Below are 72089 nucleotides of genomic sequence, written 5' to 3' on the forward strand. Positions count from 1 at the left end.
ACTCACTTTTAAAAAAAATGCAGATTCTGAGTAAGTATGTGGAGGCTCTGCGTTTCTTTCTTTTTCTTTAAATTTTTTTATTGTTACGTTAATCACCATACATTACATGATTAGTTTTTGATGTAGTGTTCCATGATTCATTGTTTGTGTATAACACCCAGTGCTCCACGCAGAACATGCTCTCTTTAATACCCATCACCAGGCAAACCCATCCCCCCACCCCCCCTCCCCTCTAGAACCCTCAGTTTGTTTTTCAGAGTCCATCGTCTCTCATGGTTCGTCTCCCCCTCCGATTTCCCCCCCTTCATTCTTCCCCTCTTGCTGTCTTCTTTTTTTTTCTCTTAACATATATTGCATTATTTGTTTCAGAAGTACAGATCTGTGATTCAACAGTCTTGCACAATTCACAGCACTCACCATAGCACATACCCTCCCCAATGTCCATCACCCAGCCACCCCATCCCTCCCACCCCCCACCACTCCAGCAACACTCAGTTTGTTTCCTGAGATTAAGAATTCCTCATATCAGTGAGGTCATATGATACATGTCTTTCTCTGATTGACTTATTTCACTCAGCATAACACCCTCCAGTTCCATCCACATCATTGCAAATGGCAAGATCTCATTCCTTTTGATGGCTGCATAATAGTCCATTGTATATAAATACCACATCTTCTTTATCCATTCATCTGTCGATGGACATCTTGGCTCTTTCCACAGTTTGGCTATTGTGGACGTTGCTGCTATAAACATCGGGGTGCACGTACCCATTTCGATCCCTACCTTTGTATCTTTGGGGTAAATACCCAGTAGTGCAATTGCTGGATCGTATGGTAGCTCTATTTTCAACTTTTTGAGGACCCTCCATACTGTTTTCCAGAGTGGTTGCACCAGCTTGCATTCCCACCAACAGTGTAGGAGGGTTCCCCTTTCTCCGCATCCCCACCAACATCTGTCATCTCCTGACTTGTTCATTTTAGCCATTCTGACTGGTGTGAGGTGGTATCCCATTGAGGTTTTGATTTGGATTTCCCTGCTGCCGAGTGATGTTGAGGGGCTCTGCGTTTCTAATAAGCCCCTGAGTGTTGTCGATGCTGCAGGTCCACAGGCCATGAGGGGAGTTATCTGGTGCTGCCCTAGATCACCTACCAGGACGAGACTCCACACGTGACACAAACACTTGCTGTCTGATGCCTGGGGCAATCTGGAGGGCAGATTGCCACCTTCAGCCCCAGACACCCACAGCACTGATATGGTGATCCTTGGTGGGGCTTCTTCCCTCCTACATACAGGGGTCAGAGAGACAGACCCCCTAAGCCAACTGTTAGCAGCAGAAACAAAATGCAAATTACACCATCAGATCCCATGCCTCACCCTCCAACTCTGCACCTTGACTCGTCCTTTCCCTTCCCCCAGTGTGGCATATAGTGCTCGGACCCATTGAAACACGCACACACACACAGGCAAACACATGCATGCACACTTGCTACATTCGCTGCATGCTACTCCAGCCTTGCTCTTGGCCTTCAGTCAACTCACCAATCACCCACTTAGGCTCCTGCTCCTCTCCTGCTTGTTCTAAGGCCCCATGGCCCCCCTGTGCCAATCAGGGCCCTTGGATAATTCCAGGTATGGGCTCACAGGGCAGCAGCAAGCATGACCATGACAAGGGAAGGGCCACAGCTAGCCTGTAAGGTGCCTTTGTGCAAATTAAGAAAAGTTGCCCCTGGAGGCATAAGTGTTCCCTATTAGGGCAGGTGGCATTCAGGCTCCTGTGCCCCCACCATTTGGCCAGGCACCTGCACTGGGGAATGAGGGATAACAGAGTCTCCTGGTCTTGAGCAGCTTCCTCAGTCCCTCCTTCCATGACCCTGTCCTTGCAAGGTTCCAGTCAGACCCCCCAAAATGCCGTCTTCAGAAAGAAAAGGTAAGGTTTTGAGGAAGAGATTAATCAAGCTTAAAATCCTAAAGCTCCAGACAGTCAAGGTTGCAAAACTAAGAAGGAAAAAATTAAACTTTGGGCTAGAAGCATATTCATCAGCACCAGAAAAAGAATTGCTTCTTCCAAGCCTCAATCAGCAAAGAACACAGAGCAAAAAAGAGAGCCCACAATGGCAGTGAGCACTGCATAAATCCCCAGATAGGAGCTGGCCATTTGGAAGGGTAAGAATCATTTATGGCCAAAGAATGAGAAAAACTCTTCCACTTTGGGAAATCAGCTTCTCCCTGGAACATCCTGCTGATGGGAACTCAGGGCAGCTAGGTTCCCAGAACAGACACACCTACAGCTTTCTCCTTCTGGTTGGCAGCTCAGAGGACTCTCCTCCATTCGTGTCTCCCCTGGGCCAAAGTCCTGTTGGCCCATTTCCTTTGGCAGCCCCAGAACCACACTTCGTGGTTACTGAGAGGACCAGGGTGGCACTGTATTGAAAGAAGGGTGTAGACACTCAAGTCTCTTGTGCAGAAGAATGCATCGTTCCCAAGATTCTGTCATGGAGAGTATATTCGTCAGGGTAAGGCAGGTGATGCTGCATAACAAATAATTTCAAAGTCTCAGTGACATAAAACAACCAATGTTTGTTCTCTTTCTTGCTATGTGTCCAGCATGAGTCAGTTGGGGGATTTGCTCCGTGTCCTACTCATTCTGGGATCCAGGATCCTGGGGCAGCCAGCATCTCAAACGTCACTAGTCACTGTGGTTGGGAAAAAGAAGCAGACAGCACAGGCACTGGCTTTTGGAACTTCTTTCACTCACACTTCACTGGCCAGAAAGAGACACAGACAAACTTCCCTCCAAATGGGAGGGGAAAGGCAGGCTTAGAAGGCTCCCAGAGGAGAGAGCCTGTACGTTGTGAACCACCCTGATGATTACCCCAGGGAGGGGAAAATAAGAGGGGTGCCTATGTGGCTGAGTCAGTTAAGCATCTGCCTTCGGCTCAGGTCATGATCCCAGGGTCCTGGGATCGAGCACCCCCATCAGGCTCCCTGCTCAGTGGGGAGTCTGCTTCTCCCGCTCCCTTTGCCCCTCCCCCTCTCTCTGCCCCTCCCCCTGCTCATTCTCTCTCTCTCTCAAATAAATAAATAAAATCTTAAAAAAAAAAAGAAGGGTGGGGAAGGAGAGAGGGAAGGGAAACAGAGAGGAGAGGAGGGGAATGTCCAGTTGTCCAGGCTAAGATGTCCTCCCATGAAAACTCCTGGATAATTGAGAACATGCTTGGCTACTTTGATTTTGAGGGAAATCTGAACATTTTTACCTTTGTTCTGGCTCTGTTGGAAGGTGCTGGCCCAGGGTCCCCAAGAAGGCTCCACTACCTCTCCCTCTAGAGGAGGTGGATCGGCCACCACAGGCTGCCACCCAGATCATTCTGTCTGATTCACCTTGCCTGTCTCCTCCCTCACTCCCCATAGGCCACTTTAGCCCACTGAATGTCTTTCTGGGAAATCTCATTCTGCGCCCTGGCAGCATGCTCAATTCCTCCTGTCACATCCTGGTGGCAGCCCTATAAATAAGGCCCGAATTCTTTATTGTTGGCGTCAGCAGAAGCCTGGCACACAGGATATCCTCATTCACACTGTAGGTATATTTTCATAAAACCTGTGCATAGAGCTTCCTATGCAGAGGGACATGACAGGGAGGTCTCTCTTTGCAGCCAGGGCCCTCTCCCTTTCGGAAGTTCTCAGGCTGGCACAGAAGTCTGGAAATAGAAAAAAGTGTCAGTAACCTTGTCCACTTTTAGACAGAAGGTATGTCGGCTGATGATTCATGGGGACTTCTCCAACAGGGCTTGCCTTGTCTCCTGGTAAACCAAGCAGCAGTGCCCTTGTATAAGCCAGGCAACCAAGGTCTAGACCCAGACAAATTCATGCTTAACTCCCCACTTTCTCTGGCCCGAGACCATCTTCTCACCTACTTCCAAAAAGGCAAGCAAAGTGCCAGTGAATTCTTCATATATTCAAAGTCAAGGCCTCAGGAAATCTAGAGCCCAGTCCCCCCAGACTCTACCAATGGAAGTGGGCTTCACAGACCAAGCAGAGCACAGAGCAGGAAGAGGAACATGTGTGTGCAAGTGGCAGCAGGTGGCAAGGGTGGGAGGGAGGTCTGTGAGCTGGAGGCAAGGTATCCTGAAGATCAGAAGTCTATTGGGACATTGCTGGCATTCATCAGTTCACCAGTGTTCCTCCCCCTCCAGATAGATAGATCACTGGACTTTTCCATCCCTAAAAAAGAGCAAGGGCCATGTTCTAGAGACTGGTAAGAGCCAGTGAGTTGGGGAAGAAGTGATAGCTGCTGCTTTCAAGCCAAAACTTAGAAAAGGCAGCACAGTTACTGTGACCCCTACATGTATCTCCCCTCTCCCCTCCCATTGTTGGATCATAAAAGAGGGCTCCTGTTGAGATGGAGTCAGCGGATCAAAGGAGTCTGGATCACTGAATCACTGCATGGAGGAGAATTGACTTGAAGAGTCACAAAACCCTCAGTGAACGTGGCATGAGCAAGAAATAAGTCTTTGAGGGTTAAGCCACTGAAATGGTGGGGTTGTTTGTTACCGTGGTGGAATGTAACCTGGTCTAACCTTGCCTGATACTGTCTTTCCATGACTGACCAAGCCTCTTCCATGAGTCAAGCCACCCATCCTCCAACAGAGAAGTAGACTCAGCTCTGGATCTCATCTTCAGAATCAGAGACCAAGGCTGAACATGAAGAAAATCTTGGCCAAAGAGACTTCACTGTGTTTTCTTGTGAATCAGAGTGTGCATCTTAACTGACACTCCTTCTGGAAACAGAGAGGAGAGGAGGCGAATGTCATTGGATGAATCTACTGTGGTATCTGAGATTAGATATGGCTGTTCAGCATATACACAACAAAATAGGGACAAACCAAAATTATGGAATCTTGTCATCTTTCCTGATCTCTTCCTGCTGAGAGCCACCTCTCCACCAGTCCCACCAGAGAAAAGTTTTAAACTTCAGGTCGTGATCCACTTGTGGGTCAAAATATCAACTTAGTGGTCACATCCAGCATTTTATGGAATGGAGTGGAGTAGAGCAGAGCAGAGTGGAGTGGAGTGGAGTGGAATGGAGTGGAGTGGAATGGGCCAAGATAAGTATTCATGAAATTTGTTTCTGTTTCATGTGTACTTACATGTACATGTGAGCATGTAGATATAAATGCAAAATCTATTTCTTACGCTTTGGATCATGATCAAGATGAGTCCAGGAAACAACCCACATGTCCACTGACAGGTGAGTAGACAAACAAAATGTGGTATAGTCATTCAGTGGAATTCTGTTCTGCAATAAAGAAGGAATAACCCACTGATATGCTTAATAACATGAATTATTCTCAAAAACAGCACATCAAGCAAAAGAACCCCAAAAAGCATACACTGTATGATCCCATTTATATGAAGCTGTAGAGCAGGAAAATTAACTTATGGTGACAAAAAAGCCAATTAGTGTTTACATGGGGTGGAGGTGAGGTGTCAGTTGTAGCAGGAGTTGAGCTGTGCTTCCCCAAAACTGGGTGACATCCTAACTCCCAGTACCTCAGAAGGTTAGCTTATTTGGAGATAATCTTCACAGAGGTAATCAAGTTCAAATGAGATCATCAGGTCACTAATCCAATATGAATGATACCTTTATAAAAAGGGGAAATTTGGACAGAGAGACACGCATAGCAGGAAGACAATGTGAGGAGACCATTTACAAGCCAAGGAGAGGGGCCTGGAACAGACCCTTCCCTCAGGAAGGAACCAACCTTGGGGAACCTTGATCTTGACTTCCAGCCTCCAGGGCCATCAGACAATACCCGTCTGCTGTTTAAGCCACTCAGTTTGTGGTACTTGTTACAGCAGCTCTAGCAGACTAATACAGACTATAAAGAGGCATGAGGGAACTTTAGAGGTGGTAGAAATGTTCTATACCTGGGTTAGTGTAGTAGTTCCATGAGCGTACATATTTATCAAATCTCACCAAACTGAATCCTTAAAGTAGGTGCATTTTATTGTAATATCCATTATATCTAAATAAAGCTGATTTTGGGGGTGCCTGGGTGGCTCAGTCAGTTGGGCGTCCAATTCTTGGTTTCGGTTCAGATCACGATCTCAGGGTCCTGAGATTGAGCCCTGCATCAGGCTCTGTGCTCAACGGGAAGTCTGCTTGTCCCTCTCCCTCTGCTCTTCCCCCACCCCCATCTCTCTCTTGCTCTCTGGAATAAATAAATGAATAATCTTTTAAAAATAAATAAATAAAGCTGATTTTTAAAGTGTTTTAATAAAAGACTCAGGGACCCTGAATCAGGTCACATGGAGAAGCAGGGAGACCCCTCCCCCCAAAGCACTAGGCGTGTGCCTCAAATACACCATCTCCTGTAACCTTCACAGTGGGACTTCGACCAGGGTGGTGTCCTTCTCCTTCAGAGAGGCTCAGAAGGGTCGCTTGCCCCAGATCACACAGGCTGAGAGTGGGAGAGCCGCCCCTTGCACCCAGCCTGTCTGACTTTCGGCCGCCCTCGGGCCAACCTGAGGTTCAGGTGTTAGCGGGTCCATTGCAATTTTATTTCTTCCCCAATATCCTGGACACTCTCAGGCTCCTGTAAATACAGATAGCTCCTAGGCTTTCAGCTCTGCAGAGAAGCAGACTTTTGACAGCCTTGCCCCCCCACCCCATGTTATAAAGGACTTTATGAGGCCAGGAATAAAAATGCCTGGAAGCAAGCCACCACCTGCATCTGAGATGCAGTCATATGTAATTCAGAGGAAGATGCCTCCGTCCTCTCTTGAACTCCCTGTGTACGAGAAGAGGAGGTGGCCCCGAACGACAATAAGCCCGAGAGACTACACTGGGAAGCAGCGAGAAATAATGAAGAGAAGACGAAGGAAAGACAAGATGTGGCGGGGCGCCTGGGTGTCTCAGTCGTTAAGCATCTGCCTTCGACTCAGGTCATGATCCCAGGGTCCTGGGATCGAGCCCCACATCGGGCTCCCTGCTCCGCGGGAAGCCTGCTTCTCCCTCCCACTCCCCCTGCTTGTATTCCTTCTCTACCTTTATCTCTCTCTGTCAAATAAGTAAATAAAATCTTTAAAAAAAAAAAAAAAGACAAGATGTGGCAAGAAGCGGCCCACAGGAAGTCGGTCAGCATGTTAGGTAAGGACTACCATGCGGTGTTTGGTCTAGTTCAGGGATTTTCCGAAAGGACATGTTTCCCTGAGCAGGCTGGCAGCCTCCCTCAGTTCTGGACTCTACTGTCTAATGAGTTTCAGCCCTGTCCGTCTTGTACGAGAAGCTGTCTGCTCGCTCAGGGAGGGTTTGGGTACCAGCCTCTTGGGTGGGGTCCAGAATGTCTGGACAGAGTCCATAGCACTGGCTGCAAAAAGCTGGCAGGAGTACTGGATCGAGGGGTCATACAGAGAGAGGGAGGGGACCCCAGAGCCTGAGCCCAGCTCCCAAGGGTATTGATCTGGGGAGCTTGGAATCAGAAGGAAACTCTGAACTGCAGTTCTCTTCGTTCGGGCCCCCAGAGGCAGAGCCTGAGACAAGGATTGAGACCGCAAGTCGCTTCTAGGGGAAGTGATCCTAGAAAACTCTGATAGGTTACAGGGAAAGCAACTGAGCCCCATCCTGTAGGGACCTCTGAAACACCATGTAGAACACACATCTAAAACACATTGGAGTTTTCCCACCTGCGGGGTGAGGAAGCTGGGGCAGTTTTCCCTCCGACTTCCACCACCATTGGTGAGGACTGCTGGGGTCATTCTCCAGTGCTTAGGGCCCATGGGGTCCAGCCTAGAAAAGGAACGATGCTGGCTGTCACAGGTCTGGTGGGTACAAGGTAAGGTAAGTGCCCAGGAGATACCGGTGGGGTACTGTATCAGTCAGCTAGGGCTGCCATGACAAAGTACCGATTTCCTCACAGTTCTGGGGGCTGAAGTCTGAGATCACGGTGTTGGCCGGGTGGGAACCTTCTGAGACCTCTGGCCTTGGCTTGTGAACATCCCCCTTCTCCCTGAATCCTCCCATGGCGGTCCCTCTGCGCTTGGCTGTGTCCCAATCTCCCGTCCTTATAAGGACACCAGTCACATTAGATTAGGGCCGAAGCTAAGGATCTCGTTTTAACTGAATTACCTCTTTAAAGACCCTATCTCCAAATACAGTCACATTCTGAGATTCTGAGGGTTAAAGCTTCAACATACGAATTTTAAGGGGACACAATTCAGCCCATAACAGGTACCACCAACTTCTGCTACAATACTCAGCAAGAGGTGCTAATAGAGGTCATAATTTAGAAAGTCGGGGTCAATCTATATATCAAATCATTATGTGGTGCACCCAAAATTAATACAATGGCATATGTTAATTATAATCTCAGGGTTTTTTTTTAACTTTCATAAAGAATAATAAAGTCAAGGTGAGCATCCGGTTTGAAAACGAGCAGCCATAGCAGAGAACATGCCACAAATCATAATCCCAGGGGCAGTTTGGGGCTCATGTCAGTTAGGAACGAGAGCTGCGAAGGATGCCATAGAACCAGGAGCATTGTTTTGTGAGGTGTTAGCCATGCGCCGTTGAGGTGATCAGTGTCTATCAGCTCCTTGGGCTTCCAACACTACAAGCGATGGGTCCCAGGCCCCATCGCTCGCCTACATAGCTAACTATCGGATAGGTCACTTGTGCTAATGAGCCTGTGGCATAGGAGAGTCCACAGGGGACCTGCCCTAGAGTTATGACAGTCTTGGTTCAGATCTCCTCTCTGCCATCTGCTTGCTGGGGGACAGCAGGCATTTCCCTTCACCAGCTCAGCCTCTGTCCCCTGCTACATAAAACGAGAGGAACAAAATCTGCAGTGATCACAGCCCAGTGTCTGGCACACACTCGGCATCAATGTATTCCATCTCACACACTGCCAATGGGAGTTAAAAATGGTTTGACGGCTTTTCAAACCTGCTGGATGGTGCCTGCTACAGCTGAAAACACTCCTACCCTATGACACCGCACCTCCACTCCTAGGTTTGAACCCGTCAGAAATGACCGCATGTGTCCACAAAAAAGTTATATACCAACTGTATTCACCACAACCGGAAATGGGAAACACCCAACGTCCATCCACTGGAGAACAGGTGCCTAAAGCAAGGCATATTCATACACCAGAATATGACCACCCACAGCAACATGGCTCATTGCACCAATGTTGACATCCATCGAGAGAATGAAATTTTCAAGTCAAGGATCCGGGCATTATTCATCCCTAGAGCCCCGCACCCTGTGCAGAACAGGTGCCTGGTATATGGCTTTTTGAATCAACAAATGCCTTCGCGTGTGTGTGCCTACATCTACAGCCTTCTGATAATCAAGCAAGACGAGTGCCAGCCTCCACCATGGCCCAGGTCCTGGAAAAGGACCACAAGCTGGCTCTGCAGCTGGTGAGCCAACATGAGGAGTTTTTAATAAGCTCACCCCATGCAGCCAGCCCGCGGCACCTGGCAAACCCCCATCAACCCCGCACACCACAGCAACTGAGGGGCCCCAGAGGTGTGCTTCTCCAGGGTGGGGGCGAGAAGGCTCCATGCCCCTCTGCTTCTGCATTAGGTTCATGGCTCTCCAGGCTCTAATTCACCCAACAATTGCGGGAGGTTGAACTGGCTTGTAACAGATTTGTTCATGGATCAGAGTCATCCGACTGAGCATCTGGAGGCTGACCCCGAGTGCGGTGTGTGCTGCTCTAAGTTTGCACTCAGCCTGTGTTGGGGCAGATGGATTAGCAGGGGGAGCGTGCTTGAGAAAGCCCGGTGACCCCACTTGCCCCCACACCACCGGAGCTTGCAGTGGGACCTCTCCTAACGCCCTTTTCCCACCTGGCCCCAGATTGCAATGTGACAGGAGCAGGACTTATTAAGAGGTGGGATTGCCTCTCCCTCATCCTGCTAAAAAAAAATCTTTGTCAGCTGGCTCTGGGATATTTGTGATGCCAAGCAAAAAGAAGCTAAATTGATCTACATAATGGAAAGCTGTGAGGACAGGGGGTGGGCTGGGAACACAAACACCAGCCCTGAGGAAGGGAGAGCCGGGATCTGGTGGGTGATGGTTCTAGAACTACCATTGGAAAATGGCAATGGGAGCAGGAAAGTGTGGCTAAGGATTATAAATTGGGACCTCGCTGGTGTTCTTCATGACACCTAAGCTGGACTTTCTTTTCATTACCCCCGAAAGGACCAGATTCTGCATAAAGCCCTAGTGATGTGAACCCCTGCTTCTAGATGGTTAGCGGTGACATGGACTGCTTGTCACACTAGGTCCCATCCAACTGTGAACCAAGTCCCACCCGCTAGGTCCTTGAGGTGGGCCAAGTCAGGATGCTGTGTGCCAACAACTGGGTCCAGGGGCAGCACTCAAATCCTCTCTGACAACTGGTACGTGTCAACATGCCACACGGGAATCAGCAGAAGGACAAAGAAGCCCACCCTGCTCCATCCCCCTCATAAGAGCCTACGGTCCCCTTAAGATTGTCAAATAAAAACAAACTTGGTCTCAGTAAGGAAAACATTTATGCAAAAGGATGATTCCGGGGAGTGGGGACAGCCTATTGCAGAAGGAAGAACATTCTGACCACCAGGTCAGACAGCTTCTCAAGAGTTGAGCAAAGAGAGTTTTCCTTTCATAAGAAGGTTAGAGAGAAGGTTCAAAGGAACGCTGTGTGGGGAAGGGGTGAGGTGGTTGGATGGGAGCCCAAGAGGATGTTTGACCCCAAAGCCAGCCCCAACAGACAGGAGGGGCTGTCTGTTGCCAAAGTTCAGGAGCCTGGGACGAGAGAGGTCAAACAAAGTGTGGTCAACAAGCATTTTGTTCCGATCAGTTAGTGGGGACAGCATTTCAGTTCATCATTTCTGAGGGAAAAAAATGGGAATTTGGAGGGTGTGGGTCTGGCTTTGTCATGGGTAAACAACGGGGGCATCTGTGTCTTCTCCAAGGCATATGGAGAAGGGGGGTTTTTTGTGGGAAGCTATTTTCCAGGACACGAGAGGATGAGGGGACTTTTTAACCTGCAGGTAGAATTCAACATTGTCAGAATGTCCTTGAGGTTTTGAGCCCATGTTCTTTTCCTACAGGAGGCCGTGTTGTGGAACCACCTAGGCCATGCCAGTGGAGGGGACCCCAAGGAGGTTCTCGGCCAGCCAGCATCCAGACAGCACACTCTACAGCAGAGCCTGCTCACCTGGCAGGAACAACTGCACTCAGGACACACGTCCAGTCCAGCAAGGGATGTCCCATGTGTGCTGAAGAAGGCAAATGGGCCCAGGTAGGAGGAAGGAGCTCTCTACCCAGCCTCCGGCTTCCCAACGCCCATCTCAGGCCACTCTCCAACACTCCACCATGCTAGCGGGGTGACTTGCTCTCTCAGCTTCACTTCCCACCTCCTGGATGTCTTTCTCCCTTTTATGGCTCCTTGCAGAACCCTTAACAGCTCCCTCCATCTCACAGATGAGCCACATGGGGAAAGACCTATTCTTGCTGTCAAAGCTTCACCAAAGCACAAGGTGGTGGATTCTGGTAGTTGCATAGAGCCAATGCAGACTGTTCTTCAGTGGTCTTTCTGCATAAATAAATAGTCGAGGGACGCCTGGGTGGCTCAGTTGGTTAAGCATCTGCCTTAGGCTCAGGTCATGATCTCGGGACCCTGGGATCGACCCCCGCATCAGGCTCCTTGCTCAGCGGAGACCCTGCTTCTCCCTCTGCCTGCTGTTCCCCCGGCTGTTTTGTTCTCTCTCTCTCTCTGCCAAATAAATAAACTCTTTAAACAAATAAAATAAAATAAAATAAAATAAAATTAGTCTGGTATGAAAGTCTGCAGCCTTAGAACAAAAGGGAAGCCATCTCTATGCCCCCGTGCCCCTGTCTCTGCTCTCAGAGGAAGGGGATCAATGTCACTACCGAGGCTGGCGTGTCCCCGGCCCTGGCAGGTACCACCGTGGGCTCGGCAGAGAGGCAGCTGACCCACTGAGAGCATCAGCTGTCATGTCGCTCTTCCCAGTCGGGAAGTCACAGAGAACAGAAGGAGATGGCAGGGGAGAGCCCCAACAAGGGAGGGGTGTCGCATGGAGAATGATCTGAGCCCATCCCTCTGCCTGTCCCCTCCTATTTACAAAGAGACACCCACAGGACCCCTACACTTACTCCCTCCAGCACACAAAAACGAATATCTAAATCAGCCTCTGATACACTTCATTCGTTCACTTATTCACTATGCATGAAACCCCACTGTTACGGGCTGAACTGTGTCCCACCCTCCAATTCACAGATTGAAGCCCTAACACCCAGGACCTCAGAGTGTGACTGTATTTGGGGGTGGGGGATCTTCACAGAGGGGATTAAGTTAAAATGAGGCCCTTAGGGTGGGCCCTAATTCAGTCTGATGGTGTCTTCATAAGAAGAGGAAATCTGGCACACAAAAGGACGCCAGGGAGGCACGCACACAGGAGAAAGACCTCGCAGGGACACAGGAAGGAGGTGGGGTCATCTGAGAGCCAAGGAAGACTCCTCAAGAGAAGTCAACCCTGCAGACACATTGATGTCAGACTCCAACCTCTAGGACTGTGAGAAAATAGATTTCTGTTGCTTAAGCCGCCCAGTCTGGGGTCCTGCTGGCGTCACAAGCACCACAGAACTCTCTCTGACCAGATCAGAGAGAGTTTATCCTTACTGTGGGAAAATCCACTTCTCCATCCAGCCAACGCTGGCCAAGCCATGGCCTTGGAAGTCCGCCAACGTGCCGTGCCTGTGACACAGGGCAAGGACCGGGGAGACGACACTTTCCCTCAAGGTCCCCCGCCCTCGCCGCTGCCTCGGGCCACCCGGGACCTCTCACAGGAACCGACAAGCTGGTGTGCAGGGGACGGTGATGTTGAGCTAGCATCTTCCCTATCCATATCCAATGAGACCGCCCTGGGCACGCTCCCACCCAGTAACACGACATCCTCTGAGGACACGGTCACCGTAAGGTGCTTTGTCAGCGCTCTGCCGGAAACAGAGTGGAGACTCCCAACCTTTTATTATTTGGAAGAGGAAAAAAAAATAAAAAAGATGTGTAATTGGCAAGTGACACTATTTCGTACAAAATAGTGCAGAGTTCAGCCCTCAAGGAGCTGGTAAGCATAAGGCTTTCCCCAATGACCCAGAACGTCAGGCCGATGTGTGCTCAAGGGACACCTGTCCTTAGGACAGGAGGGGGGCTGCAGGGTCTGAGAGACAGGAAACCTGGGTCCCTGATTTTCTGTGGGTCTCTGAGCTGCCCCCTTCTCCCTGGCCTGGCCTTATTTCCCCATCCATCAGGCGCTAAAGGTGCCACGAATCAGTGAGCCAGGAGTCTCCTGCCAATGACTTTCTGAGTCCTGGCCTCCTGGGAAGTGTTGTAGACCTGATCCTTGACCCCACTGAAGAGGCAAGACAGGATTCCCCCTCTCCTGTGGCCTGAGTGGGTGAGGGGGATGGAAAGGCACCAGCGTCAGAGAACCGACTGGCTTCAGATCCTGGTCTCACTGGGAAAGGGAACTTGGGAAAGCGTGTGGGGGCTCAGCTCCTGTGTCAGGTCCGCACACCCTTGGCCCTCCTAAGCCCCCCCGCCCCCAGGGTGAGCACTGAGCTTGGGCAGGAGTGGGTCAAGACAGCGACACAGGCAGGAAAGCCAAGGCTGCCGGGCACATCGTGGGTGCTCAGGATAGCCTGGCTGTCCCTTGGGATGTCTGTTATTCTACAGTGAGCAGAAGCCATGAATTTGTGATTTATAATAAGAAATCTTTGTGTATTTGGTCTTCGTCCCCATTTCTGGCGGCTAAAACCCTTAGAATATTCTGTGATGAGAGTAATAAAGGTGTCTCTTGTTATGTTAATTAGGTGACTTTGGGACCACACCTAAGGGTGGGGGCTGGGGGTCAGGGGAGCCAACCGTATGACTAGAAGTTTAGAGCTTTCAGTACCACCCCACCCCGACCCCTGGAGAGGGGAGAGGGAACGGAAGTTGAATCAATCCCCAATGGCCAATGATTTCAAAAAATCAATCATGCCTATGCAATGAAGCCTCCAGAATCACCCAAAAGGACAACGTTCAGAGCTTCAAGGTTGGTGAGCAAGTGCAGATTTAGGGAGCGAGGTGTGCCCAGAGAGCTCTTTCCCCAAACCCTGCTCTCTGCTTCTCTTCCATCTGGCTGTTCCTGAGTTACATCCTTTTCTGATAAACTGGCAATCTACAAGTAAAATGCTTCTCTGAGTCCTGTGAGCTGCTGTCATTAATGGAACCCAAGAAGGGGCTCTTTAGAATCTCCAACATACAGTCACAGCTCAGAAGCCCAGGTGATGGTCTAGAACTTGGCAACTGGTGTCTCTGAGGGGAGAATCTGGCAGTCTTAAAGGACCGAGCCCTTAACCTGTGGGATCTGATGCTATCGCAGGTACTGTTGGAATTACAGCGTCAGAATTGAGCTAAATTGTAAGACACCCAACTAGTCTCCAAGAATTGCTTGGTGTAGGGGAAAAACCACTTGTTGGAATCGGGTACAGAATCTTAAAATGCCCTTTCACTCCCCTGCTGTTTACAAGATAATTCTCATGTGACCTCAGATGCCATCCTCTTGTAGAAGACTGTTGGCTTTGAGTTGGTTATGTCAGAAGTCAAGGAGGGCTCCTGCCTGCAGGAAGGGCCGCCGCAACCATGACCTTGTGGGGTTCACTTAAGGAGAATCACTCGCTCAACATCTCAGGGAGATGGTCCAGGAGAAGAACATTCCCTCCACCCCTCACCTCCCAAGACCAACCTCAGCTAGAGGCAACATGTTCCAAGTCAGAGAAAGACTTCAGGCTTCAAGTGCTGGGCACACGGCAGGGTGGGGTCATGGACCAAGACTTACAATTCCAGTAGCAGCTGTCTTCTCCCATCAGAAAGTTCTGTTTTGGGGAATCTGGTTAATCCTTAAAGTCGTGGTTTAGTTGACACTCTACGGACATGACAAGATTAACCAGAAATTTCCATGGGCTGCTCCACAAAATCCCACATCTCTGTAGTTGACAAACGAAGGCAAAAATAAAAATTAAGAAAAAAAAATCAGGTTGGCTTTTCTAGAGGATGACTTCCCTCTACTCCTCCTGGTCCGATATGCCCCACCTTAAGAACCCTCTATTCCCCTTCCTCCAAGAAGTCTGCCCGGGCCATCCATTCACAGTGACCCCTCCCTCCCTGACATGTTCATGTCTGTCCCCCGCTATGAGACTTTACCTGTTTGGGGCTGAATTGTGTCCTGCACCTCCCAAAATTCGTATGTTGAAGTCCTAACCCCCAGAACCTCAGAAAGTGACTATATTTGGAGACAGGGTCTTAAAAGAAATAATTAAGTTAAAATGAGGTCATTAGAGTTGACCCTAATCGAGTATGACTGGTGCCCTTATAAGAAGAGGAGATTAGACACAGACAGAGGGAAGACCCTTCGAGGACCCAGGAGAAGAAGTCCATCTATATAAGCCAAGGAGAGGCCTTAGGAGAAACCAGCCCTGCTGACACCTTGATCTGGGAATCTCAGCCTCCAGAACAGTCAGAAAATAAGCGTCTGTTATTTAAGCCCGTGGAGCGGTGTCATGGCTGCCCAAGCCCACTAAGACACCACCCCCACATCTTACGGCCGATTTTAGCTACATTAGTTACTTGACTTCTGCTGGGCTTGTGCATCGTGGTGTGATGGAAAGAGTGTGGATACTTTGAAGGTCTAAGCTCGGCTGGTGCCAACTCCTGTGTCCAAGTTACTGACCCTCAAGTGCCTCGGTTTACTCCTCTGTGAAATAGAAACAGCAGCTTCCACTTTGCAGAATGATTGTGATGACCACGCAGGAGCGGCTCAGCAAATCTGTGTTCAGTGGGTGGATCTCAGCACGTAAATCCTCCACCAACCAAAACTCACCCCCACCCCCACCCTGGCTTGTTGGAGGTCCCCATGGCCTCTGGGCTGCCCCACATATGAACACTGAAGAGAACAGGTTGGACAAGGAGCCAGGACCCCTAGAGCCTGTGGCTTCCCTTCTCCGACCTTGTGCTGAAAGCTCTTCCACAGCTTCACAGAAAAGAGCTGGGCTCCCCAGGTCCACAAGATGGACCACGCATCTCCATTCCAGATGTCACTCAAGGCTGGCCATGGGGCAAGCTAAGAATTGGATTTCCACTCCCTGTGAGCTCCCAGTAGAAGCCAGCTGGGGCCCTCGTGTCATAGTCAGGGTTCTTCAGAGAAGCAGAAGCAACAAGATCTATACAGATACAAAGAAAGGGGTTCATGATGAGGGATTGGTTCATGCAGTTATGGAGGCTGAGAGATCCCATGATCTGCCATCTGCAGTCTGGAGGCCCAGGAGAGTCGGTGATGTGGCTGCATTCTAGACCCCTAGGCCTGGAGAGCCCATGTCCGAGGGCAGAAAGACATGGATGTTCCAGCTCAAGCCAAGAGCAAAGTCACCCTTCTGCCTCTTCTTTGTTCTATGTGGGCCCTCAAGGGAGTGGAAATGTCCACCTGCATTGGGGACCACACTTCTTCACTCAGTCTACTGAGTCAAATGCTAATCTCTTCCTGAAACATCTTCACAGACGAGGCCAGAAATAAGGTGTTACCAGCCTTTACATGCCTTGGCCCAGCCAAGTTCACACATAAATTAACTGTCACCCCTGGACAACCCCTCACCAGCAGGTACCACCCACTTTCCAGCCCCCTTTTCCAAACATCCCCTGACCCTCCTACCTGCCGTTCCAATCCCAGGTCTTGTCTCTGCCTCCTGCCATCTCTGTCTCTCTCTCAATCTGTGTGTGTGTGTCCTACCACTCTATTCCTGTCTTTCCTCTTATGCCACCCCTAAAGCATCACCCCTCCTTTTACTCTTCGGAATTGGATCCGGTTCTGGTGCTTCCTGTGGGCCTGTGATTTCATCCCTCATCTATGAGAACAAGTGCCAACTCCAGACACCGTGACTTACTCCAGCACTGCTCCTCAAGTAGATCAAGCATGTCCCCACCCCAGGAACTTTGCACCTGCTCCTCCCTGTTCATGGCTGGGAACACCTTGTCTAAAGTAGCACCTCAACCATCCTCAACCACTCTCCCCCCACCTCTGTTTCCTTTCTCTTGAGAGTACTAATCCCCTGCCTGACAGGACAGTATACAATTCCTGTTCATCCTTCTGTTGTCTGTCACCCATCGAGAAGATGAACTTCTTACAGTGATAACTTTGACTGACTTGTCCACTGCTGTATCACTACCACTTCCAATAATGCCAGGTGCATAGTCGGCACCCAACAAATATCTATAGGATGGTTGGATCATGTCTACAAACTGCCCATCCTTAGGTGCTCAGTGAGATTAGATGTAGTGGTGACAGTCATGGTGATCAAAATTCAGTGAGAGCTCAAGGGCCTGGCAGGGAGAGGTGTCCCCAGAGGATGGCACCTTCCCTGCAGGTGGGTAAGGAAGAAATCTTCAAATCCCTCCCTAAGGCTAGCACAACTGAGGCCTCAAAGGAATCATTCCAAAGGTGTCCATGCTCAAGACGGAAGAGTGACATTCGGGAACAAACTGAATCCTGAGAAGTGGAACCAGTAGAGAACACGCAATGGGTTTGCCCAAATCTCAGGGCGACCAATCACCAGGCTGGAACCATTTGTCCCCTGGGGCTGGGCCTCCACTGGCCACCACTTCTGGACCAATAGCTCACCCTATGAAGGCCCCAGCTTGGCCTCTGCAGCTGACCCGCTGGGAAGTCACAGAGACTAGTGGAAAGGTCTCGAAACGGAGAGTCCAGGGGCCAGACTCTCACCCTATCTCTGCCAAGTGTCCTGACACGAGCTCTGAAGTCCTGCCAATCACCAGCCACACACACCTGGGGATGTTTCTTTCTTGCTTTGGCCTCTGTGACATTCAGATCCCATGTGCAGCCCTGTCCCCCATCCTTCCCCACAGTAAAATTATGGGACTTCATAGCTTGGGTCCCTGCATGTTATAATTTCATTCTGCCCTCCTCTTTTTTTGTATTCTCATTTTCCTTTTATCCTGATCCATTCTTCTCTTTATTCTTTATTTTAATGGGTGGTTTTCATTTTTTAAAAGATTTATTTATTTATTTGAGAGAGAGAGCACAAACAAGGGGTGGGGCAGAGGCAGAGGGAGAAGCAGACTCCCCACTGAGCAGGGAGCCTGATGCAGGACTTGATCCCAGGACCCTGAGATCATGACCTGAGCTGAAGGCAGAGGCTTTACCAACGGAGCCACCCAGGCGCCCCTGGTTTTTGTTTTGGAACCTGCCTCAGATAATTCAGGAATGAGATGGGTCATGAGGAAACCAATCAATAAATAAGAGCTAATAGGAAGAGCCAGCGTTCACTGGCCATTCACTTAGAAATGACACTAAATTAAGCCCTTTCTCCTGCGGTCACTTAACCTTCTCAAAGTCCGGTTACAACTAACGTAATGGAAGATCTACAATTAAATCCTTTCTTTGTAGATCAGAAACTACAGAATAGCAGGACTATAGAATTTAACCACGATCGGCCAGCACATGGCACCCCAAGTGAGATTATTAGCATTTATTATCACGAGCATTTTGCAGATCAGGTTGCAGGAAACTAATTTAGCTGTGGCTTGTTTTCCACACCATCATCCAATGTGAAGCCCACTGAAGTGCCATAGCCTGAGCATTTATGGCCTCTTGGCTTCCATACACCATGCCCACCAGGGCCTCGAAGCCAACAGAATAGGTGCTGGACGGGGATGGGGGCTACTGAGGAAGACCGGGGCCTAGGCCTTCTATACTTCCTACTGGAAGCAAGGTGATCCCATTCTACTCGTCTCAGACACACAAAAGCTCCTAAGCCCTTAAGAAAATGTCAAGTGCCTTCCACATGTCTGGGTTCAAGGGCCAACCTCCATTTTTCCCACAAAGCCAGCCTCCCTTCCATCCAAACTGAAGCTCCATCCTTATTGCAAGTAATTGAATCTGCCTGGAGTTGGTCCAAGGGGGCAGAGACTGAGTAGTGGGTACCCTGGGCTCCCCACGCCCTCCCAAGAGGCCCACCCCTTCTATCTCACATGTACCTATGCCCATGCCTGTGCACACACAGATAGCATACATGAATGCAAACGCCACACACATACATGCACACACCCCACTCACATACATGTGCGTGCACAGACATAGCATACATGATTGCAAATGCCACACACATACATGCAAACACACCACGCACATACACGTGTGTGCACAGTTAACATACATGAACACATGTCACAAACATACACGTGCACACATATAGATAGCATACATGAATGCAAACGCCACACATACATGCACACACCATGCACATACATGTGTGTGCACAGAGATAGCATACATGAACGCATATCACACACATACACACTCACACACAGAGATAGCATACGTGAATACACACACCACACACATACATGTGCACACACACCATCCATGTACACTTTCTCCTTTGACTCCTTCCCTGGAGCCGAACCATCGGTCCCTAAAGACTCTGGAGGGCACAAGATACTAGGTGGTCCGCCAAAATCCACATGGCGAGCTCAAGCCTTATGGAAATCAGATTGAGTCCTAGAAGACACGTGGGGAGAAAATACACACAGGTCATGTCTACACGGTACCAGAAACCACTCTCATTGGTACATGGAATCCTCAGCTGGAAATAGATCAGAAAATAAAAATGCAGGGCAGAAGAGCGTTCCAGATACGCTCCAATCCCTTCTGGCTGGTGCGCAGATGTGAGTCGCAGACCAGCCAACAGGGAAGTGGGGCTCCAGTCCTCAGGTGTGGACTGTGGGGCTGGATCGGAGCTAGGGGGGCCTCTGCCGTCCACAGGACAGCTGGCTCCTGTTACAGATGAGGACACTGAGTCTTAGAGGCCCACCGTCCACTGTCTGCCAGCTTGATGCTGCCAGCCCTATCTGGAGCCTCCCCAAACCCAGGATCCCCATACCTCTGAGGACTTCTGGAAGCTTCCTTCAGGCTGAGGGTCCCTAGGTGCCCACCTCACTCTTCTTCCCAGTCTACTCAGGCCCAACAGCCACATCAGAGCAGAGCAGAGCCCTGGTGGGCAATTTGCTCCCATCTCAAGGCCTCGGTCTCCCATCTGTACAATGGGAGGGTTGCCTCGGTTGCCTTCGGGCTCTGCCGCTCACTGACCCTATTCCACCCCACAGAGCCAGCAAGGCCCTTCTCAGGACTCGCTTCTCGATCTTGCTCCCACCCCACAGAAGAGCCCAAAGCTCTAGTACTATCCTGGCTTCTTGGTCTTGGAGAAAAGACCGTTGGGAACAACAGCTCACAAAGTCTAAGAAACCAGAGCCCAACAGAGTGGCAGGAAACGGTCAAGCCCAACCCTAAAACCAGGCCATCACACTCCCGGCTCGGCGCCCTCCCCAGGTCACCTCCACTGCCTCTGGGGTGGATCCTGTCAGGGCTGAGATGGCCCCACGCTCAGTGTGCCCCCCATCTCGGCCTCCTGGGGTCAGGCATCTGGCACGCGCACATGGTCCAGAACGTTCACTACACGCAGATAACAAGCCGTGTGTGGGAGACGCCCCTGGAGTACTGACTGCCAACTCTCGTCCAGCCCTTGGTGCCATGCCTGCCCCCGCGGGACCCATGCTGCGTGAACTTAGACCACCTTGCCCGTACACCATCTAGTGTGTCGGCTCACAGTCCCACGCTCCCCTCCACTCCTGACGGGGGCTGCCCCCAGCATAAGACCCTAGACCCAGGCCTAGACCCTCCCCAGGTTTGTGCTTGTGCCACCTGGAAGGAGGGTAATTAACACCCAGGGGGCAGAACTGGCACAGCGATGCCCCTATAGAGTCAGTCACTTATTCTTTCAACCGTGAATGTGCCAGAAAGACCTTTGCCTTCTGAAGCTCCTGTTCCCAGCCGAGGCCTGAGGTTTCGCCCTGGCCCTCTAAGCTTCGGGGTCCCGAAGGACCACCTGTCCACTGACGAACACGAGCCCAGCCTGGAGCTGTGCCTGCAGCTTTTAATGCTGCATTTAATATCGCCCCGCATCCTGCCGGTAGGGACGCAAGCAAGGGCTGTGGTGCCCGCCACACAGACTACCAGCCACACCGGGGCCAGGCCTGCCATGACGGATGTGGCTGACGGCAGCACCCGGCTCAGGGAGAGCAGAGCCCTCCTTCCCAACCCAGGGTGAAAGCACCAACCACACATTCTGGGGTCTTCCCCAGCCACAGGTGGGCCTGGGAGCCTGAGCACACGGGGCCTGCAAACCTTTTCCATGAATCAAGAGAGACACCTGGTGGCTGTCGTGGGCTCCCCGGCTTCCTGCTCCGCCTGGCCTTCTGGGCACCTCGGCCCTGGTCCAGCTGCCCCGGCAGTTGCGCCCAGCCTGACCCGACCTGGGCCTCCTCCCGGGGACCAGCTGTCTTCCCGAAGGACTTCAGAAGTCCTGCCATGCTGGCGGGGATCTCAGCTCTGAAAGCCAACCCATGTGGAGCCCTGGCGTCCTCAAGCTGAGATGGTCCTGCTCCAGAGGGAACTCTTACTAGCAGAAGAAGGCAAATACATTTCTTACTAGTAGAATTTCCCCCAGCGGGAACCTCTCAGAAGCTTTGCCCTGGGTGCAGGAGGCCCTGCCCATCCCTTCTACCTCCCCGTCAAGGGGAGCTGGAGGGCCACCTCCCCAGAGCCTCCCCAGGTCCCGTCCCCCAGAAATGTGGCTTCCATTCGTGGGACTCCAGGTTGGGATAAGGTAGGTACTTGGTTCTTCATCTTTGACTGGACCAGAACCTTCTGGACTTTCTCCCAGCATGGTCTGACACTGTGAATTAATTTTTTTTTTCAGTGAATGAAGACTTTTAATGCATGGATGCAAATGGTGGGTTCTGCAGAAGATTTATGGGGTTTTTTTTAAATTGTGGCAAAATACACAACACGAAATGTACCACCCTAACCATTTTTTTAGTGCATAGTCCAGTGGCTTTAAGTGCATTTGCATTGATGTGCAGCCATGCCCACCATCCATCTGCAGAACCTTCTCTTGTGCCCCAAAAGAAACTCTGTCCCCATTAAAGACTCACTCCCCATCCCCTCCGCCGGCCACTGGCAACCCCCCACTCTTCTCTCTGTCTCTAAGAATTGGACTTGTGAAAATGTGAATTAAGTTGCATCTCTTTTATGTTTGTTTTGCCCACCCCTATGATGCGATAGGATTTCTCTGGTCCCTGAGCACGGATGCATTCTGTTCTCAGCACCGGGCACTGCCTGACCCAGGAGGAGGGTAGATACACTGGAAGTTCCTTTGTTCCTGCATTTACACGAACATTCTGGGAGCCTCTGCCGAGTCAGCTGTGTCTGGTGCTGGAGACAGGTCTGGGGAGAGCACAGCCATGCCCTCTCGGAGCTGACCTTGCTGCCAGCGAGGAAAATGAGGAAAATGTTAATGAGTCACGACACAAACATTTACATACTTTTACGATTGTGATGTTTCTCTTTGGCAACACTCGGGGAGCTAGGAGGGCAGGTGCATCTAGCTGGGGAAATCAAAGAGGCTTCCCCGCGGAAGTCAACTGGGCCCTCCCGGGAGAGGAAGAGCATCAGGTGAAGGAGGGAGAACAGAGGAAGCGAGAGTTCTTACTGCTGCCGCAACAAGTACCCAGCAGGGCAGTGGCTGAAAATGACACAGACCTGTCCCTCCTCTGGTTCTGGAGGTCAGAGGTCCCAACATGGAGATGTCAGCAGGGCTGGTTCCTTCTGGAGGCTCTAGAGGAGAACCCACTTCCTTGGCTTGACCAGCTTCTAGAAGCTACCTCCATTCCTTGGCCCGCAGCCCAGTCTCCATCAGCAAAGTCGCTTCTCTCTTCCACTTCCATCGGCACGTCTCTTGCTCTGTCTCCAATAATCCTAACTCCTTCCTTCCTTTATAAGGACCCTCGTGGCTACATGGAGCCCACCTGAATAATCCCAGATGGTATCTCCATCTCAAGGTCCTTACAGTAATCACCCACAACTTCCCCTCCACTGTACAAGCTTCTAGGTCTGAATAGCTTCTAGGTCAGGACAAGGACTTCTAGGCAGACAGCTATCCTGCCTTCTGCAGGAGGTAATGGGACCAGAGTTGGGCATCTCCTTTTTCAAGGGGGGAAGAGATTTGTATGGTGGCTTCTGTGCCCCCAGGGAACGTGATAGCCACCATAGTGTGAGGCTCTGATTTATGACTCGTGCTGCCATTTATTAAGTGTATGATCTCAGCTGCTATGTATTTAATCCTCCCCTGACCTCGTGAAGTGAGCAGTGCTATGGCCGCCACCCCACTTCTCAGGTGGATGCACAGAAGCCCCACAGCCCGGCCTAGCCCAGTCCTGAGCCTCCAGCCTCCAGCTTCCCAGCCAGTCCTCCCAAAGCAGCACCAGCTTCCACTGGAATGTATGGAAATGCAAGGAATTCACGATTCCCATCCGTGACCTGCTGAGTCAGAAATGTTGGCCATGGACCCGCCCTCCAGGGTCTAACAAGCTCTCTGTATAATTCTGTTGCCTTCCAAATGTGAAGGTGCTTCCTCTCGGGGCCCCTTCTTACCCTCCCGACCCAGAGCTCAGCTGGGCTCATTCCAGACTGGCCTCTGTCTCTGCCAGGAAGACCCTCACCACCGCACCCCACAGGGACTCTGCACAGGTCTCGTGGTGGGCAGCGACGTCCCCCAGCTTCTCTCTGGCCAGGGAGCAGGAACAAGACTTTGACCTAGTACTCTCCCCACCACTCTGTGCGTGTGTGCATGTGTACCTGTGTGTGCACGCGTGTATGCATGCATGAGTGCCCGTCTCTCCACCCTCCCCAGTCCCGAGCTCCAAACGCCTCTGAGGCAGCGACAGAGACTTAGCAGCGGATTCAAGGAACAGAGAAGAGATGCTAGTCAACCAGATGTAAGTACAGGCGACTCCCCTATGTGACTTCCTGAACCACTAAGGTGGATCCCAGGCACGCTCTAGGGATGCAGAAGGGGCACTGACCTTACTCACGACCGCGATGGCACCTTCCTCAGTGGCTTTGGAGGACACGGAACAGCTGATGGGCAAAGAGAAGGGCTTCATCTGTCCTCAGGGTTGGGAACATGGGGCACCATCCCACGCAGGCACCACAATGCTGCTCTATGCCCGAACTGGCCAAGCGGGAGCAAGTCCGGTTTCTTCAGTGGTTTTCAAACTGTGCTCCATGCAGTCTGAGAGTGCCCACAGAGGAGAGGGGAGGCGAGGGCCACAGACAGGGTGGACTCCAAGCCCCCAACCACCCAGGCTTTGCTTCCTCTGCCGCATCTCTGTGTGTCCAAGAAGCTGTTTAAGAAAGAGAGGGAGCGCCCCGTCGCGGAGGGGCGACAAATGTGAAGCAGCCACATTCATTCGTGTGACGGCAGCCTCGTTTACTGCCCTGACCACGCTCTGTGGAATACTGTCCCCCCTGCACCCTTCCAGGACTTCTCGGAGGATCCCAGCATCTTCCAGGCATTTCTGGTCCCTCCGGTCCAGTCCCATCACTTAGCCATATTAACACTCGTCTTTTCTTCTTCCCCAGATGTGCATCAGGCTTCCTCCCACGGGTCTCGAAGCGGGGAGAGAGGGTAGCCTTCTGGGCCCTTCCAGGACCCTGGCCCCTCTGCCGTGTTTGGGGTGGGGAGGACAGACCCTGCAAAGGAGGAGGGGTTGCCTCGCTAACGAGCAGTTGGTGGGTCCCGCTCAGTTCCACGCTCAGTCCACCGTGGGGGTCCGTCCCTGCAAAGAGGGAACAGGTGTCAGTCAGGATGAGGAATGACCTCGCCACAACAGGCACCTCGGAGACCTCGCCTGGCCGAGGCCTGCCCCCACTCACGTCACAGGCTGATGGGTGTGGGCTGTCCTCCAACTGTCTGGATGCTGCTCCAGCAGAAGGAAAGAGAGACACACAGCCAGCACACCAGCTCTTCATTGCCTTGGCCCGGAAGTGACTGCGTCACTTGGCCAGAGCTAGTCAATAGCGCCAACTAAACCTAAAGGGAATGTTCGCACCGGCTCATAGACTGTTGAGTGAGCACTAAGTGCGTTTCCCCAGCATGCAAATGTGGTGTAAACCTTCACACAGCCTCCTCCATCCCAGGGGACCCACTGAGAGAGGGACAGCCAATGGGCTACACTCTGAGCCCCGTCAAGCTGGGAAAAAAACACAGTATCTGCAGTGCTTCATAATGTGAAGTGCGACCAATTAGCTCCAAATTGGGGGTGGGGGCAGAATTGACAGCTTTCTGTGCAACGCGAGGTACGCAATAGCTTCTTTCCCCCAAAGCGATAGGAAAAAAAAAATCCCCCTCGCCACCCTATTCCACCATAGCCCTCCATAGGAGACGTTGTCAGATTGACACCTTCTGGAATTAGCGGTGATGGGCACACAACCTGGTGAATATACACTTTGAAGGGGCGCACTTACGGTATGTGAATTCTATCTCAATGCTTTCAACATGAGTGGGAAAAGATGTCACCAGAATGTGCAGTAAAAAGAAGAAAGAAGAAGAAGAAGAAGAAGAAGAAGAAGAAGAAGAAGAAGAAGAAGAAGAAGAAGAAGAAGAAGAAAAGAAGAAGAAGAAGAAGAAGAAGAAGAAAAAGAAGAAAGGATTCTAAGGCTGAAAAGAGTTTAAAGCCACCAGGCTGGCAGCTGTCTAGACCCCGCCTCCGGGACCGCCCATGCGCGGTGGCCGCGGGGATTCCCCGGGTTATTAATGGGGCACCACTGCCACCTAGTGTTCATAGAGGTGAACAGCAAGAAAATTAGGCAGTTGGAAGGGAAGTGACAGAGGGTTGGGCGGGGAACGGAAGGCAGGAGAGGGGCTCCGGGTAGCCTGCACCCCTTCCCCACAACCCCCCAAAACGTTCTCACCTGCCTTCCTCCCAGAACTACACCCCAGCAGGGTGCAGGGGCTCAAAATAGCCATTGCCTGATTCTTGGGCTGGTGTGTAAATAAAACTTGGTGAGTATGATTCGAACCCACTTCCTTAGGATTATATTGACAAAATGGGGGCAGCTCTAGGCCCAGAGAGCTCCTGGACCTGCTGTGAGCCCTCTGGACCCCTTACTGCTTCTAGAAGCTTCTATGGCTGTCTCAACTGAAAATGAAGGGGGTCCGGAGTTGCACACTTAGTGTTGACCCAGCCAGCTGGGCTCCCCCAGTGAGAGGGGGGCAGGCCAGGTGAGGCGCTGGCATCGCGACCCGTCTACAGTACCGACAGACCGGCTCCAACAGGATCCCCGGCCCAGGGGGTCAAAACATAGCTATTTGTTCATGCAGAGAGCCAGAAATTGAGACAATATGTGAAATCCTTCGGGTTTTTCTTTGTCACTGGTTTCATGTTTTTCAAAGACTATGACCAGAAGATCCATCCCTTATGAATTATTCCTGCCAGAAAGGCATAACCTGCTTGGAAAACATCAGACAAACCCAAACTTTGGGCCAGTCTACAAAACAAGCGACTTGCGCTTCTCAAAACTAGCAAGATGAAAAAAGACAAAGAAAAAGCAACTCTTGTGGATTAAAGGCAAATAGAGATAGGACATCTAAACTCGGCGCACGGCCTGGGATTAAATGCTAGACCAGGCAAGGGAGAGAAAAGATTGCCAGAAAGGACAGTATGGGGGGAAATTGCCAAAACTTAAATATGTCTGTTAAAGATCAGATGATGGTATTGTATCAAAGTTGACTGCACTTTGATAGAGAACATCTTTACTCTTATGAAATACACGCTGACATATTTAGGGGTGAAGGCATGATGTCCACAACTAACCTTCAGCTGGTTAAAGAAAAAAAATACATACATACTGAAAGCAATCTGTGGCAAAATGTTAATAGTCGGTCTTTATACAATTGTTGCAACTACTGATCTTTATACCATTGTCCTATACTGTGGTTATCCTGTTGTTTATACTGTTGTTGGCAACAATAAGTTGGAAATTTTTTCCATTTTTTTAAAAGATTTATTTGAGAGAGAGAGGACGAGAAACAGAGCATGAGTGGGGGGAGCGGCAGAGGGAGAGAGGGGGAGAGAATCTCAAGCAGACTCTCCGCTGAGCATGGAGCCCCACGCGGGGCTCGATCTCACAACCCTAAGATCATGAGCTGAGCCGAAATCAAGAGTCAGACGCTTAACTGACTGAGCCACCCAGGCACCCAGTTTGTTTGTTGTTTTTTTTAAGACAGGAACATCCAGCCCAGGGACCACCAGTTTTCACCCTCAGGATCAGGTGTCCTCCCAGGGGCTTGCAAATCCAACACGGTGTGGAACAGACCAGGCTGGTGAAGCCAGGGTGCAGGAGAAGCTCCGGGCTCTGGCTCATCTCACCTCTTTCTCTGCTCATCGCTGTCCCTTCCCCTTGGTCAGTGGGAAGATGATCCCCTCCTGTCCTTCCCTGACTCACAGGCAGGTCCAAGGTGCTGTGCTGCACAGAGGACAGTCCCAGCCCATGATCGGGTGTAGTCCCAGCAATGCCTCCAAGTTCCTAGGTGACCTTGAGTGAGTCCCGGTTTTTCTGCTGGTAAGATGGGGCAGCTGCTAGAACAAGGTGTCATTCAGGGACGGGGGCCAGGGCCTGGGCAGAGAAGCCCTAGGAAGGTCCCATGACCCTCTGAGTCACCTGTTGGGGGGCAGGAGTGTGGGGAGGAGGGGAGGAAGGAAGGCACACCCTCTGCTTCCATCATATCAAAGTCAGCTTTACTGGTGCTTTCGCTGCTTTGCATCCTGATAAGGTGGGAGATAAGGAACAAGAGCTAATAAATTCTGACCACAGGGTGGCAATGCCAGTGAGGGGGCAGGGGGGAGACAGGTGCCTTGGCCACCCCCTCAGGGTGTGCCAGCTCAGAAGGGAAAGCTGATTGAAGCATCCACCTTACTCCCTCCCCGATTATCTCAATATGGGCGGTTGCCCTAAATAAACCTCCTTGGCTTCCCAAAAAACCTACAGGCTCAACTCCATGGGTTTTCTTTGGCCACATTGGAGTTTCAAAGGCACCTGAATTTGACCGGGTCTTCACACGCTGCGCCCAGCTGCTGTCTCAGGCTGCTGAGACCCCTGGGGCTGGGGGTCCTTGCACTTCAGGCTTTGGCACCCCAAGCTAGAAACCAGATCAGCCCAAAAGGCTCTCCCTCCTGCCACTCCACATCCGATCAGTCTCTCAAATTATTCTACAGCCCAGATCTCATCTGCACCCCTGCTGCACGGTCCTCGGGCACATCTTCTAGAACAACTTCAAAATCACCTGTCTGCTTGCTGGTCTTGGCTCTGAGCTGCCTTCCTACTGCAGACAGCACCATTTATTTGAGAGAGAGAGAGAGAGAGAGCAAGAAAGGGGGAGGGTCAGAGGGAGAGGGAGAAGCAGGTTTCCCGCTGAGCAGGGAACCCGATGTGGGGCTCAATCCCAGGACCTGAGCCAGGATCATGACCTGAACCAAAGGCTGACGCTTAACTGACTGAGCCACCCAGGTGCCCCTAAACCATAAGAGAAGCTTAAGGATAGAGAACAAACTGAGGGTTGATGAAGAGAGGTGCGGGGGGCAGGGGCTGGTTGGGGATGGGCATTAAGGAGGGCACTTGATATGATGAGCACTGGATGTTATATGTAAGTGATGAATCACTGAATTCTACTCCTGAAACCAATATTGCACTGCTTGTTAACTAACTAGAATTTTTTTTTCATTCAGAAGAAAAAGAAATAGAAATGTTTAACACTGCCCTAAAGCACAGGCTCCACCCCACCCTGGGGTGCTTCGTACAAGGGAAGAATATACCAGAAACTCTGTATGTATTTTATGTCTCACTCCTTGTTAATTGCTTTTGGAGGTGTTTTCTGTTGAGGATCCGTGAGTGTCACTTACAAATAGCAAACATACATGTCTTGGGGTAGCCTGCTCGAGTCTTTGACCCAGAGGGATGCACAATTCGAAAAGCCTATTGATCACCGCCACCGGCTGAAGGCTGAGACTCTGCTTTGCCCGAAGTCATCCAGTGATGGAGCCAGATGTCAAGCTCCAGACTGTAGGGCCCCAAAATCAGCACATCCTCCCTGCTAACAGGCTGCCCGGGAAAAGGTGGAAATGTCAGGAACAAAGTGAAGAGTTAACAGATTCAGATAATGCCCATTGTGAAGGGGAGCACCCCAGCTGCCAGGAGGGGGTCCCATGTCCCCGGGGGCTCAACCTATGCCTCTGACCACCTCGTGGCTAATGTTCAACCCCCCACCCCGGGTGCCCCCATAGCCACAGCCCTGTAACACTGCTCCGGGGACCGCAGGGAGGGGCGGCAGGGACACGGGCCAGAAGTCAGGAAAACTAGGTTGAAGCCTGGTATTGTCACGAGTGCTCTCTCTGTGGGATCCTGGCCTCGCTCTCCTGGTCTACACTGGCGATCAGGCTTGGCAATGCGGAGGTCCATTTCCTGCTCTCCAGCGCCGATGCTCGGGGTGGCGGGGGGGGGGGATCCTGCCTCACCCCTGCTGACCCGCCCTGACACACCTCCCAGCCTGACAGCAAGATGTGGCCAGACACTCTCTTCACGCAGGCCACCTCACCCCCCGATCCAGCAGCCGCTGTTTCTCAAATCAGCACAGTTTTATTTTCAAGGGAGACCGTCTATTTCTCCTGGGGAAAGAATCTTAAAAAGTTACGATAATAAAACCCACGGAGCTGCGGATTACCATCTATTATTCTTTGTTGAAAGAATGACGTTGTGTAAAATGTGGCCCTCCTGGAAAATTCTGGATTTGCCCAGAAGCTTCCTCCATTAGACAAGCGTAAATCCCACGGACCCCCTCAGCTTCATCCACCCCCCAAGATACCAGAAATTGAAAACCACCTGCGAGGACGTTGGCCTGGGTAGGCACAGTCGTGAATGCACTGGGCCGGGGCGGGGGGGAGGGTGCTTTTTTAAGTGGCTTGGAACCCACTGTGGAAAGTAGTTCACGGTGTAGACAACTGTCACCAATGCCCATTCACACAAGCAGATGCTTACAGGCAAACCCGTCAGCTTTGCCCCTTAATTCATGGGCCACATGGAAGACAAACAGAAAGAAATGATTTGAAATTTTCATTTAAAATGATTTCTTCATTGGTTTTCCCAGAGGCAGCATGCAAATACAACTGGGTTCAAAAGCCCAGCTCGGGGGTCATCCTGGTGTCGCCTGAAGGGGAACGGGCTGGGCCATCATTAGGGGCTCTCGCCCACGCTCAGCTGGGCTTCCTTAGTTCGGAGCCCCAGCCTGGGGGCTTCTGTGCTCTCTTCCGACAAGAGGGTATGCTACCAGATGGAGGCCAGGGGCCTGGAACAGCCCAAAAGCTTCCAACACGTTTTCTTTTTCCTCAGCATAAAGGGGAATGCAGTCTCTGACCGTCAGCCTTATGCCCGCAGATGGGGATGTTGGAGAGAAGACACCAGTGACTCTGGGTGGGGCCTCTCTGGACAGGAAGGACAGGGCCCTGCCCTCTCTCGGTCACATCAGTTCTGTGGCCGCCCTGGGAAGAACGTCAGGAGCAAGAAGGGTCCCTTAGCCACCCCCTACACACAGACCTGTACCCAAGGCCCAGACTCCTGAGGCAGATGGACAGACAGACACATGCAGACACAGACAACTCCTCTCCTGTTGTATCAACTCCCAACGGACCCCCCCACCTGCGCAGGCAGGACCCCTGACACCTCCTCCCTCACCTGGTCAAGGATCTGGGCAGCCCCCTTCTGCGGTGGGACGGCCCCCCAAAGATTTCACGAGGTATTTTATGACCCCAATGAGGGTGTTCCCATCCCACCTGGGACACAGTGTTTGTACCTAAAACCTGAGCCCTTGATTTCTAGAGCGGAGTGGAAAAATACCTCCCAGTCCAGCCCAGAAGTCGTCTCTGCCCAGAAAAGAGACTGAGACAGACCAGCCCAGCACTTGCCAAGTCCCACCCACTGCCCAACCCAACCCAACCCGAGACCAGAGCAGGAGGCCAGCTCAGCCAGAGACATGCAGGACCAGTCTACCCAGTCCTACCAGGCCAGAGACAACTAAGGTGGACCCCAAGAAGCCCAGAGCTCAGCCTGGCCCTATCAACAGCTCAGCCCAGTGGCTAAAGAAGTCTCGGGTAGAACCTTCCAGGGCTCAGCCCTGTGCTTAGCACAGCCGAAGAAATACTCAACCAAGAGGCAGAGCCAAGACCAGCCTAGGCCACCATAAAACCTAAGCTGCTTAGCTGCATCTTAGCTACCGCCCAGCCTGGGGCCACCACCTCCTCCTAGGAGCCAAAGCAGCTCAAAGCCACACCAGCACCGCCCCCCACCCCCACCCCCACCCTGCAGCCCTGGCCAGGTCCCAGCCCAGAGGGCTCCACCCAAACAGCCTAACAAAACAGCCCAGCCCCAGCCAGCTCCCCTCTGCCCAGCCCAGCCCGGCTGACTAGCAGCAGGGGGACCTTCCTCAGGGGTACAAGCAGGAGGTGGGCCTTGGTAGGGAGAGCTGGCTGAGCAGACCTTCTCCAAGCTTCCAACTGCAGCCCCAGCAGGCTGAGGCCCCTTGGTGCCCCTGGTCCCATCCAAGCAGAGAGGGTGGTGCCCCTTCCTCCCCAGGTTTGTGCAGGTTCCCAGGGAGGAGCTAAGAATGTCGAGAAGACCGAATCTGATACTCTGGACTTCAAGTTTTTCTGAGTGAGAACCGGGCTTCCAGTGGCTTCTCTGGGTGGGGAGCAGTGGAGGATCAGATGGGGAAGGGGTCCTGCACCTCAGAAACACAGTAAGGATCCTGCTGCGGAACCCTTGAATCATCCCTGCTCTAAGTAGAGCTGTGAGACCCCAAAGTCCAGCCTGACCCAAGGTGATTGAAAGCCCAACCAAGGGGCCTCAAGAAACACCATAGGTGCTTATATTTTGCCTCCCTCCTCCTGAGTCTGGGTGGCGGATGGTCAACAGGACTGCCTCTGGAATCAGATTATCTGAATTTGAGGCCTGACCCATCTACCTCCACGTGTTGACCTTGGACCAGTGTCCCCACCTCTCTGTGCTCCCACTTCCCTCAGTTGTAAGATGGAAATAGATAAGATGAAATTCAGTCTTTAGTTATCTGCCAGTGCCACCCAGCCAACAACCCTGCAGGACACACCTGTGCGGGGGCAGGGTCCCCTCCTCTACAGGGCCAGGAGCTGACCATTCTGGTGGACCTCAGAAAAATCCAGTGGGCAGAATAGCTGGGGCCAGACGACCCCGATGTGAACAGAGCCATGTGATACAGGGGCCCTGGTTAGCTGTTACTACTAAACTCAGGAGTTTAAAGGATAGCCATGAGACCCCTCGGCCTGAACGGAATACTTGGGATGATGTTCAGATTAGAAAGAAATGTGACTTGGGACTCGACACCATTTTGGAACAAATGGAATCCTCCAGAGCTCCTTGGAAGATACCAGGGAAGGGAAGGAAAGGAAGTGCCTGGAAAATCATTTTTTCCACTTTTATTGGGATAGAACTGACAGACAGCACTGTGTGGGTGTGAGGTGCACCAAATCATGGCTTGACTTACAGATGAGAAAGAATGACCACAGGAAGATTAGTCAGCATCCACCATCTCGTATCGATCAAAAATATTTTTTTTCTTGTGATGAAAGCTCTTAGGATCTACTCTCTTAGCAACTTCCAGATGAACCGTACAGCAGGGCTAACTGTAATCGCCATGCTGGCCATAACATCGCTGGACTTATTTCTCCTATAACTGGAAGTTTGTACCATTTCAAAAAGATTTTCGAGGTTTTCTCTTAGGTATTTTTGATATACAGCATAAATATGTACATGATGTTTTTCCAAATTGCTAAGCAGTTCTTTAGTACTATAAATTAAGTAATCTTATTCACATTATGTGTGATACCTGCTTTTAGCATATTGTATCTTCCATTAAATAATTGGCTCCAAACTGAGTTTATCTGTTGGGTCTAATATGTTTAATAGCTTCCAATGCCCCTCTTTTCTTAAAATGTTATTTTATAAGCTAGCCTTTTTGTGCACTGTATCAGTCAGTTTTTGCTAGATGGTGCTGCTGTGACAAGCAGACCCCACACCTCAGTGACTCACAACTGCAAAGGTCAGCTGTGGCAGCTACTGTGGTATTGCTCTCTGAGGCTTCTCCGTCTGAGGCCCAGACTGAAACAGCCGTCCCCATCAAGAACATGCTTGCTGTGCTTACAGCGGCAGGAAAAGAGCAAGAGGGCCATTAGGAAGTCACAGTGCCCCATAAGGTGTTTGCCTGGTTGTGGTGCACGGATCATCTGTTCACATGCCAGTGGCCAAAGCAAGTCATGTGACCAGACCCAATGTCGATGGATATGGGATGCATCTTCCTCCCACGAGAAGGCCAGCCCTCATATGGTAAAGGGCAAGATATATGATTTCCTTACAAAAAGGGGGAAGGAGTTGCTGGGAATGGAGATATAATCTTACCACGTTCCTCTGCGTGACTCTTAAAAATCCACCTAAAATTATTTTGAGGCTTTTCATTTACATCAGATTCAATGTATACAATGACTTGGAAATACTACACCTCTTACAGTCTTCAACCTCCCAGCCAGAAGCATGCATGACAAGCAGGATATCATAATATCATAAATATCCTGCCTCTCTCACACTCTGTGTGTGTGTGTGTGTGTGTGTGTGTGTGTGTGTGTGTGTGTGTGTGTGTGTCCACCATAAAGAGGAGCATGTTTCCCATTTGGATTAAAGAGCTAAGTATAAAGATATCATATCATAGAACTAAAAAAAAAAATTATATCGAATAATTATCACTTCTCTGATGACATGACTCCTTTCCAAGCCTGGGAGCAAGAGAAGAGATCACAAATGCGAAGACCATCAGCTAAAAACACATGAAAGATCTGAAAGGAGTACAATTAAAATGAGAAGGGGAAAACTGCTGGAGTGTGTAATTGTGGCAGAGATTATCAGCAAAGCATTGATTTCAAAGCCCTAGAAGAGGCTACGATGTGTCTGGTGGTGGGGAGCCCACCCGGATGAGCAGGTTCCTCAAAAGGAGAAACTCAGTTCACACAAAAGGGAATGCCAATTTTTAAAGGATTCAACCTCGTGGCGACCCAAGAAATGCAAGTTAAAACCACAATAAAGAATCACAAATATGGGGCACCTGGGTGGCTCAGTCGTTAAGCATCTGCCTTCGGCTCAGGTCATGATCCCAGGATTCTGGGATCGAGCCCCACATTGGGCTCCCTGCTCAGCGGGAAGCCTGCTTCTCCCTCTGTCCTTCTCCCTGCTTATTCTCTCTCCCTCTCTCTCTCCCTCTCTCTCTCTCTCAAATAAATAAATAAATAAAAATCTTGAAAGAAAGAAAAGAAAACTATGCACATGAACAAGAACAGGGAAGGAATCGGGAAAGGGGGTAGGAAGGGAGAACGGCTTCAGTGACAGAGTGATTGGTTGCAGGCAGGTTTCCTTCTATTTCTCTTTACCTAATTATTGCTATGATTGATTTGTGCCATAAATAAAAGTGGGGGGTGGGGAGCATGGCTATGAATGTATGCAACACCTCCTCCCATCTTCTGAAATAACCATATGCTTCATGACCTCTCCTGTGAATGGGGTGTCCTGTCCCTGGGTGAACACTTACTGGATCCTAGTGTATTCCATTTCATTCAATCTGAAAACTTTTACTGAGCAACTACATTATACCAATTATGGCAACTAAGAAAGAAAGGGGCTAATGGAGCACGTACCCTGGTGGGGGCCAAATCCAGGTCCTCGGGAGCAGAGACGGATCCACAGGGTAAAGCGAGGAGCTGAGGCCTTCCCAGAAGACACACAGAATGGCCAGTGTGAGATCATGTGTGTGAGCACTCTGCCACGGGTGTCAGAGCCCAGCACGGGGCTTGGCACATAGTAGGTGCTCAATAAATATGTGTAGCATTGAATTGAACTGAACTGTATTGAATGTGGGAAACTTATTTCCAATCAACCCTCTCCTACTCCAGCCTAGAATCAAGGAAGAGTGCTGGTCCTCCTGGGGAGCCCCACGCCTTGCTCCCAGCGGCCCCCTCCACCATGGCCTCACCCAAACCTCGGATCCTAGGAAGTGTGCTAGAAAGAGGCCCTGCCTGTGCCCTAAAGACCTCCAAGTCTTTGATACTTGATAGATGAAAACCCCAGACCTGGGGAATACTGACAAAGACACTTCCCGATCTCTAAAGTCACTTGTAAAAACAAAACAAAACAAAACAAGAAACAATCACACTCAGGTTTAGATTTAATGACCCACTTCTATTGAAAAGAACAAAACTACCAGGGAAGAATATAAAATTCTGGGAGAAAATGGCAAACATGTCTGCCTTGTCCCCTTTGTCGCTCATCCTCTGCAGGAGCTGGAGGTGCATTGTTCCCTCCTCCTCTGAAGGGCCCGTCATGATCGGTGATTGCTTATTCCTGTTAATGGTTTCCAGTATGCCCCAGACAGCCACCAAACAATCCATGTGGCCAATCAGTGGACATCTTCCAGCCCTCTGAGACAAAGCCACCTCCCGACCACACTGTAAGGGCACGTTTGCCTGGGGATGGTCACCTGTCTTTAAAAAGCAAAATTCCTCTTATGCAAGCTAGGCTTGCAATATGTTTTTCTCTCCCTGCCCTTGTTATTCGCTTTTATGCTAAAATAACATTTTATGGCTAAAGAATTCCAAACAGGGGCATCTGGGTGGCTCAGTCAGTTAAGCCTCTGCCTTCAACTCAGGTCATGATCCCAGGATCCTGGGATCAAGCCTTGCCTCGGGCTCCCTACTTGGCGGGGAGTCTGCTTCTCCCTCTTCCCCTTCCCCTGCTCATACCCTTGCTTGCTCGCTCACTTTCTCTCTCAAATAAATAAAATCTTAAAAAAAAAAAAAAAGAATTCCAAATATATTTCCAGCCACAGCACAACACAGGGCAAAGTAAGCAAGGAGCCCACTGGGAAGATGGACCACCAGGGTCCCTCTCCAACCTGGTGGCAGGTGCACCTTAATCCTGAATTGTCAGTGCTTTTTTTTTGCCAGAGCTGTGTTCCTGCCTTTACTACTCAAAAGTACACATCCCGTGCTCATATCCAGGGCCGGCCCTTGGGCATCATGGATAAAGTGACTCCATTTTCCATGACGTGTGTATTGTACTTATAATGTTGCCTGACCTGATTCATTCAGGTATGCATTTTCCAAAGCATTAGAATTTCTGGGATATTTTGATGGTGTGCAGAACAGAGGGAGAGAAACCCCTTCTTTGCTCTCTCCTGCCTTTTGAACTCATTCGGCAGGATGGAAATTCATTTCCCCCTAAGAACAAAGCTGGGGGGGTCCAAAGAGATCCAGGAAAGGGGAGCAAGGAAAGTTGGCCCCTTGGGGCAGGTTCCACTGGTGACTTCAATTAAAGGGCTTGTTATAGCTAGCTACTGCTGTGTAACAAACCATCCCAATTTAGTGGCTTCAAACAATTTTTTTTCCTAATGAACCCACAGTTTGAGCGGGGCTTGACCAAGGGAGCTCATTTCTGCTTCACTCGGTGTCTGTTGGGGCAACTCAAGCCATTTTCCTGCCCTTCTTGGGTTCTGGGAGATAATTCCAGAATTTCAGAATAAGCTCCAGTTTTCCGGGATAAGTAGGGCTTTGCCACTGCCCAACTCCAGGGGAGGCCCCTTACATGGTGTTTCAATGTAAGTGTCATCTGGTGGAGGAGAGGCTACCCCCATGTAAAGAAAAGCAAATAGCGCCCCCTGGAGTTGTGCAGTGGGGAAGTTCATAAGAGACTGGAGATGATCAGATGTAACATTTGACCTAATCACCCCCACTTGACAAATAGTGGAAGCCGGTGCTGTCAGAGACCAAATGGGACTCTTTTTCCCCCCCATTTCCCACCCCCACCATCTCTGGCAAGGCGCTAACCCCTCTGGGACTCAGTCTCCCACCTTGCAAAAGAGGGACTTCACAGGATGGCCCTAATGTCCCTTCCAGCCCTGACACTTGCAATCCTGGTGGTCGTTTTGAGAGCAAGTACTGGTAACAACACTATGCTCCCTCATCTCGGGAAAGATTCCATTTTGATTTTGTATTGGGAGACATGTTGCTTTCTTGTGGAAGGTGATGATTTACGGGGAAATCACTTCCGGGGTGGGATGTGGAGACCCCTCACTGCCCCATTTTTCCCATCTCCCCTGGACTCACCTGGCCTGGGGACAACAGAATAAAATGGGGAAGTCTTAGTTTTCAATCCCCACTTAAAGTCAGCTTTAGGGTTAGGGCCAAGGTTGAGGTTTGTCTTAGGGTTATGTTCAGGCTCGGAGACTTACTTGCCTTTACTTCTGCCTATCTGACTGTTTCCCCCATCACCTTTGCACATCATCACTTTCTCTGCTCAGTCTTCAAACACTGGTGTTCCAGAGCCTCTGTCCATCCTCATCACTTCCTTTGAGACCCTAGCCTGCATGATGCTTTTGCACAATGAGAAATAGGTACTGTCATTCATCTTACCGCCCCTCCTTCATCTTCCAGAGAACTGTCCTAGCATACAGATCTTGCTGTTTAGATTTGTTTATTTACAACTGAATACAAAGATCATAAGTTACTGTCCAACCATTTCTGACAAATGCACATTCCCAGGTAACCAGGACTATTCCATCACCATAGAAAGTTGCCTGTGTGTGTTTACCCCAGGAACAACCACTGATCTGGTTCCTGTCACTATCAGTTGGTTTTTCTGTTGTAGAACTTAATATGAATGAAATCAGGGGCACCTGGGTGTTTCATTCGGTTAGGCATCTGACTCTTGATTTCGGCTGAGATGATCTCAGGGTCCTGAGACCAAGCCCCATGTCAGCTCCATGCTGAGTGAGGAGCCTGCTTAAAGTTCTCTCTCCCCCTCTCCCTCTGCCCCTCCCACCTCCCCTCTAAAAATAAGAAAACAAGTAAATGAAATCATACATGATATACTCTTTTGTGTAAGGTTTCGTTCAATCAGCATGCTGTTTTTCAGATTTGTTCCCATTGCTGTGTTATACTGACTTCCTTAGCACCAGACCTTTCTTCTGATGATTTTTAGTTTTAGCACATCATCACCATCTGCTTATCATGTTCAAGGTACAGATCTAGTGTCGGGTGGGGCATGCTACCTCTCTGGAAGTGGGGAGCCGGCCAGAGGTGGCTTGGCGTGATGGAGATGCTGACAGATAGGGAAGTAGAAAAAACAAGCTTCATACCTAGCTTGGGTCACTTGGCTTTGCAACTTTAGGCCAATCACTTAACCTCAAAGAGCAAATGAGACTCTGGAACATAATAGGTACCTGGTAAAAGTTAGATGAATGTCACCACAAGGGCATTGTAAGCTGGAAGGTGCTTATTGAAGCCTCTGCCTATGGTCCACAGGGACACAGACAGGCTGCACCATCACTCCTCAGGAGACGTGCACACAATGATCACAAACGGACCTCCCCTTGTCAGCACGGTCAGCCCAAGAGTGTTTCCCAAACACAGCCCCAGCGCAGACCTGCCTGCTCAGAATCTGTAAGCTCGGGCCCTGTGGCCAACTGTTTCTGAGTTTCCCAAGTGGTTCTGCCCATCTTGGGCCAGCATTTCGAGGCTACCACTCCTTTGGGGATGATGGATTTGGGGGTAGTGACTAGGAGGAGAGTCATTCCCCAGAGAAGGGATGCCCCTGGGTCTGCTCTTTTATTAAAAGGTGTCTTAGGGGCACCTCAGTCATTTAAGCATCTGCCTTCAGCTCAAGTCATGATCCCGGGGTCCTGGGATCGAGTCCCACATCGGGCTCCCTGCTCAGTGGGGAACCTGCTTCTCCCTCTCACTCTGCCCCTCCCCACGCTTGTGCTCTCTCACTCTCTCTATTTCAAATAAATAAATAAAATCTTAAAAAAAAAGTCTTATTCACCTTCCACAAGTGGGCTGACCCCTGGAGGCCAGATGGTGGACACCACCCCGCAGCGAGGTACGGGTGGAGAAGGTGCCCACCATGACCATGAGCAGAACTACTGGTACAGAGAAGTCAGTGCTCACCAAGCAGGCCGCCGGTGTCCCCATGTTTCCCAGCCTCGCTTACAAATAGGCTGGAACCATGTAAAGGGTTTTGGTCAATGGACTGTGAACAAAAGTGACATGTGTCGCGGCCAGGTCAGGGCAGCTAAAGCCAGCATGCCTCGTGCATGCCTCCCTTCTTCCACCTACAGCTCCGAGGTGACACGTCCTCAATGATGTCTCCCACTGCCTGGCCCCCTGAGAGACTGTAGGAGCAGAGGTACCTGTCGCTCTCACTGGAGATGTAATGTGAGCTAGAAGGAAATGTCCGTTGTCCAAGGCTCTTGTGTAGCAGCAATGAGCAATAGTTATCCTGACCCACAAAACTACGTATCAAGTGCTTTTCTACTTGCAAATATCTCCCAGCAGCCTCCGCAAACCCCAGCAGGAATGTTCAAGTAAATGACCAGTGTCTCCTACAAGCTTCGAACAGCTCCAAAGAAGTCCCTCTGAACGCTCAACATCAGCAATTTCTGAGACACCTCCCTGCCTAGGGACCCCCCAGATGTCATGTATCGCCCAAAGCCAAGCGGCTGACCACCCGTTCAATCGCTGAGATTGCACCTAATAAACGTTTTATGGACCTGTTCAATTGCAAAGCGATGCACGCAATTAACTTCCATCGCGGTTTTATTGTGGAAAGATGTTGCCAGCTCCACCGTGAAAGCAGGACCATGCGTCAGTCCAGGAAACGTGGCTGCCAAAGCCCAGTGGGGTCCATCGTCAGAGCAGGTGCCGAGCTCAGATCGGCTGCTCGTGGGTCATGGGGCTGCTCCTGATCTTGCCCATGGTCAGCTGGTACTGAGCCGGAGGCTTCATTCTCCCAGCAAAGGTCCTGGAAAATGCTGAACTGGAACCAGCCTCCCTCCCATCTCTCACATAGTATGGGGTGATGTTGAATTCACCCCCAAAGGGATGCATGGGTCATAAAAATCTGGGATGTTCAACTTTGCTGGCCTAATCCTGTGCCCACGACAGACCCACTTCCTAGATTGCTGTGGGATTTCACATCAGACATCTGTGGGGTAGCATCTATTAATGAATGACACAGAGAAAGAGAGAGAGAGAGAGAGAGAAACAGGATTTGGGCCACTGAGAGGCGGAGGGGAGGAGGGGGGAGGGCAGGCAGGCTGGTACCCCCGCCCCAGTCCAGAGCAATCTGCATGAGCAGAGTTTCCCCAGCAACAATCTCTGATTGGTCCCCATCTGTCCACCAGCCGATGTGAGTCCTGACCGGTCTGTCCTCAATTCCCCGCCCCCCTGGGCAGAAACATGTAGAAGAGGCTGGGAGACCCCGCTCAGGCTCCACCCCAGGGCCAGCATGGAAGCTCTAAGCATTGAAGATGGTGCTGCCCCGCCCACTCCCCAGCCCATCTCTATACAATTCACAACAAAATGGTATTTCTCTGAATGCCACTCGATTCTCTTAATGCTCGAATTCAAAGGGCCTCTTTCTCGATCTGATTGCAAAATTCTGGATAAGTTTGTCAGAAGCGAGCTCTTCTCCGGCTCTGTGTGCGTGTGTGTGTGTGTGTGCGTGTGTGCACGCGCGCTTTTGTGTGAGTGCAGAAATGTGCATATATGCAAGTATGAGACAACGTGTATGTAAGTGTGCTCCCCCAAACTTTCTCCCCCTGTGGAGGGCCCCAGACAGGCTCTGCCTCCTCAGGGAAACCAGGGGAAACCATTTGGTTTGGGGAGGTGGCTAGGGAGCCATGAAGACCTACAGTGTGGAAGCATGCCCGGCAGAGGGGGTGGAGGGGTGAGGGGTGGAGACAGGGTGCCTGTGGGAGCTGGACGTGAGGAGGGAGGTCCTGAGGTCTGTCCAGTGAGGGTGGGTCCCTGGATGCCCACCCACCTACATTAGACCCCGCCGGAGGGCAGACTGAGATCACGGGCCAGAGGCCCCCCCACCCCAGTCATGTCCACCCATAGTATCACCACAGTGAGCTCAGATATGTGCATACATTGCCCTTTCAGTCCACACAACCATCCCTATGTACTCTTGTCCCCAAGTTTACAGATGAGGCCTAGAAGTTCAGAGAGGTTAAGTGACTTTCCCAGAGTCACACAGCTGGTAAGTGGGGGAGGCTGAATTCAAACCGAGTCCGCCTCACCGTGAAGGCAGTTCTCTTTTTGCTAGGCGCCCTCCAGGGAGTAGCAAACCAGGTCTCCGCAGTGGCAGGGCTGAGCAGAGCCTGGGGACAAGGAAGCCACGCGGGCAGGCAGTGAGGATGCAGGCAAGCAGGAAAGCTCATGATAAAGGCCCTTCGGGCTCTTCCTGGACAAGGAGCTTCTTGGACCGAGGCATGCCGGGAGTCGAGCCGGAGACCACCCCCCCATCCCTGGGAAGTGGGGTGGGCAACTGGACCACCATCTCTTGTTTGAAACACTCCAAGATTGCAGACTCCTATTCCTCACCACGTACCAGCAGCACACAGCCTGACCCTTTCCCATCTTGCATTTGCCCATCAGCAAAATGGTAAGATGGTCAAACCACTCCCAAGACGGAGACCCACAGCCATAAAGTAACAGATTTCTGAACGTCAGCAAAGTCCTTGGAGCCTCGCGGGTGTTCTGAGAATACAGCTGTTTAAATGGCCAGAGTTTTTGCTTGGAGAAAGCTGCTGCCCTGCGGGACTGGTGTTAAATTGGCTGTGGGGGGATTGTCCCTTCTGTGGCTCATCCTAAACAAGCATGGTGTTCTCTTTCATTCATTCTGCTTAATTACCTCTCGTGCTGACATTTGGCACTGACTTCCTGTCCTTTGCATGTGTCCCATTTCCCAGGCCTGGGGATTTAGATCCTTCTTTCCCGCCGGAAGGGTCTGAAGAGGCAGATCCGCCCTGACGGCCTCCACCCCCACCCCCACTCCAAGGGCGGGACAGTGGTTCTCTGCTTTTCTGTCCCGCAGAGCGAGATTTGCTCAGGCGGGCTGTGGGGTGGACAATCCACCCACTGGAGACCTGCTACCTCTTGAAAGCCGAGAAGGAGCTCGTTGTGAGGAGCATCTAGGGAAGGACCATTTGCTGTCCCCTCCAGAGGCGGGCCTCACAGTGTGGCTTCATCTGGGCTGGGAAGCTGCCAGTGTATCTGACCCATTCACAATCAAATGCGGGCGAGGTAAGCTCACACGTCAGAGGTTTTTGGAGAAGCGGTGCCATGGGGGAGAAGAGCATCAGTTATCTGGATTTTCCCATTAACCATCCTGCTCCTGGGTGCAGCTTCCCCAGACATAAAATGAAAGCACTGGGCTAAATCATTGGTTCTCAAACTCTAGGGGGGGCCTCAGAACCCCCCTGGAGGATTGGTTTAAAACACAGAGCCAGGGCGCCTGGGTGGCTCAGTGGTTAAGCGTCTGCCTTCGGCTCAGGTCATGATCCCAGGGTCCCGGGATGGAGTCCCATATCGGGCTCCCTGCTCGGCAGGAAGCCTGCTTCTCCCTCTCCCACTCCCCCTGCTTGTGTTCCTGCTCTCGCTATCTCTCTCTCTCTCTGTCAAATAAATAAATAAATAAAATCTTTTTAAAAAATAAATAAATAAAAATAAAACATAGAGCCACCCCCAGAAGCTGGGCTGTGCGGGAAAGAGATGCCAGGATTTGCATTTAGGACAAGTTCTCAGGTGGTACTGATGTCACTGGACCTGGTACCCAGCTTTGAGAACCACGGGTCTAGACCACCTCCAGGTGCCCTTCCATGGGGGGCCACCCAGCCCTCTCCTGGCCTCGCTTCCCAAACACAGGATAAAGAGGGCACTTCTTCCCAGATCATCCTTAGTGATAAGCCATTTCAAAGTGCTTCTCAAACTTTAATGTGCGGGGACAGCTGGTAGACTAAGAAGATAGGCCACAGAAGCCCTCCCGGGAAACAACTCATCCCAAGGAGAAAGAAACCACCTTGACCCAGGTGCTAGGCCTGTTGTATTTTTTTTTAAAGATTTTTTTTATTTATTTTGAGAGAGAGAGAATGAGAGATAGAGAGCATGAGAGGGAAGAGGGTCAGAGGGAGAAGCAGACTCCCTGCTGAGCAGGGACCCCGATGCAGGACTTGATCCTGGGACTCCAGGATCATGACCTGAGCCGAAGGCAGTCGCTCAACCAACTGAGCCACCCAGGCGTCCCAGGCCTGTTGTATTTTTTATTAGGGTAAGGCTCATGGTTCTGCGTTTCTAACAAGCCCTCAAGGATGCCCAAGGCCCTGCCCCATAGGCCATACTTTCAGCAGTGGAGTTTAAACAAAATTAAATGAAGATTGATTGATTGATTTGAGAGAGAGTGAGAAAACGGCTGAGGGAGAGGGAGAGAGGGAATCTCAAGCAGGCTCCACGCCCAGCACGGAGCCCCATACGGGGCCTGATCCCACAACCCTGAGATCACGACCTGAGCTGAAACCAAGAGTCAGACGCTCAACCAACTACACCATCCAGATGCCCCAATAAATAAATCTTTAAAAAAAAGAGAAGAAGAAGAATATGGGGAGCACCTGGGTGGCTCAGTCAGTTAAGCATCTGCCTTCAGCTCAGGTCGTGGTCCCAGGGTCCTGGGATCGAGTCCTACATCAGGCTCCCTGCTCGGTGGGGAGTCTGCTTCTCCCGCTCCCTCTGCCCCTCCCTCTGCTCATACTCTCTCTCAAATAAATAAATAAAATCTTTTTTAAAAACAAAAAAAAGCATACACTGGGGCACCTGGGTGGCTCAGATGGTTAAGCGTCTGCCTTCGGCTCAGGTCATGATCCCAGGGTCCTGGGATCGAGCCCCATATCAGGCTCCTGGCTCAGCGGAGAGTCTGCTTCTCCCTCTGCCTCTGCCTCTCCCCTGCTCATGCTCTCTCTCTATCTGTGTCTCAAATGAATAAAATCCTTCAAAAATTTTTTTAAATAAGTAAAAATTTAAAAATTAATAAAAGCATACACTAAAATGTCTTCTAAAAAAAGAGATGAACTCACAAAAACTTGGAAATTAGTGACTTATAGGAGAGATGCAGGGGTCAAGGCTGGATTAAGGAACCACATAAAAGTGATGCCATTCTCTGAGAGACAAAACACAGTTCAAAATGCAGGGAAGCAGGAAGATCGATATGAGATATGTTGACTTTGAAGAGCCCATAAATTATCACATGGAGATGCCTCATAAGTAGATGGTCCAGAGCTTTGGAGACAAAGCTGGAGTTACCGATTTGGGAGTGCTTCATTCAGGATGCTGCACTACATGTAGGGAACTAAACAAAACAGCAGACCATGGGTTTAATAATAAAGACATTTAAAGTGACTTCACTTTAACGAAATGCCTGGAGGTAGGTGATCCCAGAGCTAGTTTAACAGCAGTATCTGGGCAATATCATCAAGGACCCAGGCTTTATTCTCTTTCAATTCCGTTGGGTAGTGAAGAATGTAACCTTGCCCAAAAAAAGGGGTCTTGCCCTTGCCCTCAGCTTCTGGGAGAGCGTCTCTAAACCCTGGGAATGTCCTGCCTGATAAGAGTATTTTCATTTGGTGGACATTCCAGGCCATCCAGACAGTAATAATGCAATTTAGGATGGACGCTTTAAGCCATACCAACAATGTGATTTAGGATGATGGCCTCTGTCCAAGACAGATAGTTACAGTGGATTTAGGGTGGGGGCTTTTGGGTCACATGGTATCAGGTGACCTCCAGAGGGGCTTGAGACTGGAAACTGAGATTAACCACGTGAGCAATCAATTACTCCTATGTTATGGAGCCTCGGTGAAAACTCTGGACACCAAGGCTCAGGTGAACTTGCCTGGTTGGCAATACTCCACGCATATTGTCACACACAGATGCCTGGAGAATAACATTGTCCTGACTCCATGGGAGAGACACTGGAAACATTGTCCTGACTCCATGGGAAAGACACTGGAAGCTTGGCATCTGGAAGTCTCCTAAACTCTGCCCATGTGCGTCTTTCCTTGGCTGATATTAATCTGTATCCTTTCATGGCAATAAACCATAACCATGAGTACAAGAGCTTTCGATGAGTTCTACTGAATCAGCAAATCTGTGGGTGGTTCGGGGGATCCCTCAGATGCGCAATTAGTTTCAGAAGGGAGGGTGCTCTTGTATGAAGTGTTCCAACTACACGGTTGGCCAAACTTCTGCATCCACCATCCTCATTTCTTTGGCTTTTTATCTCGAGTCACAATATCTTTTAATACCTCATGGTCACAAGGTAGCTGGGACTACAGATGACATCACTTCCTTACACAACCGATGAGAGGAGTGGGGACAGGAAAATATCTTGCAAACATGTCTCCTTTCCCCGGAAGGAAAATCTCTCCAAGAGATGGCAAACTGTTAGTCAAGCTTTCTGAAAATCACCAGCTGAAGGTAACCTTGCCAAGAACAAGCCCAAGCTTCCAGCCTCAAGGGGCAAGGTGGTCAGAACCTTTGACCTCAAGCTTTTAGTTAGTCCACAAGGAGTGAGTTCTCCTGAGTCCACAGCACAGGGTGAGGTGAGTGCAGTCCTCAGCTCTGGCACAAAATTTACGGGGTTGCCAAAAAATCCAGCCTGCTAGGCTGAATAATGTCCCCAAAAATGCCCAAATTCTCATCTCTGGACCTGTGAATCTTACTTTATATGGCAATATGGATTTTGCAAATGTAAGTTAAGGATCTGGAAGTGGAGAAATTATCCCGTGGCCCTAAATTTAATGGCAAGTGTCCTTATAGATGAGGCAGGGGTTATCGGTTACGGACAGAAGAAAAGTGGCATGAGCGGGCATCAGAATGATGCACTTTGAAGCTGGAGGAAGGGGCCGCAAGCCAAGGAATACAGGTGACCTCTAGAGACTGAAAAAGGCAAGGCACCAGACTCACCCCTAGAGGGTGCGTGGTCCTGCCAACACCTTGATGTCAGTTCAGAGAAACTGAGTGCCAGCTTTTGGCCTCCAGAGCCATAAGAACTGAGTGCCAGCTTCTGGCCTCCAGAGCCATAAGAACTGAGTGCCAGCTTCTGGCCTCCAGAACCATAAGATCATAAAGTCATGTTGCCTTAAGACACCAAGTTTGTGGTGTTTTCTTACAGCAGCCCAAGGAAGCTAACATGCTCAGTAATCAAGATAAGTGATGTTTAGTGTCCAAATTAATGCCAAAAAATCCATAATGGACAAAATATAATTTTAAATAAAGACAGAATCGGGGTTGCTGATTCTTCTTTTGGCCTCAGGCATGGCACTGTGACTGACACTGTCAAATGCTTCTCAGCTGTGGTCCCCAGCCCAGCACCTACTGTCACCAGCAAAAATGCTATCACCACCCCCCGTCAGCTCCCCCTACCCAGAGCTGCCCAGCCCCGGCTGAGAAAGCTGCATGGTGGACGGTGGCATCTGTGTGGCATGCCCAGGACAGCCCTGAAATCACCACCCCTAGCAAAGTCACCTTCCATCTAAAGTGGTCCAGATGTGGGAATGGGGCTCAGAGGAACAACATGAAATCTCCTTCTCCAGGAGCCCCAGCAGACTTTCGCTGATATTGGCTAACCCCATATCAAAAGCCCAATCTTGAACCAATCACTGGCAAAGAAGAATGGCTTGCCATGGCTGATGTAGGTCAATGACAAATATCTCCAGAGCTAGTGGAGGGTCCCAAGCTCCCTAAGGACCTGAGGCCCACCCTATATGGGAAGAAGGGACAGCCCAGCAATCTGGGGAACTACCATAGTGAACATGGGACTGAGGGAAGAGCCTGGGCATGGGCAAGCATGATGTGAACACCCCCCCAGGGCCTGGGGGAGCCCTGGAAGGGGAGTCTGGGCAGAGGAAGAAAACTTGCATATTGGAATCTGGTGTGCTCCTAATGAGACAGCTCCCTGTCCCCACAGTGGGTCCTTGCAGCTAGCCAAAGTAGTTCACTTTGCATTCTCTGCACACCCCGTCCTCACTCCTTTGCTCACTCCCCTCCCCCAACCCAGGCTGCCTCTCCCCCATAGGGTCACCTCCCCAAGAGACCTCCCCAGACCACCCAACCCCCTCTGATCTGCCCCATCTTGTCTTCCCAACCTTACCACCTTGAAATCCTGTTCTCCCTGTGGCTCTCTCCCCGGGTGCCCCTCTGTGTGTGTCCAGGGACACTTGCCCTTGGATTTAAGCCCCACCCAGATCATCCAGGATGAGCTCATCTCAAGATCCCGAACTTAATTACATCTGAAAAGACCCTGTTTCCAAATAAATTCACATTCACAGATTCTGGGGGTTGGGATGTGGACATGAGTTTTTGGGGACCACCAGGAAACCCACTACAGTGTCATCGGGGAAAAATAAAACATGATAAAGGGGGATCAAGGGTTTGAGGGAGGGACTGGGATTTTTAAATGAGGGGTCAAGGGGAATTTCATTGATAAAAGTGACAGTTGAACGCAGAGTTGATGACTGAAGAGAGTAAACCATGCCAATATCTGGCGGGGTGGGAGGGAAGCATTCCAGAGAGACAGGCCAGTGCAAAGGCCCTGAGGCAGAGAATGCCGAAGGTCTTCCAGGAACGGGGAGAAGGTCCATAAGACAGGAGTGAAGTGAGCATGGGGAAGAGAAGTAAAATCAAAGAATGGTGGCAGCAAAGAAAGGGAGGGCTTTGCTTTTACTCTGAGGGAAATGGGGAGCCACCACAGGACTCAAACCCAACTTCTTCTGCCTCAACCCTCCAAGGGTCATGTCCTCACCCAGGTGGGTGACAGACTACCTGTCTTCCCCAACTAAGCTATTCAGGTGCTTATCACAGGATGCCATTGCTTGGATTCTTAGGCAATTCTCTAGGGAGATCTACCAATTGAGTCCAAGGAGGCACAATCTTTTAACTCAATGCATGAATGCCTGCCTCACATTTTGGGTCAAGAAGAGCCCATCAGAGCCCTGGAGGCAACTACCAACCCTCCCACCCTGCACTCAGAGCCCCACATGGGGGTAAAAGCCTGCAGGGTCCTGGACATTTTCATATATGCTATTTAATTCAACCCTGACAACAACTCTCTGGTGAGATATGATTAGCCCCATTTTATGGACATGGAAACTGAGGCCCAGAGACAGGAAATGAGCTTCTTACCATGGCTTTAAAACCGGGCTGCAAATCCCCTTGATTCTGGGACGACCTTAGTAGTAAGACTGGTCCGTGAGTAGGGCAGAAGTGATGCTAGCTCTCTAGAGCATTTTCACTGTAGCCCTGAGCTGCCCTGTGATCAGTCTGGCTGCCCTGAGCCCACCATACTTTGCGGAAGCTCAAACTAATCCTGTAGATGTGCCTATATGGAGAGACATCCCCAGCTACCCCCCAGCTACCCCATCCCCCGGCTCCTCCAGCCCCCTGTTCCCACCCCCTCCCACCCCGTCACCTCTGCCAGCCTCCAACCTGCCTGAAACAGCAGGAAAGACCCCTCACAGCCCAGAGCTGCCCAGCCAAGCACTGTGCTTCCAGAATTCCTGACCCATAGAAATCACAACAGGCTCTAAGTTTGGGGTGATCCAGTCTATGCCACTACATTTTAGGGTTTCTTTGGGGTTCATAGGAGCAGCAATAGACCACAGAACACACATCAAGGTCATGCCATGGCCAAGCTGCGATCGGAACGTGACCCCACACTGCCTCCTGGATTGAGAAGCAGGGAAGGAGAAACCCCAGTTTAAAACGCCAGCAAGAATTTTTAAATCATTACGGATCATGGGGTCATGTGCCTCAGGAGCGAAAACGCCTGCCGGGCAAGGGGAGTGGGGAGTAGTCAGCAGGAGGACACAGCAGCGTGGACACGTCCTGTGCCCTAGGGGACGAGTCACTCGGGACAAAACACCAGGAATGGCGGTGTGGCTTTGGAATCAACAGTGGGTTCATAAAGCTGATAAACGCAAGGCAAGTCTGAATGTATTACCCCATGATGGCTGCTTTAATTAGGACAGAAGCTGGGGAGAAGGCAGGATGGAGCCCCATCGTCGGACCCCGAGCTCTGGGGCAGAGTCACTGCCTTTGGAGGGAACCGTGGCAGGGTCAGGGTCTTTGACCCATGTGTTAATAATCCGTGCCTTCTGTTGGGACAGGGGTCGCACGCTGCCGGGTCCGCCCAGCGGGTGGGTGGCAGGCCTAATTGGGAGGAGGCGGACAGGGCCCGGCAGAAGGCACATGGATCACGCTCCAGCCACAAAGGAGAGCCCCATGGGGTTAAAACCTGCTGATGGTTGAGGAGTTCACGAGATGCCCATTAAGCCGCCCCAGGGAGGGCGAGAGAGGGAGGAGGGGGACCAGCGGGGACCTCAGCGTGCTGCAACCTGCAAACCTCCCCCGGCCCCAGCTCACCCATGGCCTCGGCTTTCTCTCCTTTTCTTTGGGTCTCAGGCTTGGCCTTTCTGGTGGAGGCTGGGGGCTGGCTGGCAGGAATGACGTTCTCTGCATGCCCGAGCCAGCAAAGGCAGCTCCAGACAAGCAGGTACCTGTGGAGTCCGACCCCACACTCCAGTCTTGGACTCACTCCTGGAAGGCTCTAAGTTTGGTTTAGCGTCTGCATTCGTTTTCTATTGCTACTGTAACAAATTACCACGAGCCTGGTGACTTGTAACAACAGACATTATCATTTAGAACAGATAAATAAATGCTTGATCTCAAATGTTCACAGAACAGCCCTATTCACAATAGCCAAAAGGGAAACAGCCCACATGGCTATCAGCTGATGAATGGATCAACAAATATGGTACATCCAGGGGCGCCTGGGTGGCTCAGTCATTAAGCGTCTGCCTTCAGCTCAGGTCATGATCCCAGGGTTCTGGGATCGAGCCCCACATCGGGCTCCCCGCTCCGTGGGAAGCCTGCTTCTCCCTCTCCCACCCCTGCTGCTTGTGTTCCCTCTCTCGCTGTGTCTCTCACTGTTGGATAAATAAAATCTTAAAAAAAATATATGGTACATCCATACAATGGGAATATTATTCAACCGTTAAAAGGAACAAAGTACGGTTGACCCTCAAACAACACAGGGGTTGGGGGCACTGATCCCCCCCCCACACACACACGGAAAATCCACATATAACTTTTGACTCCCCCAAAACATGACTGTTAGTAGCCTACTGTTAACTGGTGAGCCTTCACCATAACAGAAACAGTTAATTGACGCGTATTTTGGATGTTATATGGATGATCGACTGTATTCTTCCAACACAGAAGCTAGAGAAAAGAAAATGCTATTAATAAAGTAATAAGAAGGGGCGCCTGGGTGGCTCAGTCTGTTGAGCGTCTGCCTTCGGCTCAGGTCGTGATCCCGGGGTCCTGGGATAGAGCCCCGCATCGGGCTCCCTTGTCCTCCTTCTCCTTCTGCCTCTCTGCCTACTTGTGCTCTCTCTCGCTCAAGTAAATAAATAAAATCTTTAAAAAAAAGTGATAAGGTAAAGAAAATATATTTATAGTACTATACTGTATTTATCAAAAAAAAAAAATCTGGGGCTGCCTGGGGGGTTCAGTCCCTTACTCATCCGACTCTTGATCTCAGCTCGGATCTTGATCTCAGGGTCATGAGTTCAAGCCCCATGTTGGGCTCTGCACTGGGTATAGAGCCTGCTTAAAAACATATATATATATATGTATGTAAGTGGACCTGCTCTGTTCAAACCTATGATGTTGCAGGGGAACAACACAGTACAATGTGGATGAACCTTGAAAATATTATAGTCAGTGAAAGAAGCCAGACATAAAGAGTCACAGATTATACGGTTCATTTTGTATGAAGTGTCCAGAATGCGTAAATCCACAGAGACAGAAAGCAGATTTGTGGTTGTCAGGGGTGCGGAAGGGGGTAGTGAGGGTTTCTCCTTTTCGGCTGATGAAAATGTTTTGGAACTAGACAGAAGTAGGGTTTGCACAACACTGAGTGTACTAAGTGCCACTGAATCGTATACTTTAATATGTCTGAATTTATGCCCCCATGAATTTTCTCTCAATACTAGATGGTAGATAGATAGATAGATGATAGATGGATAGATAGATGATAGATAGTTTTTATCTTAGAGCTCTGGCAGCCAGAAATCCAAAATCAGTCTCACTGGGCCAAAGTGAAGTTGTTGGTTCCTTCCAGAGGTTCTAGAGGGAGATCTGATTCCTTGTTTTCTTCAGCTTCTAGATGCCACCTGCATTCCTTGGCTGGTGGTCCCCTTCTTCCTATTCAACTCCAAGAGTCTGGCAATCCCTCTGTCTACATCCCCATCACCTTCTCTTGACTGTCCCTCCTACCTCCCTCTTAGAAGGACTTTTGTGATTACAGAGGACTCATTTAGACAATCTCCCATCTCAAGATCCTCAACTTAATTGCATCTACAAATCCTTTCTGCCCGGTAAGGCGACATTCAGAGACCCCAGGGGCTAAGAAGGGGTTATCTTTAGGGGGCCACTAGTCTGCCAACTGTGGGTCAGAGTCTTGTTCCCTTGCTTTTTTTTGGATTCTTCAAGAGCAGGAATCCTGCCTGTCTTTGGGCATCAGCCTACAGCAGCTTTGTCCCAACCAGCAGCCTAGACCCTCCTCCCGAGGCACCAAAGAGAGGCCAGCAGAACAAGGTGGGAACTGCCTGGTCTTTTCCCCTGGGAGTGAGCCAGGTGAGCCAAGCAGAGGCTTCAGACCCTGGGTTGCACACATGGAAGGCTGATAGCGGCTCCTGGCTGCAATGTGCCAATAAACCAACTTTCAGGGGAGAAAAGCCCTGATTTGTCTTGTGTGCCAAAGTGTAAATTCTCCCAGCACAGCCAATTCCATGCTACCAGCACGACAGGACTTCACGTGGCATTGGAAAGAGATGCACATCATCGTGAGCCATTGGCATGACTGCCACCCAACTGCCCACCAGGATATCAAGGTTGGCCACTGTCCAGCTGAAGGGACACAACTGAAATGTGTGGTCAAAGCCAAGTACCCCAAAGTGAGCCATGGTAGTTGGACACAGAGCCAGACCAGAGTCAGAGAAGAGAGTAAGCCATGCCCAGGGGACATCTGGTCCAAGGGGTGAGGGGGCTGATGATGATGAGCATTCACACCTGTGCTCTATTTAAGAAGACACACTTACCATACTGACCCTTCTTTAGACCCCAGAATGACAGCCCTGAACTTGTGGGTTCTCTCTAGCTCCTTTCTGAGTGCGGGAATGGAGTTGAGTTAGAGACTTCCTTGAGATGCTTCATGAGTCTTCTTGGGTGGCCATAACGAGGTCCCACAGACTCGGGGGCTCAAACAACCAAACTGCACTGTTATAGCCCTGGAGACCAGAAGTCCAAGATCAACGTGTGGGCAGGTTTGGTTCCCCATTCACCTTGCATTAGGGTCCACCCTAAACACTTATAACTTCATTACCTTTGTAAAGGCCCTAGCTCCAAATACAGTCCCATTCTGAGGTACCAGGGGTTAGGATGACAGCATAGGGGGATGGGCAAGGCACAAGGGAGGTTTCCAATAGGCTCGATGCTGTGACTATCCACAGCCACTCCTAGGCTGCTCCTCAGCCCCTCCCTCCCACATCCCTGTTCTCTCTCTCTCCCCTCTCTGGCCCTCCCCTTCTCTCCCTTCCCTTCTGAGAATCAAAGCCAAATGGTCCTAGGAGGGGCCCATGTCTGGTACAACTGAGTCCGATGTGTGTCTCTGAGCTAGATTAGGATCAGGACATTTGTCCAGGTTGGGGATATGGTCTGGGGTCAAGAGACAACACACAAGGAGGTCTGTTCATGGGTGGAGCCAGAGGGGGTGGGGGGCATGGCGAGAACTTTGCAGACATGTCATCAGGGTGTGAGGATGTGGCAGTTGACAGGAGAAAATCATTGCCTTTGGTTTTACCATTTGCTCCATTCCAGACACCAATTCCCAGAATTCCTCTTGGAGCAGGATGAGCCTCAGGGCCAGCGCTGAGACTGTTTCCTAATATGAGAAAAGGCAAGTATAGGTCCACTGTCCCTGATCCAAAAACCTCATGGCCAAATGTATTTTGGAATTCAACTTATTTTGTATTTTAGAAAGATACACCTATTGGGGTGCCTGGGTGGCTCAGTGGGTTAGGCGTCCAACTCTTGATTTCCGCTCAGGTCATGATCTCGAGGTCATGAGATCGGGCCCTGCATTGGGCTCCACGCTCAGTGGGGAGTCTGCTTCTCTGCCTCTGTCTCCCTCTGCCCTTCCTCCCACTCTCTCTGTCTCTCTAAAATGAATAAATAAATCTTAAAAAAATCAAAAATAAATAATAAAAAATAAGTAAATAAATAAATAAATAAATAAATAAATAAGTACATTACAGAGTACTCCCAGCAGGGTCTAAAGTTGCACCCTGTAATCTAAAACATTGATAATCCTGCAGAAAAATGGATGAATATCCACATTATGTGGGGTACATAAGGACTATAAATAGCCTCACATCAGCCCCACTCGGGCCTCACAGCCAGATGAGTAAGAAGAAAACGTGGTGTTTAAAGAGCTTTCTGAATTTCAGAAGTGAAAGTGACTTTAGACATTGTCATGTGTATTTTGGAGGATCTCTTAGAGATTTAATAAAAAACGGAGGGGAGTTCAAATAGTACTTGCTAGAAGAAGACAAAGAACACCTCTCTGAGCTGCAGCTTTGGAAAACACGATGGAGTGTCCTTAAAAAATTAAAAACAGCTCGGCCATATGACCCAGGAATTCCACTTCTGGGTTTTTGCCCAAAGGAAATAAAAGCAGGTACCAAAGAGATGTGTGCACACCCGTGTTCATCACAGCATTGTTCACAGTTGGTTGCCAAGCCACGGAAACAACCCAAGGGTCCAAGGCGGATGCGTGGATAAAGATGATTCGGTATATATAGACACAATGCAACATCATTCAGCCGTGAGAAAGAAGGAAGTGCTGCCATTTGCAACAACACGGATGGAGCTTGAGGGTATTGTGCTAAGTGAAATAAGCCAGACAGAGACAAATACTGTACAGCTTCACTTATATCTGGAGAATCTTAAAAAAAAAAAAAAAGGATTGGGCGCCTGGGTGGCAGCTCAGGTCATGATCCCAGGGTCCTGGGATCGAGTCCCACATCGGTCTCCCTGCTCAGCGGGGAGTCTGCTTCTCCCTCTACCCTTCCCCCCTGCTTATGCTCTCTCTCTCTCACTCTCTCTCTCTCAAATAAATAAATAAAATCTTTAAAAAAAAAAGACAAATTCACAGAAACAGGGAATAGAAGACCAGTTGCCAGGGGCTGGGGGTGGAGGAAATCAGGAGAGGTTTTCCCAAAGGACACAAACTATCAGCTATAAGATGAAAGATGAGCCAGGTCTGAGCATCTAAGGTATAATATGGTGACTGCAGTTAACACCGTAGTGTTTAAGTGAAATTTGCTAAGGAAATAGAACCTAAATGATCTCACCAAAGAAGAAAAACAAAAAGAAAAAATAGAAGGTAAATATGGAAGGTGATGCCTCTGTTAAGTAACCAGATGACGGGAGTCCTGTCACAATGTATCGAATCATCACCATGTATCCTTCACCTCTTACAATCTTATTTTCTTAAGGATTTCTTATATATTCATTTGAGAGAGAGAAAGCACGAGCGGGGGGAGGGGCAGAGGGAGACTCTCAGGGCCAGAAATCAAAACCTGAGCCGAAGGCAGACACTTAACCGACTGAGCCACCTGTCTTACAACTTTATTTGCCAGTTATGCCTCAATAAAACTATAGGGTAAAACCCTGTTGCTTCTACCCCTTGTCTGGCTCAGAAGTGGGTTCTGGGGACCATTTGCTGTCTCATGTGTCCCTAGCCCGTCCCCAGGAGCCTCCCTCTGGCCTGCCTGGCACCTGCCGGGGAGGCTGCAAGCTTAGGAGGTCTGGCCAGCAACATAGGGTCCTGGAGCCTGGCTCACCAAGGCCATTTCTCTCCTTCGCGCTGACCCCAGGTCACAGGCCTCCAGAAAGATCCTCCCTCTGCCTCCACCTCCTGCAGGCCTTTTCTGTCCCCTTCTGGGTGGTTAAGCCCCTCTCCTGCCACCTCTCAACACGCTGGCCAGAGTCTGGGAATGGGCCTGGCCACTGAAGGGCTGTCTGAGCCCCAGGAGAGAGCCCCCAAGGAACCCACAACTCAAACATTGACACCCAATCAGACATAAGCCCAAAGCCTCAATAGGTCAAGGGGTACCCACTGTTGTCAGTCTCTTACATCCCCAAGCCAACCAGGGGACAGACTGGGGGCTGCTTGGATCCCAGCACAGGGACATTAGGAAGAATCAGCAAATATCCTTATATCCACGCTGTGTAGCATTTTGCCCCTAAAAATAAAGACGTCAACCATAGAGAGTTCATTGGACTTTATTAAAAGTCAGAGAGTTTGGGAATTGGGGGGGTGGGGGCTGGTATTTGGAGCCTGCTTTAGACACTTTAAAAGTTGTGTGATCCTGGGCAGGTCCTTTTACTTCTTTTGCCTCTGTTTGCTCACCTGTAAAATGGGGGCAGTCAGGGTCCCCCACCCCCAGATACACACAAGGATTGAATGAAACTGGATGTGAAGGACATACTCCACACCCACCGCCCTTTTGAACTGTCAGCTCCCAAGCAAGGTGCTGACACAGTTCCCAAGGCCCTGAGTGGCCTGGGTGAGGCCACCCTCCTGCTCCCCTCCTGCCGCCCCTACCCTTGTTTGTTCCAGCCTCACCAGCCTCCTTTGGGGCTCCAAAATTGCCAAGCTCCTCCCTACCTCAAAGCCTTTACACATCTCTGCCTGGCTTCTTCTGGTAAGAAACTAGATGCTTTCCCACTAAGATCCAGGAACAAGGCAAATTGTCTATTTTCACCACTCCTGCTCAATATTGTACTGAAAGTTCTAGCTCATGCAATAAGACACAAAAAGGAAATAAAAGATAGATTGTGAAGGAAGAAATAAAGCTGTCTTCATTCACAGATGACATGATTGTCTATGTAGAAAATCCCGAAGAATCGACAAAAACATTCTGGAACTAATAAGCTGCTAGAGCAAGGTTGTAGAATATAAAGTTAATATACAAAAGTCAATTGCTTTCTTTCATATCAGCAATGAACAATGGAATTTAAATTGTTCTAACTGAAAGTGAAAACACCATACCATTTATGTTAGTACCATGATAAAGGTACTTAGGTATAAATCTAACAAAATACATACAAGATCTGTATGAGGAAAACTACAAAACTCTAATGAAAGAAATCAAAGAAGATCTAAATAAATGGAGAGATATCCCATGTTCATGGATAAGAAGATTAAATATTGCCAAGATGTCAGCTCTTTCCAAATTAACTTATAGATTCAGTGAACTACCGATCAGAATCCCAGCCAGTTATTTTGTGGAAATCAACAAATCTATTCCAAAGTTTAATATAGGAAGGCAAATGACCCAGAAAGCCAATACAATATTGAAAGAGAAGAACAAAGTTGAAAGACTGGCAATACCTGACTTCAAGTCTTATTATAAAGCTAAAATAATCAAGTGACAGTATGCTATTGATAAAAGAATAGAAGGATAGAGGGGTGCCTGGGTGGCTCAGTTGACTGAGCATCCATCTCTTGATTTGGGCTCAGGTCATGATCTCAGGGTTGTGAGATCAAGCCCCATGTCGGCCTCTGTGCTCAGTGTGGAGTCTGCTTGGGATTCTCTCTTTCCTTCTCCCTCCGCCCTTCCCCCATCTTGTGCTATAAATAAATAAATAAATAAATAAATAAATAAATAAATAAAATCTTTAAAAAAGAAAAAAGGAATAGACAGATCAATAGAACAGAGCACCCAAAAATAGACCCACACAAATATCAACTAATCTATGACAAAGGATCAAAGGGAATTTAATGAAGAAAGTGTCGTTTTTTTCCACAAATGGTGTTGGAACAGCTGGACATCCACAAGCAAAAAACAGTTAATTTAGACACAGACCTTACATCTTTCACAAAATATTAACTCAAAATGGTTCATAGACCTAAATGTAAAATGCAAAACTCTAAAACTTCTAGAAGATAGCGTAAGAGAAAATCTGGATGACCTTGAGTTTGGTGAAGACTTTTTAGATAAAATAAAAACATGATCCATAAAGAAAAAATTGATAAGCTGAACTTCATTAAAATTAAAAGCTTCTGCTCTGCAAAAGACACCATCAAGAAAATCAGAAGATAAGCCATTGACTGGGAGAAAATATTTATAAAACATGTATCTGATAAAGGACTACTACCCAAAATACAAAGAACTCTTAAAATTCAACAATAAGTAACAAATAACACAATTAAAAAATGTGCAAAAGATATGAAGAGACACATCACCAAAAAAGATATACAGATGGCAAATAAGCTATGAAAAGATGCTTCCCATCATATGTCATTAGGAAATTGCAAGCTAAGACAGCAATGAGATACCATCACATACCTACTAGAATGGTGAAAATCCAAAATCCTGACAATACCAAATGCTGGTGAAGATGTAGAGCAATAGGAACTCTCATTCATTGCTGATGGGAGTGCAAAATGGTACAGTCACTTGGAAGACAGTTTGGCACTTTCTTACAAAACTAAATATGCCCTTACCATACCATACAGTCTAGCCAATCATACTTATTAGTATTTACTCAAATAAGTTGAAAACTTATGCCCACAAAAAACCTGCACATGGATGTTTATACCAGCTTTATTCATTATTGACAAAACTTGGAAGCAGCCAAGATATCCTTCAGAAGGTGAATGAATAAATAGATTGTAGTACATCTAGACATTAGACTATTACTCAGCACTGAAAAGAAATGAGCTATCAAGCCATGAAAAGACATGGAGGAACTTTAAATGCATATTGCCAAATGAAGAAGCCAATTTGAAAAGGCTACATACCATATGAGTCCAACTATATAATTCTGGAAAAGACAAAACTATGGAGACAGTAAGAAGATCAGTAATTTCCAGGGGTTAGTGGGAAGCGAGGGATGAATAGGCAGAGCATGGAGGGTTTTTAGGGCAATGAAACTACTCTATTCAATTTTTCTACGAACCTAAAATTGCTCTAAAAAAATAAAGCCTATTTTTTTTCAATGGAACACTGAGTTTGGGCAACCAAGATGGGGAGGGGAGGGAATTTGAAGGATATGTCATTTGTGGCTGCCCAAAATATTTTAAACACCTTCCCCATGGCTTGAGCACTATAATGCCCAGTTCTTATGACTAGAACTACATTTCCCAGCCTGCCTTGCCACTGGGGGCCATGTGACTTGGACTCTGCCAATCAGATGTAACCATGTGAAACTGATCAGGCAATGAGTTAGGAGAGGAAACACAGAGATCAGGAGATATTCCTTTTGCTGCCCCATAGAGGCAGCACGTTTAGAGGTCATTAGCAAGGACAGCAGATTCCTGGCCATGGCAGAGGCAGCGGGGAATGGAGTCAGCAGCTCCCTTCTGGGCCAGTCTGCCGTTCTGGAAACTGGTCCTGAAAACCCATTGTAGACCTTGTGCTGAATCCCTTCCAAAGATTCTATGAGCTCTTTAGTGTCTTGTAATAAATTCTATCCTGCTTTAAACTACCCCGGGGGAATTCTGTTGTCTGCAACTAAGAAACCTGACTGATACAATGTAGGTTTTGTTTCAGGTTTGTTTTGCTACTAAAATTAATTTAAAATAAATATAAGCCGTTTTATATAGAGAGTGTTAAAAAAAAAAAACTCACAGATACAGGGGACTGATTGGTGATTGCGGGGGTGGGGTAGTGATGCAGGAGGAATAAGAAAAATGAGTAGACTTGATTTTTTAGTTTAAATAAATTGAATAAATAAATGAAGGAAGGAAGGAATGTACGTACATACATACATAGAATTTTTTTTGTCCTAAATTTTTGCCTGCACTTCTGCTTAGTTCCTGGAATTACTATGAACTCCAGGAAAGAAGCTACAAATATATTTTGGTCATTGATCCACAATGTCAAATGGCTTTCCAGAGAGTTGAAACTAATTTATAGTTCTGTTAGTGATGTATGAAGACACGTCTCAACCTCACTTCTGCCTGCATTGAATGTTTTCATGTTTATAGCACGGGAATGCAGGGCACTATGGGACTCAGAGGGCAGAGAAGAATCTCTTTTCTTCCTAATACCCTCAGAGAAGGGTCCAACAAGCTCAGACCCTCTGTGCTACTGGTACTCGAGGTGATGCCAAGGTCTGTGCTCTGGGTTTGGTCGCAATCCAAGGAACAAAGGCCAGATGGCTGATCTGAGGTTGGAGGGAGCTCCTGTCAAGAAGCTCCAGGGTTTTGAACTTGGAGGTGGCCAGTTCCTTTTGGCCCCACCTCCTGACTATGGATTTTTTTTCCCTTTACTACTGAGATTCAAATTCCCGGTTCCACAGAGATCTCTATTCATTCTGCTTCTCCACTTGGAAAGTTGCATAATTTCATGTTTGTTAAAACACAAAAACAAAAATAACCTGGACCTACAGCAAAGGGAAAACAAAACAAAACAAAGCAAAAGCCAGATTTTGGAATCAGATGGTTGTGGTTTGGGTCCAAACTGAGAATGGGCTGTGTGATCTTGAGCAAGTCTCTTAACCTCTCTGAGCCTCAGTTACCTCTTCTCCACAACAGCGGAGTTATAACCCCCCACCACCCTGGGGTTGGCATCAGAAGCAAGGGCAGTCATCCGCTCAGAAGCTGGCGCAGTACCTGGCACACAGAGACCCACGACAGGGATGCATCCTCCTTTCCCCTTCTTGCTCAAGTCCTCCAGAAGCAATCCATTTCTTCACATTGTCCCGGGGTCACTACCATGGTTGGCAAGGGGTGGTGAGTTCTTCCGGACATCACCTTCCTGGGAGTTGCTGGAGGAATGTGGGACTCCGGGCCCCCGCTGGGTCTGTATGCTCTGAGTCACATGACTGCTTGGGATTGGTAAAAGCAGAGGGTGGAGCTGGACCAGGTCAAACTAGCTACTTTAATGATGCATTTTTTGCTTCCCGTAGCAGAACATCCAACTCAGAGGGGCCTAAACAGTCGGGGGTCATTATTCCCATTAACAAGAAGTTCAAAGTACGGAGGTTTCTTGAGTTATTTCCGTGGCTTAATGATATTATCAGAGACCCAAGTGTTTTCTGTCTTTTCCCTCTGCCATACATCTGTCCTCATGGTCACCAGATGGCTGCCACCGCTCCAAACTTTACACACAGGCACAATCGTGTCTACTGAAAAGGAGAGGCCTCGCTTCCTGCACATCTTTTTTTTTTTTCCCTCCCCATCACACTGCCCCTCCTCAATCCCTCCTGGCAATAATCACCATTCTGTCTTTATGATAATGTTTTCCTTGCTTTTCTTTATCATTTTCACCATCTATGTCATCTATGTACGCATTCTTCTTTTTTTAGGTTTGTATTTATTTATTTGTCAGAGAAAGTGCACAAGCAGGGGGAGCAGGAGGCTCCCCGCAGAGCAAGGGGCCCCATGGGACTTGATCCCAGGACCCTGGGATCATGACGGGAGCCAAAGGCAGCCGCTTAACTGAGCCACCCAGGTGTCCCTATGTACGCATTCTTTTTTTTTTTTTTTAAGATTTTATTTATTTATCTGACAGAGAGAGAGATAGCGAGAGCAGGAACACAAGCAGGGGGAGTGGGAGAGGGAGAAGCAGGCTCCCCACCGAGCAGGGAGCCCGATGCGGGACTCGATCCCAGGACCCTGGGATCATGACCTGAGCCGAAGGCAGACACTTAACGACTGAGCCACCCAGGCGCCCCTATGTACGCATTCTTGATTAATATTTTGTTTGGCCTGCTTTCAACTTTATATGCACGGAATCATATTGAACATATTCTTCATGTCTTACTTCTTATCTCACCGTTGTTTGTAGGATTCACGCATAGCACTGCACATAATCATGGTTTATTCTTTTTCAATCCATGGGAAGAATATACCAGAATGCATTTGCCCACTCTCCTGCTGGTGGACGCTTGGGTCCTTCCAGGGCCATTATGAACAATGCTGCCGTGAGCATCCTTCTGACACGCACATGCAGCCGGAGCAGAGCTCCTGGGTCATGGGGTCCCTGCAGGGTCAGCTCTAGTACTGATTTCCCAGTGTTTGTACAATTTCCATTCTCTCCTGCACAGAGGAGAGTCCCCTCTGTGTCTCTGCCGTCCCAATACTGATGAGACTGATCTTTCTGAAAATGTGAACCAGATCTGTCATTCTCTTGCTTCAGGTCCATTTTACTTAGAATAAGATCCAAACTCTTTAACCCAGTGTTCGGGGCCCCCAGCTCCCTCTCTGCTCCCACCTGTCTCCACTGGGGAGGAGCCTACCAGCTACCATGTTCCTGCCACACGGGATCAGGACGCTCAAATCAGCACCTGGGGTAGGAATGTGAATAGAGGAGGAGGGAGGAGAGGGTTGGGCCAGGCTCGGGAGCTATGCCGGGAACACACGGGAGCATCTACTATGCAAGACACCACCGTGGACCCTCCACTCCGCCCCTCAGGGGATCACGGGTTCCTCGGCCCTTGAAGGGGGAACATCTCCCTGGTGTGGATTCCGTGAATCTTCCCTACAGCACGACCCCTCCACCTAAGTCAACCATGTCACCAGAGACCAGTTCGAACCCCGACGCTGGAAGAAAATCTGCTGCTCGGAGAAGAAAAGAGCAACAGGGAATAACTGAGCATATTGAGGGAGCCAGAGTGAGAAGAGGAGAAGGAGTCAGTGAGGACGTTGTGAAAGTAAAACCAAAGCACAACAAACTCTAGCAACCGTTCTTCCAGAACATGTCAGAATCAACTGCTTAAATCCCAGATTTCCAGGAAACGACATTTGTCAACCCTCCGCGAAGTCTGCATTACCTGGGGAGGAAGATGAAGAGCTCTCCGCTTGGTTTTGTTTGGCTTTGGTTTTTTTCTTACCAGAGCCGAAGTGACAAATATTAAGTTGAGTTACTAAAGGATGCTTTATCTTTACGAGAATCCCAACTTGGAGATAAGAGTCCTGTCCACAGGTTTTTGTCTGACTAAAAATGGGGGCTATCCTCAAAGTGAAGTGAAGTGAGTGGAAATCTGGGAGGACCTTGGCCAAACATCCAGTCCAGGGCAGGAAAAGCCAGCAGGTAGAGCCGCAGGCTTTGCCTCACTCCCTGACCACGCAGAAGCGGGTGCAGAATGAGTTAGGACAGGCCTCAAGCTGGTCCAGAAGGTGTGGCAGATTGCATCTCCCAAAGATGGCCACAGCAATGTCTCCCATCCCATATACCCTTCCTCAAAGTGGCCTTGCCACTCCGCCACCAGGAGGTGGGGTCCAGGTCCCCTCCCTTGAATCTCGGCAGGCTCGCGACTGCTTCTACCAAGAGAGTATGGTGGAAGTGATGAAGTCTCTAAGGCCTCATCCAGAGAGAGTTGTACAGCTACCCCCTCGCTTTCTTGGATTGCTCACCCTGGAGGAAGCCAGCTACTAGGGCAGAAGTCAACCTCCCAGAGATGAGCACACCGGAGACCCCACAGCCAATCAGCATCAACTGCCAGCCAAGTGAGTGCGCCATCTTGGACGGCCAGCCCGGTCGTGCCTTCCGATGACTTCGTTCCCAGCCCACAGCAACCCCAGCCAAGGGAGCGACCCCAAGTGGGAAGCTACCTTCCCAAACCCTTTCCCAATCGCTGTCCTACAAAATAGCGAGCAAACTAAAAGAGGTATTTTAAGCTGTTTTGTGTGGGGGTAATTTGTGATGCAGCAGTAATAACCCAAACCAGAAGGAGAGGAAGGGAAAGCGGAGTTGAAGTGAGGGGACATTGGAGGGAATGTTGGCCACGGTGGCTCAGAGGACACTGAAGGAGAAGGATAAGCAGTTGGAGTTAAAGAAGATGAAGATGATGAGGGTGCGGAAGAGCAAGAGGAAGACGGATAAAGCATTGATTGAGTCCAACCTTCCTTTTCTGATTGGTTTTGCTAATTCTCTCCCGGCCCTGGCAGCAAGGGGATGGTCTGTTCTTTTCTCCTGGAGTCTCTCTTCTGACCTCATTACACCTTGAGATACAACTTATTTGGGATGGAGGTGGGGGGTGTTTTCTGTCCCAAGTTCCTTTCTACCCCTTCCTTTCTCAACAGACCCTTACAGAACGCACACACCATTGTGCTCGTGGGTAAAAGACAACCATCCCCTCCCCTGTTGGCCACTTGGAGGCTGCCAGGAATCTGTGGGGTGGCAGGGAGCAGCCCAGCGATCTTCCTTCTTTCCCTGCATCTATAACCACGTGAATATGGACAACAAGGAAACACCAACATGTATATGTCTACGCTCTGTATAAAACGAACACTGAAAGCAAAACAACGGCAAAAAGCAGGATTCAAGAAGGTCAGCAAAGGGTGGGGTTGAGAGGTCTGGAAGGGTGAAGTGGGCATTTTGACAATATCGCTTCCCCTTGGGTGGTGCTTAATGGATGCTCTTGCCGTGTGAACTGTCACTTTAAAAATAAATTTCTCTCTCAATAATGACTGGAGCCTGGCCACTTGACAGAGAATCAGCAGAACATAAAAGAGCTTACTTGGAAATGACATTCTGTATTGTAATTTTCCTTCTGTTTTATTTTTAAATTTTCTTTTTATGACATGTCGTTAAAATACGCCAGCCAAGAAAAAGAGGGGATGGGGAGAACTTGATGGTGCAAGATGGGTGGTGTGGCGACCATTATTTAAGCTGGGTGATGGGTCCACGGGGTTCGCTGTACTACTCGCTCTCCTTTTTGCAGATGGCTTCAAATGTTTCCATTATGAAAAGTTCATTGTTTTTCTTTTTGTCTCACCGGAAAGGAAAAAAGATGTTCCGTTTTAAATGTCAAAATGCGCAAGACATCTTGTGAGAATGAAAGCATATGTGTACGCAAAGACTATATTGTTCTCTGTCTCGGAACATATACTTCGGACCTTCCCGGTTTGATTCACTTAATAAATCTACATCAACATATAATATCTCCCAATCTAGCACAATTCTGCCTTGTGCTCGTTGGAGGGCCATATGGTTTGCTCTAAGTGCAATGTCACTCACCAGCCGTGATGTCATCAACGCAACCCTGGGGCCACCGCATTGCTCAACATTTAGTTCTTGATCTTTATCTTTCGTTTTTATCTCAATTTCATTACTTAAAAAATGAGCCACCACATCCACAGAGTAGCTGAAATCGGCCACCAGCAGATGGATCTTAGGGGTTCTAATGCCCAGAGATAATCAAGGTGTTTGCTGGCATGCTTTCCTCAATAAAATGTGTCCAAGGAGATGAAATGGCTCTCAAGAGCAAGAAGTCAGTGCTGGTGGAAAGAATTTGGATAAAGGGTGTTTTTTCTTTCTTTCTTTCTTTCTTTAGGTGCCAGCTATCAAGCACAAAGTAAAGCCAAATGGAACTCATCCCAGTGACCTGGTTGAGGTGACGGTCCCTGCTTGGTCTGCCACAGACGTTACCAAGTGGGTAAGCTTTGCAGCCTATAAAATTGCGTAGCTGGAGTTCAAGGCCACTTATATTAGAGATGTGCATTACCAGTGGTAGGCTAAAGACTGTTATGGGCTGGGTTTATTTTCCCAAAATTTGTATGTTGATGTCCTAATCCTCAATAGCTCAGAAAGTGGCTATATTTGGAGAAAGGGTTTTAAGGGGTAATTAAGTTAAAAGGAGGTCCTTAGTGCCCTAACTCAATATGACTCGTGTCCTAATAAGGATATGGGATTAAAACACAGACATGCGCAGAAACGGGAGCACGTGGGCACACAAGAAGACAGCCGTCTACACACAAGGAGAGAAGGCTCAGAAGAAACCAACCCTGCCGACACCTTGATCTTGAACTTGGAGCCTCCAGAACTGAGAAAATGCATTTCTGGTGTTCGAGGCCACTGGCCCATGGCTTTGTTATGGCAGCCCAAGCAAATGAATACAGAGGCAAAGCCTCTTGATGTATAAAACTTAATAAATATGGGTTGTATCAAATGTTTCCACAGTATTTTGAAATTGAAAATATTTTCTCTAGTAATCTGTCCATGTAACAGATTAATGTGGATTAACTTCTTGAACCCTATTTGCCAGGATAAACCTCATATGTTAACAGTGAATTATTTTCAATATATTGTAAGTTTTATTTGCTGATAGTTAGGAATTTTGCATCTTCATGTATGTGTGAAATTGGTATGTATTTTTCTTTCTGATACCTTATCGAGTTTTGCTATGTAAATTACTGTGACTTCATATAATTAACTGGGGTCCTGTTCATCATATTCTTGGCCTTGGAAGAACTTCAGTAACTGTAGTTATGTGTTACTTAAGTCTTAAAGCTTATTCATGAAGCAAAACAGAAACAAAAAACTTAATAAACAGACCAGTCCATCAAGAGGCAAAATACAATAATGAAACCTTCTCACGTAGACAGCATGGGACTTCTCTACATGGGTCAAGAATTTTGGAAATTAAATAATATATATAATTAATTAATTAATTTTTAAAAAGAATTTCGGAAATATTGGGAAATTTTGAAAATCAAGGAAAGGGCTCATTTTTCAATTCAAGCTTAAAATAAAAAAGACAGCAGATGCAGCCTTCCTTTAGCACTTGATGGCGCTCTGGGGTTGTCCCACATCCCTTATCACAGCCTGGATGACCTTATTTATTTATTTAAACGTTTCTGTCTCCATGACAGCGAGGATCTTGCCTGTCTTATCCACTGTTGAAGCCCTAGTGCCTAAAAAGGCAGCAAGTTGGCTCTCAATAAATATTTGTTTAATGAACGAACCAGGCCGGGGTTAACTCTCTAAGATGATACTGTTCCCTTTGGTGGCTGCTAACCCCATGCAGTTGTTCACATTTAGACTGATTGAAATTAAGTTTACTTTTTTTTAAACTGGCCATACAATTCAAGTGCTCAGAGGGCCTGGGCCACATGTGGATGGGTGGCCAGCATATTGGACATGACAGCCACAGAACCTTTCCCTTACTGCAGAAAGTTCTACTGGGCAACACTGCTGTCAAGGATCCAAATGTGTGTGTGGAGGTGGGGGGGGTCTAGGCTGGAGAATCTCTCAGAGTTAGGGAGGAGGCAGGGAGATGGGGAGCCCCATTATTAACACCAGGAATGATCACCTCCACGTCTTCCTGAGCACCTGCTGGATGCTGGGGCTGGCTTAGATATGTTAGTAATGCTGTCCTTTCTGACGATGGTGCAGGGCAGGTAATATCACTACTGTTCACAATGCGCTATTCATGATATGGTAGAACAGGCAAGTGACCGCAGGAAAGAAAATTCTGGCTCAGGGGCTGGTGGGAGTGGGAGAGGCGCATCAGGGGCCCAGCCAAGTTTCCAGATCTCAGGGAGGAGCAACAGCCCTAGTGGGGAACTAGAGCAGGAGATGGGAAACCAAGGCCGGAGCTGCACGCTGTAGTTGCAGGAACTTCACAAGGGAAGAGGACCACACGTAAGTGGGCCCACGGATGCCCAGGGCTCTGCCACCCACTGGGACCAGGCCTGAGGCCATGAGACCAAGGCCAGCCTCAATGTCTGAGGAGCAGAAGCTGCTGATCCCTGCTCTGCCCAGGCCCAGAGCCCTGACCCCACAGGATGCATACTCGCGACCCCAGCTGCAAAGGGCTAAGGAACACTAGAAAGAGCAGAATGGCCAAAATGCAGGGCACCCTTGACACCCCAGGGTAGCGATGGCTGGACCGTCCCGGACCTGCTGCCAGGCTTCACGGTTGGTTTGCACAGTCCTGGAGCAGATGGCCTTCTGGAAACAGAGCAGGGAGGGCACCTGGGCTCCAGGGGCCTCAGTGCCCCGAAGTGGAGGGCCTCCATCTGACGGCGGAACCACCCTGCCCCGATGGGAAGCCTCAGGAGCATCCGCAGTCTGTTGCCAGACTTGCAAGACAGACAGAGCTCTGACTCCCAGCACCGCTCCCTTCCAGTGGGGCGGGGGGCCGGTGGGGGGGGCGCGCCATGCTGCCCTCAGAGTGGCCCCCCGGGACCGACCCTCTCCTCTTCTCTGGGGCCCCGGGAAGCCAGGAAGAGAGGCAGAAGCCCTTTATGTGCCAGACAGGACTGCTGTCAAGGGACTGCAAATCTGCTTGAGGTGTCACAGGTCTGTTTTTAGAACAAGAATGTCACATCAGCAGGAACCAGTGGACAGAGATGGTTGGGGGGGAGGAGCAGTGGCAAAGCGAAGGAGACGAGCGTCTGTCTTAGAGCCACCCCCCATCCCTCCACCCCCTCACCCCCCCCTCCCCCCACCCCCGTATCTAGGGCATATTTGCACAGCACAGAGGGCCACCCTGTGAATGGGTTAAGTTGCAGTGTGCTCACTACAAAGAGACAGGCGGGTGGCATTGTCTCTGCTCGGCAGGTGGTGAAAGAGGATCTGCAGCTTCGGGGGCTGGGCTGAGAGGGTCCCCCAGGTTCCCTACTCCAGGGCCCGGACACAGCATCTGCAGCACTTTGCCGAGCAGTTTCTCTCGTCTCTGACTCTGTTCTGCCCCGCGGGACAGGGACAAGCGCCCGGAGGTGACCCTTCACCGGTGACGGATGGGAGTTGGTACTGAAACCCGTCAGCAGCCTCACCTCGCAGGAGGGACAGCTCTGAGAGAGCTCCCTGCAGGATTCGGCTCAGCGGCCACCATGGCAACTTGCTTGCTAATGTCCCTTTTGTTGGCTGCCTTCCTGTCCCTGTCTCGTTTCCCCTACCTGGGCTTCCGCAATGCCTTGTATTTGAATCCTTGTCTCAGGGCCTGCTTCCGAGGTCACTCAAACCAAGCAGAGAAAAAGAGGAGAAGGTTGGCCACTGGGGGCCACTGGGGCTCACTGGGGGCCTGGATGGAGGTGGTCCAGGGGTGGGGGCGCCTGGCTCAAGCAGGCTGGCCATCGGGGTGTGTGGCCCAGCGGCAGAGTCTCCAGGGAGGGAGGCTGCTCAAATTGGTGTTGGCACAGGATTCTATTCTGGGTCACCTGTCCAGATGACAGCAGGACCTGGAGACAAGGAATCAGGGCACAGACCGGGGAGTGGAAACTGGCCAGCCCTGAGCATCTGGGTCAAAGCTTGAGGACCTTGGTGGGTAGCCACAGTGTTCCTCCCAGCTGAGGCAGACGCCTGGAAGGGTCGACTCAACACACCCTGCGGGTCAGAGGCGAAGCTAGCTCTGGGTAGAGACAGGATTCTTGGTCTTGGGGGCCACAGGACAGCTGACCCACCCGAGACTCCATCCCCAGGAGTCAGCGTGCATTGGTTCAGGCAAAGGGCAGGTGAGTTCTGGGCAGAAAGGTCTCATCTGGACAAGGATAAGCAAGACAAGGGCTTGCACCCAAACCTCTGTGCCCTCCTCACCGCCAGTAGCCTACTGCCGTGCAATCCATCACATCTGGCTTAGGCCCTAAATATGTCTCCCTTCGTCCTCTCTTCGTCTCTTTCCATCCCCACTGCCACCTCTCTGGTCCCGGCCGCCACCACTCTCTCACCCAGCCTGGGGTAGCCTCTGGGCTGGTCTCCTCTCTCCAGCCCTTGCCCTTCCCCTTGCCCTTCCTCTGCTCCACAGAGCCCTCAGAAGGAACTGCCAATGGATCAAGTCTTTTCTTTTTTTAAAGATTTTATTTATTTATTTGAGAGAGAGAGAGAATGAGAGAGAGAGAGAGCATGAGAGGAGGGAGGGTCAGAGGGAGAAGCAGACACCTCATTGAGCACGGAGCCTGATGTGGGACTTGATCCCAGGACTCCAGGATCATGACCTGAGCCGAAGGCAGTCGTTTAACCAACTGAGCCACCCAGGCACCCAGATCAAGTCTTTTCTTGACCTAAAGCCTTTGGTAGTCTCCAATTTCCAAGCCTCCTTTGCTCCTTGTGTCCTGCACCTTCTCACCCTGGGACCCTTAGAAGCCCTGGACTAGTCCCTGCTGGATCCCACATTCCCTTGTCCCTAAATGACATCCTGCCACCCTTCAGATCTCAACACAGACATCACTTTCTCAGAGAAACCTTACACAAAGCTCCATTCAGAGAACCATTCTGTTACCGAAGGCGTCCTTACCACCATGAGGGCACCTAGAGCCAAAGGGAGCAATGCACAAAAGAACAGTTAAGAGATCTGGAGAAGAGATGGAGGGGCTTCCACATTCCTCTAAGAGAAGTCGCAGAGAAAGAAAAGGAGGAAACAACAGAGAAGCAATATGTAATGGGACAATCGATGAGAATTTTCAAGAGCTAAAGATAGATTGTGATTTGGGACCTCAAATCAAAAAGGCACTCCAAGAAGGGCGCCTGGGTGGCTCAGTCGGTTAAGCGACTGCCTTCGGCTCAGGTCATGATCCTGGAGTCCCGGGATCAAGTCCCACATCAGGCTCCCTGCTCAGCGGGGAGTCTGCTTCTCCCTCTGACCCTCCCCGCTCTCATGCTCTCTGTCTCTCTCATTCTCTCTCTCAAATAAATAAATAAATAAAATCTTAAAAAAAAAAAAGGCACTCCAAGAAGAGACAACATAAATTAAGATAAATCTGTATGTGGCTCTATGTTAATTAAACCACAGAATATGGGGGGTGGGGGTGGCTCAGTCAGTTAAGCGTCTGCCTTCGACTCAGGTCATGATCCCAGGGTCCTGGGATGGAGTCTGGCATCGGGGTCCCTGCTCAGCGGGGAGTCTGCTTCTTCCTCTACCCTTCCCCCCTGCCTGTGCTCTCTCTCTCTCTTTCCTCTCTCTCTCAAATAAATAAAATCTTTTAAAAAAGGGACTCACACATGTATATGTATGTTTGTGTGTATATGTGTGTGTGTGTGTGTGTGTGTGTGTGTGTTTAACACTGCACTCAACAAATTGGGAATACTCATGATTTTCACATACACATTCACACAAACACTAATCATGTATTAGGTCATAGAGAGAGTTTTGACAAATTAAGAAAGGAAATATATAGCCTATGGACCACATCCTCCAACCACAATTCAATTAAAATGGGACTCAAGAAAAAAATCAATTTTTTTAAACTTTGGAAATCTAAAAACTCATCCTAAATACCTCCTGAATAAAGAGGAAATTGTACTTAAAATTACAAATGTTCAGTAACTCATGAAATTAGAGTAATACTTGTAAGATGCAAATAAAATTGTTGTCAGAAGTAAAGGCTTAGCCTTATAGTCATATGTTAAAAAATCAAGAAAGATTCAAAATATGCTTTTTTAAGAAATTTTTCCTCTAATCTCTACCCCCAACATGGGGCTCAAACTCACAACCCCAAGATCAAGCATCACACGCTCCACCAACTGAGCCAGCCAGGGGCCCAGGAAAGATCCAAAATAAATGATCAAATAAAGGAGCCAAGAAAAGGACACCAGCACAAAGCTAGAGAAAGTACAAAGACAGAAATAACAAAAATAGATCAGAAATAATGAGCTAGAAAATAAAGAGAAAGGAATTTGAAAAAGAAATTTACAGCAGAGACTGCCCTTTCCCCCAATTCCTATTGTCTATTCCCTACAAAGTAGTAGATTCTTGAGGAGGTGCACGGCACCCCAACCTTCATAGCTACATATGACCTATGGCCACACCTGCTCATCACCTCTGGGCCGCCCTTTCCGTCTCACTCTCCGGGCTGACTGAAATGCAGGAGTGATGGCAGATCATATTGAGGAATGCAGAGCAACAAGACAGAAAGAGCTTGGGCCTCCAATGGCCTCCATAAAATGTAGAATTTCATGCAAAATCTTGTAGTCACTTGCAGGGGTTTCTGTAAAAAAAAATCCCCAACTGGACACCTGGGTGTGAGAAATTAATTTCCTCACTGTTCTGGAGGCTGGAAGTCCAAAATCAAGGTGTTGGCAGGGTTGGTTTCTTTTGAGGCCTCTCTCCTTGGCTTATAGATGGCCGCCTTCTTGCTGTGTCTTGACGTGGGCTTTCCTCCAGGTGCACACATGTCTGCTGTCTCTTTGTGTCCAGATTCCCTCTTATAAGGACACCAGTCAGGTTGGATTAGGCCCCAACCATCATCAGGGTTTCATTTTAATTTAATTGCTTCTTTAAAGGCCCCATCTTCAAATACACTCTGAGGTACTGGGAGTTAGAACTAGAATACATTATTTTTAATTCCATTTATCACAGCAAGAAATAAAAAAAGAAATTAAAAACTACCAGACACCTAAAATAAACCCAGCAAAAGTTGTGCAAGACTTTCACGGTGCAAACTACAAAACATTATTGAAAGACTCAAAAGACTATCTGACCGAATAAAGAAATATATACCACATTCATGGATGGGAAGAGTCAATATCATAAAGGTGCAAATTCTACCCAAATTTATCTATAAATTAAATAGAATTTCAAAAAAAAATCCAAAAGTCTCTTCTGGGAACTTGCCAAGATGCTTCTAAAATATATAGAGAAGAGTAAAGGGCCAGAGTTATTAGATAGAAAGATTTGTTATATAATTAAGGTGATATATAGGTGCAAAGACAGACAAGGAGACCAATCAAATTGAATGGAGAGCACAAAAGCATGTATAAATCAGTGGGGGAAGGGTGGACTCTTCAGTAAATGGTATAGAGTTACGCACATGGAAAAATTAAAATTATATCTCTATTTTACATCATGCAAAAAGATCAATTCCAGGGAAAGTAAAGATTTATATGTGAAAAGTAAAACTTTTCAAAGTTTACAGGAAAATATCCTTTGTGACCTTGAGGTAGAGAAGGATTTCTTAGGATCCAAAAAGCATGAACCATAAAGAAAAAGAGACTAAAAAAATTCGATCATGTTAAAATTACAAATTTCTATCAATAAAAGATACTATTAAGATTGTTAAAAGACAATCCATAGACTGAGAAGATATTTGCTACCCATACAAGGGATTATAATCCAGAAGAAGATGGGGAAAAAATCTTCATACAAATCAAGAAGAAAAAGACAACAATAAAACAGTAGAAAGGGAAAAAAGAAACAAAGAATATGAAGAGGTAAGCTACCAAAGAAAAAACCCAAACAACCAACAAACACATTAATCCATCTCACTAGTAATCACGTGAGAAATTGCAGAATAAAACAATGAGATACCATTT

Source organism: Zalophus californianus, chromosome 10 (assembly GCF_009762305.2).
Source record: "Zalophus californianus isolate mZalCal1 chromosome 10, mZalCal1.pri.v2, whole genome shotgun sequence".
NCBI classification, from domain to species: Eukaryota; Metazoa; Chordata; class Mammalia; order Carnivora; family Otariidae; genus Zalophus; species Zalophus californianus.